Raw genomic sequence first — 72,089 nt, 5'->3', positions numbered from 1 at the left:
TGCATATAGAAACGATATGACTAAAGGATATGGTCATGATAGACTGATAAAATGATACGATAAGGTTATGTATAGAAAAATGTTATGGTTATGATAAATTGATAAAATGATACGATAAGCTTATGTATAGAAAAATGTTATGGTTATGATAGATTGATAATATGATACGATAAGCTTATGTATAGAAAAATGTTATGGTTATGATAGATTGATAATACGATACGGTAAGGTCAGGTATTGCAAAGGATTTGATTATGATGGACTGATGAAACGATATGGTTAGGATAAGTTTAGGAAACGATATGACTAAGGTACGTCAGATATGACTGTGATATGTATAAGAACGTTAAGATTATGATAAGTTAGAGAACGATATGACCACGAAGTGTTTATGAAATGATATGATTATGATAGGTTAGTTAATGACGAATATATATATATATTCGTGGCCATATATATATATAATATGTAGTAAAATGGTATGAGGATGATATGATATAGTTTATGGTACATAATATGTGATTATTGGTATGTTTATGATATGACATATTGTGAACCGATATGTTAGGAATATGTTATGTGATGTTATGATATACGATATGGTATGATACGTGCATGTTGAGAATTGTTATCTCAGGAAGTATGGAAATGTTATGTTATGATATATGTGCGACATAAATGATATGATATGATTGACATGCAAAACGATGAACTAGCATGAAATACAACCCTAACGTATGCATGAAAGATATGATAAACGATATGAGAAATGATATGAAAGATGATATAATATGTACGAAATGCTAGCGATGTTGTATTAAATGATAATGAAAATGAAAAAATGTAGGGACATCATGCAATATTGTGTGCTCATGCATTGGGGGATACCCCTTATCCTTCACGATGGTACGGACACGTAGTTATGAGGCAGGAAAATGATCATTATGGTTATCATAATGCTGCGATGACCAAGAAGGAAAATGATCATTATGTTTATCATAATGTTATGACGGTCAGACACGAAAAAGATTATTATGTTTAACATAATGCTGTCGTGACGGCTGCTACTTCTAACCAGTATTCAACGTCGAGAGCTACCAGAGAATGTTCGCCCAACAAGAAAAGGGGCCCAGGAGGTATGCAAATCAACTGGTGGGTCCATACTTGTACGTGTGGCCGTGTGTAGGAAATTAATTACACATCCAATATGCCCATTAAGATAGCCCCGATAGAAAAATAGAATATTATGATATAGGTCACATTCAATAGTGGGATCAAATATTTCTTGTACTTAAAGCCACCCGTTACTTCTATTTCAGCTAAAGGCAAGGAATTGGTGTAGGCAATTGCATCACAACTCAAGACCATAATACATGCATAGGGTAGTCGCATTAATTTTTCTTAGACCGTAGGCTAGAATAGGATGTTTTGAAATTTAATCGTTCATTATTTTATTTCGTCCTTTGTTGTGTAATTTTAAAGATGTTTTTAAACACGCAAGTCCATGGCAGTATTGTAAAATGAAAGTTATATATTATGAAAGTTTAAATAAGGTAATTATGCATTCAATATTCATGATATGTCTACGGTAGCGACCTTCGTGTTGTGTTCCACTCCCCAATGTATTTATACTTATAATTGTAAAAATATACGTTGCATGTTATATTTTTCAAAATCTTACTAGTCTCTTATTTTAAAAGCGATTTTTTTAACATATTTTTACTCTATCGGGTTAGCCCATGTCACGATTAGTGCTTCAAGCAATTTAAATTGAAATCCGTCGATAGCTAGAGACTTTTCTTTTTTTTTTTTATTGAGGGATTTGGAAGTGAACAAGAGTTCTATTTTCTCCGATCCTCTAATTTGATTAGTTTAAGGGTCAAATACCCTATGAGCGGAGCTGAAAACCGTATGATTGAAGGAGAGAACGAGGACATGCTCTATTTTCTTAAGGAAAAAGACAAAGCTAATATGGTCGATTCACTTAAACTAGCCCACTAACGGTCTAACTGGATCATCTCCCTACTTGTAGCTTTTTTGAACTATTTTCTAAGACCCCGAACCATGATTTGCGGTCTTACTTGATTTAATTAACTCGATACTATAAAATTGACTATTATGTACGTGTTTATCAAATCAAGTCACTAAGATTTATAGTAGGATAGTATAAGGTCCAATGGCATAAAATTAATTAGCTCAACTCTTTAATTAATCAATTTTTATTAATCTCACTATAGATCTATAGTTGAAATCTTAAGTAGTGTAGGACAAGCATGTTCGTAGAGATAATCACTACATACAGTCATTTCTTCATGAGTTGTTCATAGTTATACGCTGGTGAAAATTTTGTTTTACTTCTATAATTTTATTGTTCTTATTAAGTGTCGTTAATTTCCTAGTGAACAATTTCTTTATATGATCTAACAATAAACTAAGTTTCTTAGAAAAGTTAGAGGATGAGGCTCTAATACTCAAGTCTCATGATTTACCCTTGTCACAATCCAAATTTTTAGACTTCAAATCACAGATCGTGATGTGGACTGAGGGACAAGTACAGAATTTTTTCATAAGTTTAAAAACAACCCATCATTTAAACGAATGAAAACAAAAACATTTGTTAGAGAACAGTTTTATATTTATTAAAAAAAATGGTATTAAAGAAAATTGGGGATTTGGGTGCATAATACAAACAAACGACAATCTAAGGACAAAGTAGAATGACCCCCTTCTCGGACCGCATAGTTCTCAAATGCTTTTCAACTCAACTAGTAAATAAAAAAATCACTTGAAAAAGAAAGATAATATCTAGTGAGTATAAAAATATTGAGCAAGCAACCAAACTGTAGGCTTTAATCACGTTCATGCCCTAGTAAGCTACTAATGAGTTCAATGCTCCTCGAACCTTGAAGTTTTTGAGGTGGTTCTCATGCATCATAAACCCAATTAGGTTTGGAAGTTGTTCACCTATTTTAATACCGAAGTATCTCCTAAAAAGGCTTAACTGAGTTCTGGGGTGAATCAACATTTTTATTCTTCTTAGCTAGCATACATTGGCCAGAGAGTGAATCATCAGTATCTTGAGTCTGAGAGGTGCGACTTCATCAGAAATCCTGAATATCATTTGTATAAAGTTAGCTGACAACCCTTCCACTAGGAGACACACCTTGTGCTAGCCAACTCCCTCAAAGGAATTTTATTATTGAGGATTGCACTGTACTCTTCATTCTGGACTACAACTTTAAACTCCTCAAATTTCCTTCTTTTTGTGGTGATGTCCTTCAAAAACTAATATAATTGGGCATATGTTGTAGTGCCACCACAAGCAAAATATTGGTATGTATCGCCTTCAAAATGTCCATAAACTTTCAATATTGGATTTTTTATTTTTCTCTTTACCCTAAGGAATGGTGGTACATGATCAACTCACCTTTTTAATTTTTTTTCTCTATGTTATTATAGGATCCTTATTAGACCTTTCCTCATCTTCGTCCGAACCTTCTTTATTCTCTTCTTGGTAGTGTCTATTGCTAGCTTCTTTGGCCTTTGCTAGCAAGTCTAGTTCTTAGTTCATATGCCAACTGACCCGTTTGCACCTCTCAAGTACGTAAAGATGCTTGCTAACTTTGAATTTCTACCTAATGTTTAGACATTTATTCCTTTATCAAGCTTTCCAATGATGTCCCTGTACATTAGTCTATGCTTCATAAGCCTCATTATAATCTTTTGACGGGATGGCTCTATTTGCAAATGCATCTACAACTTGTTTGGTTGTGTTGTCTCAGTAATTCTTTAAACCTTTTCTATGCCTCACTTAATGTCTCATCATCAAATTGTTGGAAGGCTACTATTTCATATATGAATTTGACATTCTTGTGAGTGGGAAGTACTTAGATTAACAATTTCTCACCCAATGTGTTCCACGAGTCGATTGTTCCAGTAGGCACAATGTTTAACCAAGATTTTGTTGCATTAATAAATAGGGAAATAGACTTAATCTTATCACTTCCTTGTCAACTCTTTGAAATCGAAAGGAGTCACTTACACCCAAAAATGATTTGAAGGGTAAATGAAGATCCTCATAAGACAACACATGAAATTGCCCAATTATTTGTAAGATTTAAAACATTACTAGTTTTAATTCGAACATGGTATCTAGCCCGATTATACATAGATTCAATAGAACCCGATTATACATAGGAGAGAGTGGGAGGATAGAAGAGTCAGTAGAACACGATTGTATTTATGTCAAGGCTTGGGTTAACCATAAAGTGACCAAAATACTATTATTGACTTTGGAGCCACCCACTTAAAAGATAATGCAATAGGTAATTTAGTGTTCCTCACGTAATATATTGTTCTAATCTAAGAGAGGGGTGTGAATAGGTAGTCTACAATTCAAAGTGTCCCTCAGGTAATATATTGTTCTAATCTAAGAGAAAGGTGTGAATAGGTAGTCTACAATTCATGTCTGATGAGGTGGAGTAACAAGTAGTTTAGTGTTCTTAAGGATAGGCAGTTCTTGCCCGAAACTATTAGAGATAGCTTTCTGATTACAACACAGAAGGTAGACATGTATAGAATATAGTGACCGTTTTAAAAGTAAAAGGCTCCTCCATACTTGAGATTTACCCTATGTTGTTTCTATGAGCCGCATTGAGCCGAAGCACAAATAGCACAACATTGATGATGGACCTAGGTATATGTAGAACATAGAGCTAAGAGTACCCAAAAGCATCTAGTTATGGACCCTGAGGGGTTAGAACACTCCCTAGAGGAGGAATGTAAAGGGTATAGGTGTGTGTTGGCCTAAAAATACTAGTACACACTACAATTACATTGTTGGCTAAGTATTACTGTTAAACACATTACTAAAGTAATGGTTCGTGATGGAATGTTTCGAAAAAACTGGACCGTCCATATCAAGATACACAAGGTTTGTCTTTTCCTCTTCTTGTATCTTCCTTCACAACTTTTTTAGAGGTATGGAGGCCACAAAATCATCATCCCCATTGGCGGTTGAAGATGATTATGTGGTCGATTAAGTTGAACCAGCCACATCACCCAAACCAGGACTACCTCTCTGATTATGTGGTAGTTCGGTTCTCATCCATTTCTTTTTGTTCCATAAAATAGGCTCTATGAGGTCCTGCACAAGAAAATTTGAGCATTTTTTATACTCAAGGAACCAGAATTGGAACCTTAAATGTCCATTCAATGAGAAAATCAATAATAACAAGGAAAATTCAGCTAGAAGAGCTTAAATAGATAAGTTGTTGAATTTTGGGGTAGATTTTAGCTCATTTTTACAAATTTCCAAGCCCACCTCCATGGGACTAGTTCCATAATAATTTTTTAATTTCTATTAACAAGACGGTAGAAGAATAATTATTTCCTACACTTTTCAACTAACTTTAAGCATCCTTCAGATAGAGCTCGAATATTAAAGAGGATTTTCTTCCTCTCCCTCTTCTTTTGAATAAGAGAAATAATTATGTAAGTAAGGTGGCCAACTAAAAAAACAGGTAAATTAGCAATATAACTATTTAGTAAACTAAAATCAAATGGTGAACATTAAGTACATAAAACTCTCCGTCTCCTTTATAAGTTTTAACTCTCCATATAATAATCAAGCTTGTTGCTGTCCGCTCCTTTCCTTTGAGCGAGCTCTCTCGTCCATCTCATTCCCTTAAGCTATCCTTCTTCGTCCACCTCTATTTTTTCTCTTTCCAATTCTGACTTTTCATCCCTTTTATTTGTCATCAACCTAAGCATCTTTTTAAGCATCTTTTTATTGAGTTGTCAATAATTTGGGTGGCCTCCAATAAAATTGTTGCTATAATTGTTGTAGTAAATGTGTAATGAGGATAATTAGGCCTCCAAAAAGGACAAAGTCTAGTTCTAATGTGTGGTACAAGATTTTAAATGAAAATAAGAAACAAATGTTGAAAAAATATTGGGAAATGGATACTTTTCTAATTTTTATAAAACTTCAAACTTTTTATAGAAAGAATGTCTAGGTTCTTGTTGAGAAGGGAAAAGTGACCAAAGTAAATAAATAAATAAATAAATAAAAGAAGTAAAGAATATTATAATATTCAAAAATGTTAAATTATCAAAATGCCCCTAAGATTCTAAGGAATTATGATTTGTCAGTGTTGACCAAATCTGATCCTCTATCATACCTTTCTGCACATAATCTATCATACCTTTGTGCACATAGTCTATCTTACCTTAAAATCTAGTGGTTGGATCTGATTCCAACAATTGAAATTTGGAACCTAGGTAGGCAAGTCTATAATCGAAGTAAATTTTCCGACCAAAAATTCATAAGGATCAAACATATAATCATGATGATTCTCGATATTTCAAAGGCGGTGATCCTTCGTCTATAAATTATGAACTATGGCCAATGGTTTGGAGCAAGAAGTAAGCAATATCAAGCATTCAATTGAGAGTTATAAGCTTTTCATTTTTTGATATTGAGTTCTCGAGTTCAGTTTAATTCGAGAACTATAGCTCACCATTTCCCTCTAAATTTTATCTCACACCTTTTAAATGAGATTACCCACAAGTTCGATGATGAAAAGAAGCGCGGCAGACGTCCTAAACCTGTTTTTCATTTCTTTCCGCCATTAAAGAAGCTCGAAGAAACTTGAAAAAATACGAAATTCGAGGATACGAGAAAATTCATTATGTGAGACCCATTCCAATCTTTTTTTTTTTTTTGCACTCTAAGAGACATTTCCATAGAAAACCACAAAGAGCATTGACTCCAAGAACATGCCTAACGGGAGAAATTCAGTATCAGGTAAGTTTTGGGATCAAACTCAAACTCTTGGTTATCGTAATTATTATTCAAAATTAAGATTTCTATTAGCCATAGAAAAACAAATTAATCATATTAGATAAGAGGGTCGAGGGCTAATTCATTCAAAATAAAGATGCTTAGAAGGATCATACTCTGCATTCTAAGTTGAGTTCCCGAACGAAGGTAGAAATCTAGAAATTGGCCGTGTCCATGCCAAGTCGTCCTTCCAAGTTTATTCCACTAATTTGAGTTGAATCTAAAGAGAAATACATTCATGATACATAGTATTGAAACTTATTGGGTACATTTTACACTTTTTCCACAACAATAAATAACAGCAAAACAAATAAACTTATCAACTTAGAAGTGACCTCATTATGGCTTCAAAGTTTTCATGGTCATGAACTAATAAATGGCCAGCATTAGGAATCTCATGATACTGAATCCATGGAAGTTTCTTTACTATATAATGATTAAATTCATTGGGAAGGACACGGTCTGCACTACTGTAACGACCCTAAATTTTCACATACTCAGAGTCGCTACTAACGTCTCATGCTCATCTATAATGCGGAAATATAACTCTTACATGAACATAATTTATAACGTAAATTCAAAAAACGTTTAAAACAACTTCTTCTCTAGAAAACACAGCCATGGTCTTACGTGTTTAAATAGGAAATACTGAAATTGAGAGAAAACAAAAACAAATACAAAATAATTTAAAACAATGAAATGCAAAACAACTTATTATAACTTAAGACTAGAAATTTAAATATGAATCTACCTATGCACGTGCCACAGTCTCTGCTCGCGATGCCGCCGTCCTCCGTACAAGTGCGCCTTGCCTTGACCTGAAAAAAAAATGATGTGGCACACGGCCTGAGTATTTCAAAGAATACTCAGTAAGTGGCCCCAGTATAGGGGCCATGCAAATGCAAACACATGCAATCATGATTTAGGGACCTATCTCTAATCATCTTAGGGGTGGCCTCTAGTCTCGGAAAAATTGGATGTGTAGTACTTCCCTACACACGACTCACACGTGCGAGTGTGAGTCCCCAGGGCGCTCGCACACCCCCTGGACTCTCTGGTCAAGCTCATTTGTAGCGACGTCCGGAGGTCAGCGGAACCTCATAGTGTCATGCACCTCATGAACACCCTCATCTGTGTGCTTTTGCACATGTGCGCATTCGCGCTCATCGTACGGTGCGCGTCCGCACTCATCATCTCTAGGGGAAGTAGCCCTATGCTTATGAACATACAATATGCATGAGGTCCCTCTAAATCCATCATAATGTCTCTTTTGACACAACCCTCTAGTCTCATCTCTTTGTTACTCTAGGTAACACATACTCGTGGATATTTATATTAATATCATTTTCACGCTCTTAGGGTTGTGTCCTATGTCGATCTAACGACATGATGCAATATGGCACTCATCATCATCTAGCATGCTCAATATGGAAAACATCATCATATTAAGGTAAACGTCACGCAATCATCATACTCATCATATTGCCACAAAGTGCATCAAACATATCAAGTACGACATTCATCAAAATATATACATACTGAGCACATCATCAGGTATCATAACCCACACATCATCATAACTCATACATCATCATAAGTCATACATCATCATAACTCATATACCGTATCGTACGACATAGTTCATACATCATCGTAACTCATACAATTTTAGCCTATCCTATAGTAAGGCCACTTCCCTGGTTGGCCTTAGCCGAAGAATTCCCTAATTTATTTATGTAAGCTCCCGTACCTCGAGAACTACACTAAATGTTGCCAAGGTTTGCTTCCTATCGCATAGTTCATCACCTTTTGTTAGTATTTCACATTTTAATTAATAATCCAACTAACCGTGTAAACTACGGCTCTAAATGGTCTCAATAAAAATCGAATTCCATGTTTTCATTGTTTCTAAATTATATAGGATAATAAAACTTAAAACTTAAATTAATAATATGTCAATATTATCAATATTCAAGTGGCTTGTATAATTCAACATTTAATGTTATATCCTATAGATACAAATATAATAATTTCTCATATCTTCCATTTTTCTTCTCTCACTTGTTTCTCTTCTTTGTTAAATTTTAATTCTGTTAACAGTACTTGTCATTTTCAAAGGGTTATATTTTTCTTTTATTTTCTAAAATCTTCTCTCTTTTGTTGTTTTTTTTTTTTTTGGCGTTACTATTTCCAAATCTAATCTTCCTCTCTTTCCATGTATCTACTCCCATATCTAAATCGTTTAATTTTGTTGAGAAGTTTAATTCTATTCCCATATTTTCTTTGACTTTACTATTCTAAAATCTTCGTTTTTTTGGCTTTACTATTATGGAATCTTCGTTTTTTTTATTTGAATATGTTTTCCGAATCTTCCTTGTCATCCTGTTTGCCAAATGTTCGTTCTTTTTCTTTTATTTGAATATGTTTTCCAGATCTTCCTTCTCCCTATCTTCTTCTCTTTCTTATCTATCTATTCTTTTTGTTGTTTGACCAATTTAATGGACTCTTGCTACATAGATAATTTCTATTTCAGATCATTGCAACAGATAATTTCTAAATTTCTAACTCAGATGTACATAATTGCTAATTGGTAGGATAATCTTCGTGTTTTTTTGGCTTTACTATTCTGAAATCTTCGTTTTTTTTATTTGAATATGTTTTCCGAATCTTCCTTGTCATCCTGTTTGCCAAATGTTCGTTCTTTTTCTTTTATTTGAATATGTTTTCCAGATCTTCCTTTTCCCTATCTTCTTTTCTTTCTTATCTATCTATTCTTTTTGTTGTTTGACCAATTTAATGGACTCTTGCTACAGAGATAATTTCTATTTCAGATCATTGCAACAGATAATTTCTAAATTTCTAACTCAGATGTACATAATTGCTAATTGGTAGGATAGATAATTTCTATTTCAGATCATTGCTATCTAAATTTCTAACTCAGATCTAAATAATGGCTAATGGGTAGGATAGATAATTTCTATTTGAGATCATTGCCATAGATAATTTCTAAATTTATCTAAATAATTGCTAATTGGTAGTATAGATAATTTCTATTTCAGATCATTGTAACAGATAATTTCTAAATTTCTAACTCAGATCTAAATAATTGCTAATATTCTTCATAGAAAGGAAAAGGTAAATCTAACTTTTCAAATGACATCTTTCTTCCTCTGCCTACTATCTCTCTATTATCTGTCTTCCTTCCTATCTCTCCATTATTGTATAACCATCTCTCCATTATAATTATATGCATTTTTTTCCTTCAAAAAAAAAATATTTTCTTTCTGTTTCTGAATGAGGGAGGTATTTGAGGGGATGGATGGAGAGATTAAAGGAGGTGGTCAGTTTTTTTTCTTTCTTTTCTTTATTTTGTTATTTTTATTTTAATACACACTAGATATATATATTAAACCTAACGAGGCGTTACAACTACCTTGCCATATATGAACACACCCTTCCTTGAATTGATTGGTCAATTCCATGGGACTGAACTCCCACTTTCCAAAAGCAGCTAGAACATCTCGGTGAAGAGATTCATATTCACCTTGTCGTGTTATTTCATCCTAGAATTGGTTGCAAAAGAAATGTCAGAACATACAAATATTACAGCTTTGGCAAACCAACTAGCTTAAACATATGTTCCATTGCCTTTCAAAATACGTATTTCAGCTCATGATGAATGGTTAACGATGGCTCTTATGGATGGTTTTTAGTAAATGATGCGGAGAAGGCTAGTGACATTAATGTTGAGGATCGCTGGGAGAGGAGTCCCACGTCGGTTAATTAAGCTGTTGATCATGGGTTATAAGTAAAGAATACATCTCCATTGGTACGAGGCCTTTTAGGGAAACCAAAAGCAAAGCCATGAGAGATTATGCTCAAAATGGACAATATCATACCATTGTGGAGAGTCGTGGTTCATAACATGGTATCAGGGACATGCCCTTCACTCCCCTTAAAATGGTATCAAGGAGTCCTCCAATTTGCCCATTAAGATAGTCATGGTTTGAAACTCGATTAAGGGGAGTTTGTTCGAGGACTCCATAGGGCTTAGGGGAGGCTTTATGGTGTACTTTGTTCGAGGGGCAGATTGTTGAGGATCGTTTGGGAGAGGAGTCCCACACCGGCTAATTAAGGGGTTGATCATGAGTTTACAAGGAACATCTCCATTGGAATGACTGTTTAGGGTTTAGGATTTAAGGGAAACCAAAATCAAAGCCATAAGAGCTTAGGCTCAAAGTGGACAATATAATACTATTATGGAGAGTCGTAGTTCCTAATTAGGTCATATTAGCAAGAACAACGGCGTCTTTTGAAACCAAAAGAAAAATCGCGAGAATTACCTGACTGTTATTTGGAGTGTCTATTATCTTCTTTAACAACTCTAAATCGTAATCATTGAACATGCCTTCACTCAACATTGATATTATACCATTGTGGAGAGTCGTAGTTCTTAATTAGGTTCATATTAGCAAGAATAACGACTTCTTTTGAAACCAAAAGAAAAATCGCGAGAATTACCTGACCATTATTTGGAGTATTTATTATCTTCTTTTTAACAACTCTAAATCGTAATCATTGAACATGCCTTCACTCAATATTGATGGAACCATTTCTGCTTGGTCCACCAATAGTATATCCAAGGTGTGTAATGCGCAATTCCAAATGTGAACTGGAATAATAGAGGAAGCTTCCTAAATTCACCAAAGGAACTATCAAGGAAGCTCCTAGGAGTCAGTAATTATATAACCAATTAGCTCACCCAAAAACAATAATTCATGATCATTTTGAAAACAACAAATTAAAATACCTGTGTGGAATGTATTTTAGACAGCTCCAAATCGGGTACGCTCCCAATGAACATCCGATTACGTAAAATTTGCTGCCGAGCTCTAATTTATCGGCTAATTCTTCAATGTCAAATGCTTCGGTCTTTGCAGAGCGTGATGGATAAGGATCGCTCTCTCCATAACCAGCTCGGTCGTATAATATTATGCATGCATTGAACTCCTCCATAAGTTCCTATAACACAACATGATTCAATACATTTTTTTTTAAAAAAGAATGAAAGTTGAAGAAGAATAAGAAGAATGTCGTACTTGAGAAGCAGCTAAGTGCATATGTCGGGAGTCATTATAGCCATGAGAAAGAATGATCTTGTATTGAGCCTTTTCCTTGGGAACTCCGAATTCTCTGTAGGCCAAATGTCTTCCATCATTGAGTTTGACTCTACGCGAAGTCAGCGGAGGACCATTTGGTGATCCACATATCTTTGGAGGTGGCGGTTTCAGTGCTTGATAAACCCATCCAACTAAACCGACTGCAAAAGCTACAACTATTGGTGTAATCATTGTCTGGGAAAAAAAAAAAAAAAGTATGTTGATGATGGTTGGAGTCCCATATTGACTAATTAAGAAAAAGATCATGGATATACAAGTAAATGACGCTATTCTCGTTGACATGAATTTCTAAGAGAACCAAAAGCAAAAATATGATGAGAGCTTATACTCAAAGTGGATAATATCATACCAATGTGGAGGTTCATTGTTCTTATTAGTGGTATTAGAACCATTCTCTTGTCTTCAATTAGTCATGTTAAGAAAATCATGTGTCGAACAAAACAATTGTGAGTCTTGAAACTGTAGTCACATTGACTCAGGTGTCGAACAAAAAAGTTTCGAGTCTCGAAAGTATAGTAATAGTAAATATCCGTGGTACTCTACTCTAGGTAAGAAGAGTAGTCTAAGTAATATCAAACAAATAGATATGACCGGTTAAGAGGAAACTCAATGTGTACTTTGTTTATGGACTCTAGAGTAGAATGTGTCTTCAATATTTTCTTCGAGAAGAGGATTGTTTGAGAATCATTCAAGTCCAACATTGATTAATTAAGGAGAAGTTCATTAGTATACAAGTAAGAAACCCTATCTCCATTAATATATCATATGTTTATAACAACGACCCATAATCAAAACGAGAAACCAGAAAACTTAAATGGTCAAAAGAAGAAAATGAATAAGATTAAAAAGGAATAAAAGGAGGGAATTGAAACGCACCAGAACGAAGTGAGGAACGTGGAAGGGCAGCGTGGATCTCTGCGGAGTGACCACCAATGGTTTGGTTCCTTTATAGCCTGAATGGCATAACCCCATATCATATTCTCCATTCATTATCATTAACTGAATAGCAAATCCTAATAAAGGCAATTCCATGTATGCCAATTTAAGAGAGTAAAGTATATACTAAAAGTATATAAGCAATTAGTTATGTATTTATGAAATATTTTCTTTCCTCCAAGGGTTGTTTTCGTTACTTATGTTGGCGTTTGCCATTTATGGGATAGGAAAACAACATTTATTTTGCATGTAACACATTTTTTGAAATCGGATTGGCATATGATTTGTAAATATATTTCAACATGACCCTCAATTACGACCTATTGAAGATAATAATTGGAAAAGTAACGAGAACATTGAATTCAATAATAAATCATTTAAGATAAGTGTAATACTTCAAAAGGAGAGTGAGGCACAAATTCATTCCTTAAGGCCTATCTAGATAGCTCAAGGGGAAGAACAGAAAGATCTCTAGAAATACCTACACGGAGCAAGATCGTGTTTTTGGTACTACCCTAGAAACTTAAATATAACTCAAAATTAAGTAAAAATATAAGATTAGCCCAAGAACCAAAAACCACGAATTAAGAACCTTTTTCTCGAGAATCACAAGTTATAAAGTTAACCCACTAAATGGCATTCCCTGAATATGAAATTTTAATGGATGCTTAATACCATAAAATAAGGGTGTGTGCAAAGTTGTACAAACCTAGGAGCATATATAAGCCCTAAACCAAACATAAGGGGAAAATGATCAAAATGCCTTAATGCCAGTATGTTCATGACCAAGATGGTCTCCAAATTACTAAAAATTTATATGAACCCTATTTGTAAGAATATGGATGACTACACTTGATTTTAAAGTCATTGGAGTATGTTTAAGGCATAGATTAAGACTAGGATAGAAAAAAAAACTAAAATATCTACTATGTCCTTATTATATTTGGATATAAAATTTTACACCATCCTTATTTATGCTATTATGAATGATCATGCATAGTTTAAAAGGTATTTGATTATGTTTAAGGTATAAACTAATATTAGAGTAGAAAATTAAAAATAAAAAAAAATTAAAAAAAAAAAAAAAAACCTAATGAACCTGGTATGAAAATTGGTAGTTGTGACGAATTCTAAATGACACTATATTTTTCTTGACACTCATTCATTATGGATTTATAATGTTTTTCTAGGTTAAGAACTCCATAAAGTACGCTAGTTCCTAAAAATACACAACCCCTACGACTCTATTCAAACCTATCTTATCCAAAGTCACCCTAAATGTAATAACAACAAAAAATAAAATAAAAAAATAAAATTAGAAAACAAAATACGAAAATGAAATTTTTGTCCCATATTACTTAAAGCTGAGAGGTGGGTCTCTACCATAAAAGGGAGCTCCCTCACTTCATTTTACATCTAATTTCTACGGTTCGAAGCCAGCCGAAGAATACATTGTCTGACAACTCTAGGTTAGCATTTTATTAGGTTTAGTTAGTTTATATTATATTAAGTGAGCTAATTTACGTAGTAGAATGTCAATCTATCATTGTGGAACTCCTTAGGTAGAATTAAATTTCAGATAGAAGCTAGCATCAAAGGGTCGTAGTAGCTTTGACCTATGCCAACCAAGTAGCCCTACCATCGATTTGGTTATAATTGTATGCTGAAGGATGACATGTGCCCGTGGCTTCGCACGTGTCATATACTCATATATGCAAACTATTATGATATGATATGTGTATCTCAATATTATGTTGTATGTGATGAATTGATATGATTACAATGTAATATGTTCGAAGACATGATCAAGTTATGTTATGTGACTGTTATGATATATGATATGATATATGTATAATATATGATTGATGGTGTTAATATAACACATGCGGAAGCAATTTGGATCTTAGGCACTTTTAGAACATCAATTATAGTAAATAACTAGCATGTTCATATGTATTAAAACTTAATGAGTTTGAATACTAACCTTTTGTAGTTCAAACTTCTTTTTCCTCACGAACCGGTTTCGAACCACCACTAGTGTCTTCTCCATTATCCTCCGGCCTTAGAACAGGATTGTGGAATCCGGTGAGTGACTAAATCTGGGAGAGATTTTGTATATATGAAGAGAGTGTTTGTGAGAGGTTTTTCTCAAGGTTTTTCACCAAGAATAAGAAGACCTTCCATGTACCATGACCACTCTATTTAAAGAGTCATGTTTGCATGTTCATGCAAATTTGAGATCACCAAATTTTGACACTTAAAATTCCACTCAAATGTTTGGGATTATGTGGCAAACATGCATGTTTGAGTTAACCCAATTTTGACACTCAAAATTCCACTCAAACTTGTGGGATTTATTTGGCAAATATGCAAGTTTGTTTAAACCAAATTTTGACACCTCAAAATTCCACTAACATGGATTTTTCCATTAAATGAAGTCAACATTTTGACTTTCTTCATTTTAATTCAACAATTAATTTGAATAACGAATTTCAAATTAAAGTAACATTAAATGATTAATTAAACTATTTAATTAATATTTAATATTAATTCAAATGCCAATCTCAATCAATTCCGACACATAATTGATTAAGATATTTAAATCTTATTTAAATATCTTAGATTCTCTCCTTTTGTTTAATTCGTAAATAAAACAAAAATGCGGTTAAATATATCGTATATATGTAGCGCATGTTCCCTAATTTGAATTCGAACACTTCGAACTCACTCGTCACACTATTCTATGGTTTAGTCTGATATGAGCTAGCAGAGGGACCTAATGGACCTATAGATCATGGGCTCCAACGATCCAAGATTAACCGGCTAAACTCATTAACCTTGTTAACCAACATTCGTTAACTACTAGGACACTCCACTATAGCCTAGTAGTTGCACTCCCCTCACTATAGATATATTTCTGTCCATTTGATATAACCATGATTAGTAAGTCGATCCTTCACAGGTTGTTCGTAACTAGAGCTGGGTCAATTTACCGTTTTACCCTTAAAGTTACTTCTTGTTCCTTATGTCTCACTGATTCTCTAATGAACAATTGGTTTGTGGTCCAACCAGTAAACTAGTAAACTGAATCCCTCTCAGGCCAATGAGAGGGTGGGGTCCCTTGTTCAAGACCTTGAGTTAGTGCTTAAGAGAACTACCTTTCTTCTAACCCTAAAAGTGGGTAGGAGTGAATTCCATCTTGCACCCCACGTCCCCAGCCATTCACCCAGTCTTACCCCTGAAATGGGAGGCCTATTGAGTCGGCGAACTAGAGCCACTCTCACCCATGCAAATCTAAGGATAATTCCGAATAAACAGGAGTTCATGGTTAGCTCAGGATTAAAACCGAGTTACCTAGGTTATCGAATGAAAAGAAAATCAGTCTCAACAGTAAACGACATTATAAAGTGAGAGTGGTTTTCTTCATGGTCCGATCTTATGCAATACTCATTGCATAGGATGCCCCCACTCACATGTCTCCACATGTACAATTTAGTGATCACATTGTTTATATCATATACAAAAGTGGGCTCCATCCATAGTGTCCCCAGAATAAGGTACTCAGCCTTATCCTTATACTATAGATCATTTTGACTATATACTTGAACTTGATCCACTCTTATGTCTCTACATATAGTTCAAGTAATCATACTATAGCCAGAGTGTTCTTAGTTTATTGGATTTAGATTAATGATCGTAAAGTTCACTTTATTCAATAACAATCTTTAATGAATAAACAACAATAATAACTTTATTGAAAATATAATATATTTTTGTTTACAAACTATGAGTTTTAGGACATAAAACCCAACAAATTTTTGTTTACAAACTATGAGTTTTAGGACATAAAACCCAACAATGATATGATTGACATGAATAATATATGATATGATTGGCATGCAAAATGACGAATTAGCATGAGATACAACTCTGATATACGCCTGGAAGATAGGATAAAAATGATATAATAAATGATAAGATATGAAGGAAAACGCAAGAGGGGTTGTGATACATGATAACGAAAAAGAAAAAATGTTGCGACCTCATGCATTGTTGTGTGTTCATGCATCGGAGGATACCCCTTACTCTATTACGATAGTACGGACGTGTATGTTACGAGGCAGGGAAATGATCATTATGTTTCATGTGTAGTAAATTAAATATACATCCAATTGCTGGCTTATGATAACCGTCGTAGGAAAATAGGTTGATATGATAGGTCTCATTCATGATTTGTATGTGCTTGCAATTAACCCCAATAGGCGTCGCTTATTGAGTATTTCTTAAAATGCTCAAGTTATGTGTTACTCTTATTTTCAGGTAAAGCCAAGACTCCTCTATACAGCTGATGGTGGCATCGCAACCTAGGAGACCGTGCCACATGCATATGGTAGTTGTACTTATTTTCTTAGACTTAGGTTAGAATAGACTGTTTTAATTTGAACGCTTATTCATTTCATTTACTATTTTGTTGTGTTGTTTTAAAAATGTTTTCGAATGCGCAAGTCTATGACAGTGTTTTAAGATGAAGTTTAAGATGAAGTTTATTCTAAAGTTTAAACGCTTATTTCTGCACAAAATGATTACATTATTGTTGGGATTTATGCCCTAAAGCTTCATAAGTAATTATTTAGGTTAGAATAGACTGTTTTAATTTTAACGCTTATTCATTTCATTTACTATTTCGTTGTGTTGTTTTAAAAATGTTTTCGAATGCGCAAGTCTATGACAGTGTTTTAAGATGAAGTTTATGTTTTATTATAAAGTTTAAACGCTTATTTCTGCACAAAATGATTACATTATTGTTGGGATTTATGCCCTAAAGCTTCATAAGTAATTATTTAGTTCTTAACAATAATCTATATTATCTTATTTGTAATTTAATTGTTATTCAGTGTATGAAAATCCAAGGTTATTAATGTATCTTGAAGAGTATGTGGTTGACATACAAGAGGATCGTGTTCAAGTAATAACCTAAAAAGTCTATTGTATATGGATAAGGTTGGGTGTCTTATCTATGTAACATTATTGATACGACCCACTTTGTAATCGTTACAAATGATTTGATTCAAATCATTCATGTGGAGACATGTAAGTGGGGGTATCCTATACAATAAGCTTGTATAAGACTGAATCAAGAAATATTTAATCTCTCTTTATAAATCCGTTAATTAAGAAGATTAATATTTCACATGATGATAATATGCGACTCGATCTTAATCCTGAGTGAGTTATGAACTCCTTACTCTGAGGGCTTGTCCTTTAATTTACATGGGTGAGAATGGTTCTTTTTGCCGATTCAATATGCCTACTATTTTGGGGACTTGACCAAATAGGGAGTTTGAGACATAATATCATGAGATGAAATTCACTGAAAGTAGATGAGTTGTTCTTTAAGTACTGATTTCAGGATTTGAACAATGGGGCCCCACCCTCTCATTGGCCCGAGAGGAACTTGGTTTATGATTGGATCATAGACAAATTGTTCATTAGAGAATCAGTGGTACCTAAGATGAAAGATGTAATTACAAGGGTAAAACAGACTTTTGACCCAGCTGTAATTATGAACAACTCGTGAAGGATTGACTAGCTTGTAATGGTTATATCAATGGACACAACTTGCCCTAGAGTGCATAAGAGTGCAACTTTAGGTCCATAGTAGAGTGACATAGTTAATGAAAGAAAATTGATTAATTAAAGAGTTTAATTAATTAATTTTATATCATTGGAGCTTATAATCCGTAGGTTTATAAGGTCGCCTTGCTGATTCATAGTAACACTAAGAAGTTCAATTTATTTGAAAGAAAATTTGAAGAATTTAAATTGATATTTAATATATTTGATGTATTAAATAAAAAAGAGAAAATAAATTTAATTTGAAATACCAGTTAATATTTAATATATTAGATATGTTAAATATAAAGGAGATAAATATATATAATTTGAAGGGTTCAAATTATTATTTAATATATATATATATATATATTTATTTATTTATTTATTTATTTGATACAATTAAATATTAAATCAATTAATGTATTATGAAATAAAAATATATTTGAAATTTGTATGAAATTCAAATTAATTAAATATATATTATGATATCTTCTAATATCAAAATATAATTTGTATAAGGTATTATATTCTAATATATTAAATGTGCAAATATATTATTTGGCAAAGATTCTCCAAGAGTCCCTATAAATAAGACCCTCGGGTTGAATCAAAATATATCACTCTCTCCCACTTTCTTTAGAGAATGAAATTACATCTCCAGAAAATTTTCGAAACTATTCTTCTCCAATCCTTTAGGATTTTCATTTAAGAGGCTCCCACAACCCTTAAATTTGTGTTCGAGTCATAGCAAGGAAGATCTCGTGGAATGTTGAAGAGCTTTTGCATGGTTGGAGGTTTCCAATGCTTTCGCTACGTGGATGAAGAGTTCCGTTATGATTAGATATTAAATGAAAAGAATTTTGTATGAGATTGACTAAAAGTAACGGTGAAAAGGAAACAAAGGGAGATAAACGGGAAGATTGTGACTATAGTTACAAGAAAGGAAAAAAAAAAAAAAAAAAAAAAAAAAAAAAAAGAATACACAATAAGAGAAAAGAAAATACATGGAAAATGTAAAAAATGTATTCATGGGTTTGTCTGAAATAATAATATAACAAACATATATAAACATTTCAAGACTTAACTCATCCAAAGACTCTATCGTTAGCATGAAGTATAACACATGGACCAATGTAAATTAGAGAAACAATTTTGTAAAAGTTCGAACTTGAAACCTATCTCGTGGGTTCACATAGGTTGACTTGGATTTCAATGGACCGAATCGAATTTTCATTAAGGATAAATTCGTGACAACAACATAAGCTAATCAGGTAAGTGATCTTACCATCGACATGCTTATATTTGATGATGACACGTGCTTTGTAGTTCCACACGTGTCATAAATTTGATATGTGTGAATTGTTTATGAATCGATATGACTATGATATGTTATGTATGTATTATGATATGTGAATGATATGATAACTCTTACGTTATAATGTGTTCAATGATATGTTTGAGATAGGATATGAGAAGGATGCGATAAACATAATATTATGATATGACTAAGATATGATTGATATAACGATATGGTTTTGTTATGTATAAAAACGAATATGATTATGATAGATTGATAGAATGATATGGTTAGGACACATTCTTGTAATGGTATGACTAGAATACGTTCATAAAACGATATGGTTAGGATGCGTTCCTATATCAGTAAGACTAGAATACATTCATGACATGATATGATTTAGGAACATTGGGAAACGATATGACTACAAGGATATGGTCATTATAGATTGATAAAACGATACGATAAGGTTATGTATAGAAAATGTTATGTTATGATAAATTGATAGAAAAACGTTATGTTCATGATAGACTAATAAAACGATACAATGAGATTATGAATAGAAAATGTTATGGTTATGTTAAATTGATAAAACAATACGATAAGGTTATGTATAGAAAACGTTATGGTTATGATAAATTGATAAAATGATACAATAAGGTTATGTATCGAAAAATGTTATGGTTATGATAGATTGATAATACGATACGGTAAGGTTAGGTATTGCAATGGATTTGATTATGATGAACTGATGAAACGATATGGTTAGAATAAGTTTAGGAAACGATATGACTAAGGTATGTTCATATATGACTGTGATATGTATAAGAACGTTAAGGCTATGATATGTTAGAGATCGATATGACCATGAAGTGTTTACGAAATGATATGATTATGATAGGTCATGGGAATGACGAATATATATATATATATATATATATATATATATATATGTAGTAAAATGGTATGCGGATGATATGATATAGTTTATGGTACATAATATGTGATTATTGAAATGTTTATGATATGACATAATGTGAACCGATATGTTAGGAATATGTTATGTGATGTTATGATATACGATATGATATGATACGTGCATGTTGAGAATTGTTATCTCAGGAAGTATGAAAACGTTATGATATGATATATGTGCGACATAAATGATATGATATGATTGACATGCAAAACGACGAACTAACATGAAATATAACCCCGACGTATGAATGAAAGATATGATAAATGATATGATCAACGATATAAGACATAACATGAAAGATGATATAATATGTACGAAACGCTAGCAGTGTTGTATTAAATGATAATGAAAATGGAAAAATGTAGGGACATCATGTATTATTGTGTGCTCATGCATTGGGGGATACCCCTTATCCTTCACGATAGTACGGATGCGTACGTTATGAGGCAGGAAAACGATCATTATGCTTATCATAATGTTGCGATAACCAAGCAGGAAACTGATCATTATGTTTATCATAATGCTGCGATGGTCAAACAAGAAAACGATTATTATATTTAACATAATGTTGCCGTGACGACCGCTACTTCTAACGGGTATCCAACATCGAGAGCTACCAGAAAATGCTCGCCCAACAAGAAAAGGAGCCCAGGAGGTGTGCGAACCAACTGGTGGGTCCATACTTGCACGTGTGAGCCGTGTGTAGGAAATTACTTACACATCCAATCTGCCCATTAAGATAGCGGGTGTAGGAAAATGGACTATTCTGATAGGTCACATTCATTAAATTGTATGGATTTGCATTTAACCCCAATAGTGGGATCAAATATTTCTTATACTTAGCTACTTCTATTTGAGGTGAAAGCAAGACATTCCTTTATGACTAACAATGGTATCCTCAAGACCATTACATATGCATATGGTAATCGCATTTATTTTTTTTAGATGTAGGCTAGAATACGATGTTTTTAATTTAATCGTTCATTTATTTTATTTCATCCTTTGTTGTGTAGGTTTAAAGATGTTTTCAAACAAGTAAGTTATGACTGTGTTGTAAAATGGAAGTTATATCTTATGAAAGTTTAAATAAGGTAATTCGGCATTCAATATTCATGATATGTATTCGCTCCAATTAAGTAGAAAATTTAGGATCATTACCTCCTATTTCATAATATTTCAGCCTGGGATACAAATGAATACTAGGGTCAACAAATGCAAAACTTGATATTGAATCCTGATTTGAATTTCAAGAATGAGACATTTTGATTGTGTCATAAGAGATGCGGTGAAATGTTGAAGAATTATGAATCGAATCCTTGAGATGCGGTGAAATGTCGAACAATTATGGGTTGAATCCTTGTCTGAATCTCAGATATAGGTTTTTCATTCATGTTGTTTATCCCCATAACCTCTTCCAAGAGAGTTATTTAGGAGTAGGACTAGAAGTGGACAATTAGATGGGATGAAAAATCATGACATGTTTTAGGGTCCGGATTAGAGTAGGGTATCCCAACATCTATTATTGAGTTTTATACTCACTCTCGTTTTTACATGTTTTTAGGTAATGACTAGATGCTGGTCGAGGATGGGAGCAAATGTAAAGCAGGTTCCATAGAGAGCTAAACCTAGGGTCGAGAGCCTCCACCATTTTGTGTCAGTTTTTGTCTCGATTGTTTTGTGTCCCATTCCCCTATGTATTTAAACTTGTAATTATAAAAATATACGTTGTATGTTGTATTTTTCAAAATCTTACGAGTTTGTTGTTTTAAAAGCGAATTTTTTTAACATATTTTTGCTCTATCGTGTCAGCCCATGTCACGATTAATGCTTCAGGCAATTTAAAAAACGGGTTGTGACATTGATTGATTAGAAAATTCAGAAGATTCAAGGACATTGGAAGAAAAACGTGAGCTTAAATCCATCCTCGCTAGATATATTTTTAAATTGAGATTCGTAGAAAGCTAAAGGTTTTTTTTTATTATTATTTTTTATTATTATTATTTTTTTTTATTGAGGGATTTTACTCAATAGGACGTGAACAAGAGTTCTATTTTCTTCCATCCTCTAATTTAATCAGTTTAAGGGTCAAATACCCTATGAGTGGAGCTAAAAACCATATGATTGAAGGAGAGAACAAGGGCATGCTCTATTTTCTTAAGTTAAAAGACAAATCTAATATGGTCGGTTCACTTAAACTAGCTCCGAACTATGATTTACGGTCTTATTTGGTTGAATTAATTCGATACCATAAAATTGACCATTATGTACGTGTTTATCAAATCAAGTCACTAAGATTTATCTGCTAAGCATGTAATGATGGAAATGGACTTTTCAAAATTTTCTTTAGACTAATTTTAAGTGTTATCATGATAATATAAGCTCGAATGACATAAAATTAATTAGCTCAACTCTTTTAACTAATCAATTTTATTCATCAACTATATAAGTCACACCATTATAGACTTATTGTTGAAATTTTATGCGGTGTATGTCAAGCATGTTCGTAGTTATAATCACTACATACAGTAGTTTCTTCCTAACTTGTTCATAGTAAATTGGTGAACATTTTGCTTTACTCCTATAATCTTATCGTTCTTATTAAGTGTCGTTAATTCCCTAACGAACAATTTTTTTATATGATCTAACTATAAACTAAGTTTCTTAGGAAAGTGAGAGGGTGAGGCTCTAATGCTCAAGTTCCATGATCAACACTTTTCACAATCCAATTTTTTAGACTTCAAATCACGAATCGTGATGTGGACTGACGGACAAGTATAATAAATTTTCACAAGTTTAAAAACAACACATCATTTAAAGCATGAAAACAAAAACATTTGTTAAAGAACAGTTCTATACTTATAAACAAAAAAAAAAAAAATGGTATTAAAGAACGTTCATGCCCTAGTAAGCTACTAATGAGTTCAATTTGGCTAGGATGTTCAGACCTAAGTTATGCCGCTACCTAAGCTTTTGGGAACCTTGAAGTTTTTGAGGTGGTTCTCATGCATCATAAACCCAATTAGGTTTGGAGGTTGTTCACCTATTTTAATACCGATATATCTCCTAAAAGGCTTAATGGAGTTCTGGGGTGAATCAACATTTTTATTCTTCTTAGCTAGCATACATTGGCTAGAGAGTGAATCATCAGTATCTTGAGTCTGAGAGGTGCGACTTCATCAGAAATCCTGAATATCATTTGTATAAGGTTAGCTGACAACCTTTCCACAAGACCATAAGTTACGATGAATCTAGGAGAGCGACACCTTGTGCTAGCCAACTCCCTCAAAGGAATTTTATTATTAAGGATTGCACTGCACTCATCATTCTGGACTACCTGTTAGTGAAAGAGGGATTGATAATTCAATCATCTCATCAATCATTCAATCAATCCCTCTTACACTAACAATTGGTATCAGAGCTATCTTCTTAACGGATCTGTGAGATCAAAATGGAAGGAGAATTCAGTTTTTCAGCTATTGCACCACCAGTCTTCGATGGAGACAATTATCAAATGCGGGCAGTTCGTATGGAGACTTATTTGGAGGCCTTGGATCTTTGGGAAGCAATAGAAGAGGATTACGAGGTCCCTCCGCTTCCAGCAAATCCTACTGTAGCACAAATCAAAGCACAGAAGGAAAAGAAGACAAGGAAATCAAAGGCAAAAGCTTGCCTATTTGCCGCTGTATCTCAAATGATCTTCATGCGAATAATGTCCCTCAAAACAGCAAAGGAAATCTGGGATTATCTCAAGGCTGAATATGAAGGAGATGAGAGGATTCGTGGAATGAAAGTCCTGAATTTGATCAGGGATTTCGAGTTGCAGAAGATGAAGGAGTCAGAGTCGGTAAAAGAGTACTCTGACAGACTTCTCAGCATCGTCAACAAGGTGAGATTGCTTGGTTCTGTATTAAATGATTCCAGGATCGTTGAAAAGCTGCTAGTCACTTTTCCAGAGAAGTTTGAAGCCACCATTACTACTCTGGAGAACACCGAAAACTTGTCAAAGATTTCTCTTACAGAGTTCTTGAATGCTTTACAAGCACAAGAGCAAAGGAGGTCTATGAGACAAGAAGGGGTGATTGAAGGTGCCTTACTTGTTAAGCATCAAGACAACAGCAGGTATAAAAACAACAAAAATTTCAAAAATCAATTGAAGTATGGAGATTCATTTGCCAATTATCAGAAGACAAAAGGAGGAGGTTTCAAAAAATCCTATCCACCTTGCCGCCATTGTGAGAAGAAAGGTCATCCACCATACACGTGTTGGAGAAGACCTGATGCCTTCTACTCCAAATGCAATCAACTTGGACATGAAGCTGTGATCTACAAAGCCAAAGATCAGGTGAAAGAAGTAGATGCACAAGTAGTTGATCAAGAAGAAGAAGAAGAAGATCAATTGTTTATGGTCACTTCTTCCTCAAGCAAAGAATCAAGCGAGAGCTGGTTGATTGACAGTGGGTGCACAAATCACATGACATATGACAAGAAGTTTTTTTAGGAATTAAGAGACACTAAAGTCAAGAGAGTGAGGATTGACAATGGTGAACACTTGGAAGTCAAGGGAAAAGGCACATTAGCTATAACAAGCTATGAAGGTACAAAATTTATTCCAGATGTTTTATTTGTACCTAAAATTGATCAAAATCTGTTAAGCGTTGGTCAATTACTTGATAAAGGCTATAAAGTGTTGTTTGAGAATAAGCAGTGCTTGATCAAAGATGCTAGTGGCAAAGACTTATTCAATGTCAAAATGGAAGGAAAAAGCTTTGCTCTAAATCCAACGGCCTTTATATCCAGAGTTAGTGCCACTAAGATTTGGCAAAAAAGACTTAGACTCTTTCATCATCGAGGTTTGCTTCAGATGCAATCAAAGAAGCTGGTAGAAGAACTCACTGACATTGATGAGAACATGCCTCATTGCCGTACTTGTAATTTTGGGAAGCAACATAGGCAACCCTTTCCTAAACAGGCATGGAGAGGCTCGAAAAAACTGCAACTGGTTCATACTGATCTTTGTGGTCCTCAGCGAACACCATCATTAAATGGTAATCTTTATTACATTGCTTTTATTAATGATATAACAAGAATGTGTTGGATATTCTTGCTGAAGCAAAAGTCAGAAGTTGCGGGTGTATTTTGGAAATTCAAAGCCAGAGTTGAGAATGAAGGTGCATGCTTGATTCAAACGGTAAGATCAGATAATGGCAAAAAGTACACTTCAGAAACTTTTTAACACGTTTTGTGAAGAGGCTGGAATTGAACATCAATTGACAGCACCATATACTCCTCAACAGAATGACGTCAGTGAAAGGAGGAATAGATTCATAATGAAGATGACAAGATGCATGCTTCATGAGAAGGATCTTCCAAAACGTTTTTGGGGAAAAGCAGCAAACACTGTTGTGTGCTTGCAAAATCAAATTTCAACAAAAGCTGTGAAGGATCTGACACCATTTGAACTTTGGTATAGTTACAAACATTCTTTAAAGTTCCTTAAAGTATTTGGGTGTCTTTGCTTCACTTACATTCCACAGGTCAAGCGTGATAAGCTTGACAAAAAGGCAGAAGTTGGCATATTTGTTGGGTATAGTACTATATCCAAAGCTTACAGAATTTTTCAACCACACACTAGTCGTGTTATTGTGAGCCAAGATGTTCATTTTGCTGGAAATGAGCAATGGAATTGGGAAGAATTAACGAAGGTGAATCAAATTTCTAATGCACCAAACAATTTAATCTTTGGTAGCATGTTAGAAGAGTCTGAAGATGAACGACTAAAAGAGTCCGAAGATGAACAACAAGATGCTTTGGTTGATGATGCACTTATCAGAGGAGGAGCTTTCGGTGATCGAGAAAAACAAAATCTGGGAGTTGGTTGATCGACCTCTAAACAGAAAGATAATTGAAGCAAGATGGGTGTTCAGAAAAAAAACTTGGAGTTCACAGCATCTAAATAAGGAGAAGTGTTAAAGATCACGTATTTGTTTAGATTGCTGTTAGTTAGTATCTAATTAAATCTCCACGGAGTTAGATTTACTTTTGATTTGATTTGATTTGATTTGATTTGATTTGATTTGTTTACGGGTTTGTTACCAGATTTTCTGCAGATTTAGGTAGATTTTCTAAATATCTTTTTGTATTCCCTGTATATATACAGAGCATTCTTGCTCTTCATAATTCAATCATCTCATCAATCATTCAATCAATCCCTCTTTTACTAACACTACCATATTAAACTCCTCAAATTTCTATCGGTTTGTGATGACAAAACTAATATAATTGGGCATTTGTTATAGTCCCACCACAAGCAAAATAGTGGTAGGCATCCATTTATATTTTATTTTTCACTCTATGAATGAATAAATATTATTATTATTATACTTTATTTTATGTGAGAAAAGCAAGCATCATAGGATCTAGAGGTTTTGTTTTTGTTCTCCTTCCTTGATCATCCCAACCGGGATATCATTTTCTGGAATTCAAATAAATAAAAAATTAAAAAAAAAAAAAAAACCCCACAAAAGAAACAGTAAAAAGTAAAAAACTGGGTGTTTTCCCAACTCCATTCAAGAAGAAGCCATTCATTTTTTTACCATACACAGTAAAACACAAAATGAAAATTACTCACCTCATCAGCTCCGCTACGAGCGAAATGGGAACTTCATGAAAGCCTAGAAAAGAGAATGTTTTTTATGTTGTTAGAAGAAGAAGATGAAGGGTGAGTGAGTGTTAGTTTATTTAATCTTGTATTACAGGTTTAATATTTGTGGATAAATAGCAAGGGAAATTATTAGCGGTTGTTGCTAGGAAGTTAGTGTAGGTTATTAGCCGTTATTTAGTTTTTTTTTTTGCTCTACATACATACCGGGTACAACAAGTTGAAGAAGGAGAATAGAGGTTGGTTTCTGCTTGTTGTCTCTGTGTGTTGTCTCTTTCTTGTATGAGTCTGTCTAACATTTGGTATCAGAGCGTGGTTACATGCCAAAGATCATGTCGTTGAAGTCTGCAACAAAGGAAGGTTTGGTATCACTCCAATACCCGACGTTATCGAGAACCAACTACTCAGCATGGGCTATGAAGATGAAGGTCTTTTTGCGTGCTCAAGGGGTGTGGGACGCAATCGAATCAACCGAGTCTCTGGATAGTCTTGATGAAAGGAAGGATCAAATGGCCTTAGCAGCTATCTATCAAGCAATCCCTGAGGAGATGTTGTTTTTGTTAGCAGAGAAAGAGACAGCAAAAGAAGCATGGCAGACGTTAAAAACTATTCATGTCGGTGCTGAACGTGTAAAGGAGGCAAAGATCCAAACCCTGAAGATTGAGTTTGAAATTATGAATATGAAGGAGTCCGAGACTATTGATGATTATGTAGCAAGATTGACAGAAGTTGTTAATAAAATACATACTTTTGGAGACAAGTTTGAAGAGGCATACTTGGTGAAAAAATTTCTCCGCTCAGTACCTCCTAAGTTTCTTCATATCGCATCGGCAATAGAGCAATTTGTCGATTTAAAGGTGATGACCATGGAGGAAGTCATCAGCCATCTTAAAGCATATGAGGAACGGATCGGTGGCAACAAAGAGAATGCTGAGCATGTCTTATTGACTCAAGGAGAATGGAAAGAGAAAAAACGTAGCGACAATGGAGGCCATAGTCGAGGGCGAGGTCGCAGTGGTCGCTGGAGAGGGAGAGGTCATGGTCGTGGAAACAACTCGTTTCATCAAGAGAAGAAGGCTGACAAGAACAAGGTAAGATGCTACAATTGTCAAGGCCTAGGCCACTATGCCTCAGAATGTCGGAAGGTGAAGTGTTATAATTGCCAAAAGATTGGCCATTATGCATTCGACTGTAGATCGAAGAAAAGGGAGGATCATTATGCATCCCACTGTAGATCGAAGAAAAAGGAGAATTAGGCGCACTTGGCTAAGACGCAAAGTGATGAGGATGAGCCAGCCTTACTTACAGCACAAGTTTGTGAAGTCCGAACTCTCGGTTCACCAGAGTTGACGGAGATGGCTCTTTATGAAGAGAAGGTTGTCCCGGAAGAAATTGATAAGATAAACAACATTTGGTTCCTAGATACGGGAGCCAGCATCACATGACTGGTTGTCGAAGTTGGTTCTCGGAATTGAACGAGTCAGTGACCGGCACGGTGAAGTTCGGAGATGGATCACTTGTAGAGATAAAAGAACGTGGAGATGTGAAGGCTGCGTTTGTGAAAAAAACAGAGAAGATGATCGATGAGGAGAAAATCGATGGCTCTGTGAAGATTGAATCGGAGAAAAAAACAGAGAAGCGAGAAGTGAAGAAGAGCGATGGCGAGAAAATCGTTGGCACTGTGAAGTTTGAATCCGAGGAGAGGAGCGATGGCGTTCTGGCGGAGGTCCAGAATGTGGCAACGGAGGTAGCGAAAGCAAAGAAGATAAAAGAGAAGGAGGTCACCCGTGACGGCGAGAAGAAGGAGAAGGAGGACGGAAACAATGGCGGTGCTATTGAAAAACAGGTCGCCGGACAAACGAAAGCGGAAAAGGAGAAGGAGGCCATTGTTTCTGGCAGTGCAATTGAAGTTGCACAGGTAATTAAACCTATTAAGGAATAGCCATTGGCCGGACAAGTAGAACAGGTAATTAAAGCTGTGGATGAAAAGCAGTTGCCCATTGAAAGAAAGACAGAGAAGAAGAAAGGCGGAGATAATGGCGGCAGCTTTCATCCTGTGAAACGGAGTATATTGTGGCGACGTCAGCTGCTTGTCAAAGAATATGGTTAGAACGTTTACTGAAAGAATTGATTTGAAGAAGGTAAGAATGTGAAGATCTAAATACAAGATTAAGGGGATGATTTATTAGTTAATTTAATCTTGTATTACAGGTTTAGTATTTGTGGATAAATAGCAAGGAAAGTTATTAATCGTTGTTGCTGGGAAGTTAGTGTAGGTTATTAGCCGTTATTTAGTTTTTTTTTCCTCTACATATATACAGGGTACAGCAAGTTGAAGAAGGAGAATAGAGGTTGGTTTCCGCTTGTTGTCTCTATGTGTTGTCTCTTTCTTATATGAGTCTGTCTAACCGTGAGTGAGTGGTGGGGACGGGGGGAAAGCGAAGGGCAGCCCGCAAATATAGAGGGAGAGTAGGTAGGGTTTGAGGGCTGGAAGCATAACAGAAACTGGGGGTGGGGGGTGGGGGGTGGTCCCTTAAAATGAGGGGAGAGTGCCCTTGTAGCTTAGGCCACACCCTAAAATCACTCCTTCTTCCTCATCCGCGTGACATTTGACGAACAGAAAAATGGGGAGTTGCAAGCAAATGGCAAATGGCAAATGGCAATGGATGAAATGAGTTAAAAAGTCAGCGAGGGGTTTGTAGAGAGAGAGAGAGAGAGTGAAAGAGTGAGAGTTGTTTTTGGAAGGCCATTTTGGTAAAAGCACGTAGTCAGGGCAATGGGTCACCTTTTAATTTTCTCTCTCTGTTATTATAGGATCCTTATTAGACCTTTCCTCATCTTGTTCCTTACCTTCTTTGTTCTCTTCTTGGCAGTGTCTATTGCTAGCTTCTTTGGCCTTTGCTAGCAAGTCTAGTTCTTAATTCATATGCCAACTGACCTGCTTGCACCTCCAAAGTACGTAAAGATGTTTGCTGACTTTTGAATTACTACATAATGTTTAGACATTTATTCTTTTATCAAGCTTTTCAATGTGACCTGAACATTAGTCTACGCTTCATAAGCCTCATTATAAGCTTTTGATAGGATGGCTCTATTTGCAAACGCATCTACAACTTGTTTGGTTGCGTTGTTCAGTTCATTGTAGAATGTGGTGTATCGGGATGAGGATATTTGAACATTTCTCATTCCTCACTCAATGTCTCATCATCAAATTGTTGGAATGCTACTATTTCAGATATGAATTTGACATTCTTGTGAGTGAGAAGTACTTCAATTAACAATTTCTTAGCCAATGTGTTTCACGAGTTGATTGTTCTAGAAGGCACAATGTTTAACTAAGATTTTGTTGCATTAATAAATAGTGAAATAGACTTAATCTTATCACTTCCTTGTCAATTCTTTGAAATCTAAAGGAGTCACTTACACCAAAAAATGATTTTAAGTGTAAACGAGGATCCTCATCAGACAACACATGAAATTGCCCAATTGTTTGTAACATTTAGAACATTACTAGTTTTAATTCGAACATGGTATCTGGCGTGATTATGCATAGATTCAATTCTTTCACTACTATGAAGTTCAGCTCTCAATTCCTTCACCAAAGTTACTCAACGTGACCCTCTGAAGCTTAAGAAATTTTTCAATTTGAAGGAAAAGAGACCGTAGATAGGAATTCGTCAATTATCCCCAATTTAAGTCCAAAATTGATTTCCTTAAAAATTAAGGTCCCATGCTCAAAGTCGTTCCTACAAATCAATTTCTATAGCTTGAGGAAAGGATATGGAAGAGGTGACATGAAGGAATCGGGCCTTGAAAACCCCTAGAATCAGCTGCCCAATAAGAAATCCTCTATTTTAGCTCCGGCGAGAAAAATGATTTCGGACGAACTTTGGAAGCAAATATTTTAGGCTATGATTCACAAAAAGGTATGAAATCCATTTGAAGCTCTTCCTTGTAATACCATCTTTAAGTTTCATGAAGAAATCGAGGGGAGAAACGAAGCGATTAGAGCTGTGGAGGGCCATTTTCAGACGGCAGCGCAAAGGACACGCTTATCTTGTTCTTGTCCAGAGGAAGAAGATGATGATGTGGCCGGTTCAGTTGAACAGGCCAAGTCAGCCCAAAATCTAACCTTTCCTCCGTTTTTCTTAATTTTAACCCCTTTTAAACCAGTTTTCACCAACAACTTTATGGTTCCAGAAACTAGACACCATAAGGAGTCTGTGGAAGGAAATTTAAGGTAATTCGGATACCGGAAGCTCAAGAACGGAGGTCCCAAACGTCGACGATAAGGTAAGTAGCCACCTTGGACTTTTCTTAAGAAATACTTGTAGGAATCGCTTGAATTTTTATATGAACCCTAAACCAAGTATGACACAAGGATATATGAAAGAAAAATCCAAAGAACCGTGAGTTAAGGCCCTAAACCGATCAAATTACTCGGGATTTAAGGAATGTTAAAATAACCCACTAAATTAGCCCTTATGCCTATGAAATTTTAATGCTAAGCATATTATAGCATATTAGGTTATATGAAATTTAGTGGTTATTGAATAAGAATAAGTGGGTAAACCAAGAAACGGGGATAAATGACCATAATGCCCCTAAGGATATCTACCTATGGTTCATGACCTAGATGACCTTCAAATGTTATGAAACTCCATAGTAGACCTTAATTAATGATGTCTGATGATGTGGTGAAGTTTAGAAGCCATTGGAGCACGCTAAGTAGCCAAACTAAGAATTAGGTTTAAAATGATCACAATGCCCCTAAGGAAGACTATCCACGGGTTAAGTCCTAAATGACCTCCCAACGTTATGAAATGTTGTATGAATCATTATCTCAGGAGGTTGTATAAGATAATGAAGTTTGGGAGTTATTGGGAAATGTTAGGTAGCAAAACCAAGATATGGGGAAAAACGTACATCACGATCCATATGATTTTACCATCTAGGATGACTAAAGAGGTATCCATGAAATAAGAGATTCTCCACAAGTACCCTTGACTGCTAATAAGATTCTACGTGTACAAGGTCACGTCGGCTATTCCTAAGAAGAACTTATAAGTTCCAAACTTGACCCAAGACTTTATGCATAAACCTAGGATCCCCAAGAATACAAGGAAACACCTAGGTCAATGCAAATGGTATGCTTAACAAGCTGCTAGGATCCATGTCCGGAGTAACCATCATCTCCCATCACGACGTGTACTACGAGACCCCTATTCCTCTTTAGGTGAGATACCCTGCTATATGTAGCATGGGCAGGTTGCCATGATGGACTTATTATTTTCCTCACCTAAATGAGATGCCCTGCATCACGATTTGTGAGCAGGATGCTACAATTATGATAATGGCACCTATGCACTCATGGGAGAAAATTAAGGGTTACTTTGGGAGAGTTTTCAGGGCTAAAACAAAAGGCATGATATGACAATCCCTAAGGCTTAGTTCCTGAAAACGAAACAAGAAGTCATATCCTAGCTTAAGGTCTAGACATGCTCCAAATTACCAACTATTCTCTTTAAGGCCTACTCTATACGACATGAGAATAAGTTAAAGATTACAAGATGGTTGGAGAAAGTTTGGAATCTGAACCAAGAGAGAACTTTAGAAACACCTAAAGGAAACATGTCAAGATTCAAGACCCTTCTAGAACCCTCTAAGGAGTCCATTATGAACTTATGACCTTCTAGAATACCTCAGAATAGTTATTATGATGGGTTCATATGATCATGAATGTATATAACAACTTACGTTTCAAGAAAATAAGAACTTTAGAAACTTACAAGATTAAGAACCAAGAACATTACCAAACAAGCTTTATAACTACCAAGACAAGAAGATTGCTAGGTACCACTCAAAGATGAGGAACCAAAGTCCTCAAACACGAAAATTCAAGAATTCTAGGTAATACTCTAAGCATCTCCAATTGTGACCCATACTTCCCACCACGCGGAGCTTTCTAAGGAGGCCTTGTTTCCTCTTCTAGGTAGGATGCCCTGCACTATGTTTCCTTAATAGAATGTCATGTTTGGCCTCATTCTCCTCACATAGATGAGATACCCTACTTCATGTTATGATTTGCAGGATGCCATGTTCATGTATGCATCGATCACGTGACCTATATGGTCTATGTCAGATCACGCGACCTTAATGGTCTATGCCATGTTCATGCATGCATCAATCACGTGACCTTTATGGTCTATCATGGGGAGTAACCTATGGCCACGATGGAGCAAGAAGAGAGTAAGTTACCCTAGTCATGAACCAAGAACTTCCTAAAACCTCCCATGGTACATCATGCTTCTGACTTTGACTACGCTGCATGGAACGTATGAAGCCTTGAGCGTAGGTATTAAGACTATGTCATTTGGAATGCATGAAGCCTCAGGCACAGAATGACAAGTTTATGTCTAGTACCGTAAGTCCTAAGGGGAGTGTCTTGGAGAACGAATTAAGAAACATAACAAAAACTTACAACAAAAACAAGAACTAGAAAAAAAAAAGTGTGGTACCCTAGCATATCAAGGACATGATTAAAAGACTACAAGTAGGCTGCTTACTGAGTCTTGTACTCATTCCTTATTATCTTTTTTTTTTTTTTTTTTTTTTTTTTTGAGGAAATAAGAAACTAGTCAAGGTCAAGAGCGGACTCTAGAGCAGGTGCCATAGACAAACCTCACTTGTCGTCCTCAACCCTTTTTGTGTCGTCCCTTAACTTGTGTTTTAACAATTGTGTTGTGTTTTAAAATACTTTGTATAAATTTTATTTTGATATAATATAAGTATAATGTATATTACGATTTAAATTTGGTTTGTTTTATTTTGTGAAAAATTTACCCATATTTTAAGTCTTTCATAATTACTTACTATTTTGAATAGGATTATTGTTTTTATACCCGTGTTAATTGTCGATTTTAATTGTTCCTAGAAAGTACGATGATATAGAAAATTAAGCATACTTAAATAACTTTTTATTTTAAACACTACTCACCCTTTCTAGGGAGCCATATCAATCCAACAAACTTACTCTTGCTCCAAAAAGATTTCCCATTCTTGTGGATCTATAGGTGAAGGAGGTTGCTCTTGCTCAATTCGGCGTTGTTCTCTTATACTTCTGTTGTGATCGTCCTAGGAGCTCTTTTCTGCTATGGTACCTTTCGACCTCCCTTACTTATTTGCAATGTTGTAGTGGAGATCCAAGTATATAGATATTAAAGCTTTCGGATGTAACATGGGCACTTGGAAAAGCTTAAACCAAGAACTCCACTCACAATTTTTCCCAAAGAATGTTGAGATAATAGCAAGAAGAAAGTTAAGAGAGCTAAGACATATTGGGAATATCTGAGACTATGTGAAGCAATTTTCTAGGCTTGTGTTGGATATTTATGACATATTAGAGAAAGACAATGTCTTTAGTTTTGCTGAGGGGCTAAAGCCATGAGCGAAAGCTAATCTCTATTTACAAATGGTCAAGGACCTTTCCATGACCTCTTCTGGTGCCAAACGACTGTTTGACATTCGTCATGGGCGAAAGCTAATCTCTATTTACAAATGGTCAAGGACCTTTCCATGACCTCTTCTGGTGCCAAACGACTGTTTGACATTCGCGATGATCAATCTCAACATGAAAGATTAAACCAAGCTTCCTAAAGTTGGGTAATAGAAATTACTGACCAACTTCCTCAAAGGTGAGGGATGTGATAGACTTGAGGCAAAGGAGGGAAATGCGAGTCCCTGCAATAGAGTGGTAGAACTCCATGGTAGAGACGACATAGCCTAAATAGTCATAATCAATGCCCCTCGTCTTGCTTCATATGCAAGAAGACGCGCCAAATCACAATGTACACAAAAGGCAACACTTTAGGTCTTCCAAGCACAACTTGGAGTTAATTAAGAAGTTGAGTATGAGACGACAAAAGTTGAAACACTGCTAGTCGAAAGCAATGTCAACTCCAGATGGGGTCTTGAAGTATGTATCGCTCCTTAGGAGAGAGTGGGAGGGATAGAAGAGTCGGTAGAACACGACCGTATGTATGTCAAGGCTTTGGTTAACCATAAAGCGACCAAAATACTATTGTCAACTTTGGAGCCACCCACAACTTGATAATAGAAACTTAGAAGAACCTCGAGGGGGTTAGAGCACTCTCTAGTCGAGGAATGTATGGGGTTTTGGTACACACGAGTCTAAAAAGGTAATGCAACAAGTAGCTTAGTGTTCCTAAGATAGGTAATATACTTCTAACCTAAGAGAGGGGTGTGAATAGGTAGTCTGCAATTCAAGGCAGTTCTTGCCCGATACTTACTAGGGATAGCTTTCTAGTTAAAACTTAGTAGGGAGACGTGTAGAATATGGTGACCATTTTAAAAGTAAAAGGCTCCTCCATACTTGAGATTTACCCTAGGTTGTTTCCATGAGCCGCATTTGATCCTACCCCAGTTCTTATACATTCTAAACAAGATTGTCCAATATTTTGGTGAAGGAATCGAGGGTGGAGAGTGACTAGATCCTATTTCCTCAATCACAATAGGCATTAACAATCGAGGAGAAAACTCAAAATTTTAATATGCACCTATACAAAAATTTGTCTGGATAGAATTAAAGATTTTCATTGTTAACTAACAATATCATTAGCTTCGAGCCTGAAATGAACATTATCTATGAAGGAGTCAAAGCCTAAGGAGGTCAAGGTTGAGCTGAAAGAGAAATGGGCCAAGTGGGTGCAAAGTTTGACCTCAAAATTAGGTACTTCTACTACAATTGGTGATCAAACCTTTAGCTTTTTAGCTTGAGGGAAAGGAGGGGAAGAGAGTTGGTAAAGAAATTGTGGCTTGAAATGGTCTAGAATTGCCCAACTAATAAGGTCTTCTAGTTGGTTTGCACTAATCATAAAACGAGTTTTCAATAAACATTGATGGCTAATAGCTTACGCCCCAGTCGGTCAATGAAAAGGTATGAGTTCACTCATTACGTTAAAATGTCATTACTAGTCCAATAGAGTCAAATCCAACCATTGTATTAGCCCATTTTATATTTATTTTAATAAAATAAGTTAGATATTTTAGAATAAAGATACCTATGTATTGTAACAGAAAGATCTAGATATTTTAGGAAAAAGATTGCCCATCTATAATTTCATCCCAAGAAATACAAATCAGTGCAGTAGTATTGTAAGTGTCTTGTAATCTCTTCTCAATTGGTCTTAATAAAAAGTGCTAGTGCTTACCATGAAGAATTGTGTTCAATACCTTCTCTCTCTGGGAACACTATATAGGGCTAGAGAGCTTCGTTCTCAAGGGTACGAGACACCGATTTCACGTCTTCTTCCTCTATCAAGAGGAAGAAGATGATGTGGTCGGCTCATCTAAACCAACCAAATTCAGCCCTACACTAGATCAACCTTGTTATTCTTTACTTTGTTTTTTTTTTTTTATCTCCTTCTGAATTGGTTGATAAATTTCTTTTTGGTTTCTAAAAATAGACTACTTAGGGTCCTACACAAGAAAATTAAGAGCAATTTGAATGCTAGAGGGTCGAGAACCAAGGTCCCAAACACCAGAAGCTAAGGTAAGCAGTTTTCTAGGCTTCTGTTGGATATTTATGACACGTTAGAGAAAGATAAGGTTTTCAATTTTGTTGAGGGGCTAAAGCAGTGAGCAAAAGCCAATTAGTACGTACAAATGGCCAAGGACGTTTGCATGACCTCTTATGCTATGACCTCTTATGCTGCCAATTGACTGTTTGGCATTAGCGATGATCAATTCCATGCTCAATTCCAAGACGAAAGATGGAACCAGACTTCCTAAAGTGTGAGTAATAGAAATTACTGTCCCAACTTCCCCAAAGGTGAGGGAGGTGATACACTTAAAGGTAGAGGAGGGAATCAAGGCCTCATAGCCTAAATAGTCACAATCAAGGCCCCTCGTCTTGCTTCATATGCAAGGAGACCCACTAAATCTCAATGCACACAAAAGACAACACTTTATGTCTTCCAAACACAGCTTGGAGTTAATTAAGCAGTTGATTATGAGACCGTAAAAGTAACCCCACATTGGGGTCTTGAAGTATGCCTCGCTCTTTAGGAGAGAGTGGGAGAGATAGAAGAGACAGTAGAACGTGGTCGAATATACGTCAAGGCTTGGGTTAACCATAAAGCGACAAAAAATACTATTGTCGACTCTGGAGCCACCCACAACTTCATGATAAAAACCTAGATAAACTTCAAGGGGGTTAAAACACTCCCTAGTTGAGGAGTGTATAGGGTTTTGGTATGCACGAGCCTAAAAAGGTAATGCAACAGGTAGCTTAGTGTTCCCAAGACAGGTAGTATACTGTTCTAACTTAAGAGATGGGTGTGAATAGGTAGTCTACAATTCAAGTCCGATGAGGTGAAGTTGTGAATAGATAGTCTAAAATTCAAGTGTGATGAGGTGAAGTAAGGAATAGGTAGTCTACAATTCAAGTCTGATGAGGCGAAGTAACAGGTCGTTTAGTATTCTTAAGGATAGGTAGTTCTTGCCTGATACTACTAGGGATAGCTTTCTTGTTATAAACCAGTAGGCAGACATGTATAGAATATGGTGACCGTTTTAAAAGTAAAAGGCTCCTCCATACTAGAGATTTACCCTAGGTTGTTTCCATGAGCTGCATTGCCTCAAAGCGCAAGTAGCACAAAATTGATCCTACAAAATTGATGATGGATCTAGGTAAATGTAGAACATATGGCTAAGAGTACTCTAAAGCCTCTAGTTATGGACCCCAAGGGGTTAGAACACTCCCTAGAGGAGGAGTAATGTAAAGGGTTTAGGTGGGTGTTAGCCTAAAAATGCTTGTACATGCTAGAGATACGTTGTTGGCTAAGTATCATTGTTGAGCACATTGCTTAAGTATATGTTATATGGTATAAGTCCGACGTGAGCCTACAAGTGGGTTGTTTACCAAGTATTTTTAATACTCACTATGTTAGGTTATGGAGCCTGCTTATATATTTGGTAAATGATAAATTGTCATAAATAGTAAATAGTTATGTATAGTAAAAAGCTGGTAAAGCTATATATGGTAAATAGTTATATATAGTAGATGGTTATATCTGATCAAACTAAATATAGTAAGCTAAATCATATATATATATCCCCTCGGGCAGAGCTTTGAAAATGTACTCTCTGTATTCTCTCTTACTGTACATACTTGAAGTCATCAATATAAATTCTTTAGCCAGAGTTCTCCTTGCATTTTCTCTATCTTGTTCTTTGTGTTCATCTAGATCGAGTGTGTGCATTGCTGTGCGATCCTAGCAACCGGTATTAGAGCTAGGTGGAAGTCACCACGATCTATGAAGATGGAAAGTTCAAAGATTGGAATTGAGAAGTTCGATGGATCCAATTTCCGTTTCTGGAAGATGCAAATTGAAGATTATCTGTACCAGAAATAACTTCACGAACCCCTGTTGGGAGTGATGTAGGATACCATGACCACGGAGCAGTGAAAACTCAAGGATCGAAAAGCCTTAGGGATGATCCGGTTGACGCTATCCAGAAATGTGGCGTTTAACATCATCAAGGAGAAGACAACGTTAGATCTGATGAAGGCGCTGTCGAATATGTACGAAAAACCGTCGGCTATGAACAAGGTGTATTTGATGTGGAGATTGTTCAATCTACAGATATCTGAAGGTCGATCTGTTGTGGATCATATAAATGAATTCAATATGATCGTAAGTCAATTGAGTTCGGTGGAAATTAATTTCGAAGATGAAATTAAAGCATTGATTTTGATGTCATCTTTACCTAAGTCGTGGGATACTGTTGTTGCCGCAATCAGCAGTTCTCGAGGATCTGATAAACTGAAGTTTGATGAAATTCGAGATGTAGTTCTGAGTGAAAGTACTCGCAAACAAGAAATTGGAAATTCATCTTGTAGTGCTCTTAGTGTTGACCAACGGGGAAGAAGTAAACCGAAGGGCCCAAACAAAGGGTGATCAAAATCAAAGAACCGAGAAAAATCTCTAAATAGACCAAACGTAACGTATTGGAATTGGGGAGAAAAAGGTCACTTTCGGATAGGTTGTACAAGACCAAAGAGGAAGCATAATCACAAATCTGGAGATGATGATTCTATAAATTCAGCAGAAGACATTGAGGATGCTCTAATCCACACCGTGGACAGTTCGATTGAATCCTGGATTTTGGATTCAGGTGCATCTTTTCACTCGTCTCCAAATAAAGAGTTGTTCCAAATTTTCAAGTATGGAAATTTCGAGAAGGTGTATCTTGCTGACAACAATGATTTGGAGATTAAAGGAAAAGAAGATGTCTGCATAAAAACTCCAGCAGGAAATCAGTGGACATTAAAGGATGTCAGATATATTCTTGGTCTCAAGAAGAACCTGATCTCTATTGGTCAGTTGGACAGTACAGGTTATGCAACATAGTTAGGGAAGAGTTCGTGGAAGATTATGAGGGGTGCTACGGTGGTAGCATGTGGCTCAAAATCTGGAACCTTATACACCACTGCAGGGTGTATGAACATGACTGCTGTTGCTGAGAGTGCTTCAAATTCAAGTCTATGGCACAATAGATTTGTTCATATGAGCGTGAAAGAAATGAAGATGCTGGCTAGGAAAGGAGTTTTAGAAGGTTTGAAATCTGTTGATGTGGGTCATTGTGAGAACTACGTTATCAGCAAGCAGAAACGAGTTAGCTTCACAAGGACTGCCAGAGAGTTGAAGAAAGTGCGGTTGAAAATGGAACCAGATGTGGAGCAAGGTTCGACGAAGCAAGTGGGAGTTGAGCTTGAGTTGCAGGAAAACTAACTTAGTGATGTTGTAGCAGATACTCATGAAACTCCTGAGACTACTGCTGAGGAACCAGATGTGGAGCATAGTTCCAAGACAACGAAGCAAGTGGGAGTTGAGCTTGAGTTGCAGGAAAACTCACTTAGTGATGTTGTAGCAGATACTTATGAAACTCTTGAGACTATTGCTGAGGAACCAGATGTGGAACAAGGTTCCAAGACCACGAAGCAAGTGGGAGTTGAGCTTGAGTTGCAAGAAAACTCACCTAGTGATGTTGTAGCAGATACTCATGAAACTCCTAAGACTACTGCAGTGGAATCAGCCGTGGAGCAAGTGACACCTGAACTGGTGTTGAGAAGATCATCCAGTACCAGAGTACCAAATATGTATGTACCTTCATTACACTATCTGTTGCTGATGAAAGGGAATCACAACCCTTTGAGGAGGCCCTACAGTTAGAGAATACAACTAAGTGGGAGCAAGCCATGGATGATGGGATGTCTAGGCTTCAAAAATGCGTTGTACTGAGACTGGGTATGTGGCAATAGCTGAAGCTAGAAAGAAAACGATATGGATGATTGACTATCTGGAAGAATTGGGCAAGAAGCAGCACGAAAAGATTCTTTATAGAGATAGTCAGAGTGTCATACAGTTGGTCAGGAACCCGGTCTATCATTTAAAGATAAAACACAGAAGGCGATACCATTTAACTTGCAAGTTAGTGGAAGATGATGATGTGTTTTGAGAAGATAGAGGGTGCAAAGAATCCAACAAACATGTTGACAAAATGTGTTGATGTTAGAATATTGAAGTTGTGGAAAATCTCAATTGGTATGGTGCAGTGAAGATATTCATGATCGTTTGAGAATGAAATTCTTGGTTGACTGAATCAGTCTCGGGAGAATTGTTAAGTTAGGGAGCCTGCTGCTTATTTATAGCTGAGTCAACGGTTATACATAGTAAAGCTATATTTGGTAAATGACATATAAAGTAAATTGTCATAAATAGTAAATAGCTATGTATAGTAAAAAGCTATATCGGGTAAAGCTATATCTGGTAAATAGTTATATATAGTAGATGGTTATATCTGGTAAAGCCAGTAAGCTAAACCATATATATATCCTTGGGCAGAGCTCTAAAAATGCACTTTCTGTATTCTCTCTTACTGTACATACTTGAAGTCATCAATATAAATTCTTTAGCCAGAGTTCTCCTTGCATTTTCTCTATCCTGTTCTTTGTGTTCATCTAGATTGAGTGTGTGCATTGTTGTGCGATCCTAACACACTATTGTTACATTTTATTTTTCAGGTGGACAATAATGGTTGGTCATGGTAGGATTGTATTATGACGTGCGACTATGGAGGAGACCCATCGACCCAATCTTGTAGTTTTTTTGTATATAGCTTTTGAGAACTCACTATTGTTACATTGTTACATTATATAACTTTGTATTTAAAGTCGTATGTGTGCAGATGTATATTTAACTTGTTTTGTTTTAATGTATTTACTTTTAATGTGTTTTATTTTTTTATTTAAAAGAGAAATTGTCACCATCTTCTAATCCTTTTGTTATTGTAATGGTCCATGATTGAATGTTTCGAAAAAATGGGTTGTTACAATTTTTTTGTATCTTCCTTTACAATTTTTTGAGAGGTTGAAGATGATGATGTGACTAGTTCAATTGAACCACCCTTATACCCAAATTCGACCACCTCCCTATTTTCTTTTAACCCATTTTTAGATGTATAACCCATTCTCATCCATTTCTTTTTTGATCTATAAATAGGCTCTCTGATGTCTGCATAAGAAAATTTATACTATGAACGTCTCTCTGATGTCTGCATAAGAAAATTTATACTATGAACGTCTTTCAACCAGAAAATCAATAATAACGAAGAAGTTTAAGCTAGGAGTTGAACTTTGGAGTGGATTTTAGCTCCTTTTTACAAATTTCTAAGCTCACTTTTGAAGGTTATACAAAGTGATTACTTCTATAATGATTTTGTAATTTCTATTCACAATCCTTAACAAGAATTATTTTTTACCCTTCAATTATTTTCAAGTATCCTTACCATAGAACTAGAGTATTAAAAAGATTTATTTGCTCTCCCTATTCTTTCGAATAAGATAAATGACTATGTATGTAAAGTTACCAATTAAACAAATAGGTAGATTATTAATAACAACTCTTTAATAAACTAAAACCGTACCGTCAACCTATATTAACTACATAAAACTCTCTCATCTCCCTATAAATTTTAGCTCTCCATATACACGGATTTACACAGACCAATAGAACATCTTCCCTATAAGTTCGTCCAAGTTTATTCCTCTAGTTTGAAATGAATATAAAGAGAAATACATTCTTGATACGTAGGTCCTTAGTATTAAAATTTATCGGGTACATTTTACACTTCTTTGCCACAAGATAAATGACAGCGAAACAAATAAACTTATCAACTTAGAAGTGACCTTATTATGGCTTCAAAGTTTTCACGGTCATGAACTAATAAACGGCCAGCATTAGGAACCGCATGATACTGAATCCATGGAAGTTTCTCTACTATATGATGATTAAATTCATTGGGAAGAACACGGTCTGCACTACCTTGTCATATATGAACACACCCTTCATTGAATTGATTGGTCACTTCCATGGGGCCGAACTCCCACTTTCCAAAAGCAACCAGAATATCTCGATGAAGAGATTCATATTCACCTTGTCGTGTTATTTCATCCTGGAATTGGTTGCAAAAGAATTGTCAGAACATACAAATATTACAGCTTTGGCAAACCAACTAGCTTAAACATATGTTCCCCTGCCTTTCAAAATACGCCTTCCGCCGTTAACAATGGCTTTTATGGGTGGTTTTTAGTAAATGATGCGGAGAAGGCTAGTGACATTAGTGTTGAGGATTGTTGGGAGAGGAGTCCCACGTCGGTTAATCAAGTTGTTGATCATGGGTTTATAAGTAAAGAATACATCTCCAATGGTACGAGGCATGTTACGGAAACCAAAAGCAAAGCCATGAGAGATTATGCTCAAAGTGGACAATATCATATCATTGTGAAGAGTCGTGGTTCGTAACATGGTATCAAGGACATGCCCTTAACTTAGCCATACCATTTTGAGCCTCGATGTGTAGTCAAGAGTGATTAATGCGTCGAATAAATGATGTACTTTGTTCGAGGGCTCCAAAGAAGGATTCGACACTCGATTAAGGGGAGGTTGTTCGAGGACACCATAGGGCTCAGGAGAGGCTTTATGGTATACTTTGTTCGAGGGGAGGATTATTGAGGATCATATGGGAGAGGAGCCCCACATCGGCTAATTAAGGGGTTGATCATGAATTTACAAGGAACATCTCCATTGGTGTGACTATTTAGGAGGGTTTAGGGGCAACCAAAAGCAAAGCCATGAGAGCTTATTCTCAAAGTGGAAAATATCATTCCATTATGGAGAGTCGTAGTTTCTAATTAGGTTCATATTAGCAAGAACAACGGCTTCTTTTGAAACCAAAAGCAAAATCATGAGAATTACCGGACCGTTAATTGGAGTGTCCATTATCTTCTTTAACAATTCTAAATCGTAATCAGTGAACGTGTCTTCACTCAACATTGATGGGAACCATTTCTCCTTGGTCCACCAATAGTATATCGAAGGTGTGTAATGTGCAATTCCAAATGTGAACTGGAATAATAGAGGAAGCGTCCAAAATGACTGTTTTGCTAAAGTCGATGGAATGGAAGGCCATCAATAATTCACGAAAGGAACAATCAGGGAAGCTAGTAAGAGTTTGTAAATTATATAACCAATTAGCTCACCCAAAAACAATAATTCATTATCATTTTATAAAGAAGAAATTAAAATACCTGCGTGGAATGTATTTTAGACAGCTCCAAATCGAGTACACTCCCAATGAACATCCGATTAATGCTGCCGAGTTTTAATTTATCGGCTAATTCTTCAATGTCAAATGCTTCAATCTTTGTCGAGCGTGATGGATAAGGATCGCTCTCTCCATAACCAGCTCGGTCGTATAATATTATGCATGCATTGAACTCCTCCATAAGTTCCTATAACACAACATGATTCAATACATTTTTTTTTAAAAAAGAATGAAAGTTGAAGAAGAATAAGAAGAATGTCGTACTTGAGAAGCAGCTAAGTGCATATGTCGGGAGTCATTATAGCCATGAGAAAGAATGATCTTGTATTGAGCCTTTTCCTTGGGAACTCCGAATTCTCTGTAGGCCAAATGTCTTCCATCATTGAGTTTGACTCTACGCGAAGTCAGCGGAGGACCATTTGGTGATCCACATATCTTTGGAGGTGGCGGTTTCAGTGCTTGATAAACCCATCCAACTAAACCGACTGCAACAACTATTCGTGTAATCATTGTCTGAAAGAAAAAGGAAAAAAAAAAAAAAAAAAAAAAAAAAAAAAAAAAAAAAAATTCTACCCTAGGTAAGAAGAGTAGTAATAATAATGTCAAACAAGTAGATATGACTGCTTAAGAGGAAATTCAATGTGTAATTTGTTCGAGGACTCTAGAAAAGAATGTGTCTTCAATATTTTCTTCGAGAAGAGGATTGTTTGAGAATCGTTCAAGTCCAACATTGATTAATTAAGGAGAAGTTCATTAGTATACAAGTAAGAAATACTGTCTCTATTAACATATCATAGGTTTATAATGACCCATAATCAAAAGGAAAAACTCAGAAAACTTAAATAATCAAAAGAAGAAAATGAATAAGATTAGAAAAAAATAAAAGGAGGGAATTGAAACGCACGAAGACGAAATGAGGAACGTGGAAGGGCAGCGCCCATCTGTGTGGAGTGACAACCAATGGTTTGGTACCTTTATAGCCTGAATGGCATAAACCATATCATATTCTCCATTCATAATCAAGAACTGAATAGCAAATCCTAATAAAGGCAATTCCATGTATGCCAATTTAAGGGAGTAAAGTATATACTAAAAGTATTTAAGCAATTAGTTACGTATTTATGCAATCAATTTACGTATTTCTTTCCCCCAAGTGTTGTTTTCATTACTTGCATTGGCGTTTACCCTTTATGGAAAGGGAAAACAACATTTATTCTGCATGTAACACATTTTTTGAAATTTTGAAATTGGATTGGTATTTGATTTGTGCATATATTTCAACCTAACCTTCAATTACGACCTATTGAAAAAGTAATGAGAACATTGAATTCAATAATAAATCATTTAAGATAAGGGTAAGTACTTCACAAACAAAAACAAAAAAGTTGAAAATTCTAGGGGTTTCATTGGTCGGTCATCAGAGCGATCACTAGAGAAGAGTTGGTTTAATTCTATGTCCAAAAAAGACCCAAAATATAAACCGAGTTTGACATAAATGTTTGTTGTCCTTGATTGTAATGTTTGACGGTGACACAGCATCTTCGACACCGATTTTCAACGAGCACACCGTGATCTCAATGTCGACAACCTTACTTCTACTTGGTTCTTTGATATGAACTTGCTTTTAATACTTTGAAAGTAAAATTGAGTTCTGCTCCTTTGCTTGCATTACCTAATTTTGAGTCTACTTTTGAAATTGAATGTGATGCTAGTGGAGTAGGGATAGGTGCTGTATTAATGCAAAATCAAAGACCTTTAATGTTCTTTAGTGAGAAGTTGACTGGTGCATCTTTGAGGTATCCAACTTATGACAAAGAGCTTTATGCTTTGGTTCGTGCATTGCAAACCTGGCAACATTATCTTTGGCCTAAGGAGTTCATTATTCATACGGATCATGAAAGTTTAAAGCATTTGAGAGTACAAAATAAACTCAACAGACGACATGCTAAGTGGTTAGAATTTATTGAAACATTCCCTTATGTCATAAGATATAAACAAGGTAAGGAGAACATTGTTGCAGATGCTTTATCACGAAGGTATGTCCTCCTCAATACTTTGAATGCTAGGTTGTTGGGTTTTGAACACATAAAGGATTTGTATCAACATGACATGTTCTTTGCTCCTTTTGTTGAATCTTGTGAAAAAGGACTCATTGTGGATAATTACTTGTTGTTAGATGGATTTTTGTTCCGAAAAGGCAAACTTTGCATACCATCTTGTTCCATACGTGAGCTACTTATGAGGGAAGCTCATGGAGGTGGTTTAATGGCACACCATGGAGTTTCTAAAACTTATGATATGCTCTCTGAACATTTTTTTTGGCCTAAAATGAGACATGATGTTCATAAAGTTTGTGCTCGTTGCATAGCATGTAAACAAGCTAAGTCTAGGCTTCAACCACATGGTTTATACTCCCCATTACCAGTTCCTAATGGTCCTTGGATTGATATATCTTGTTTTAGGTTTACCTAGGACTAGGAAAGGTTATGATAGCATCTTTGTTGTGGTTGATCGATTTAGTAAAATGTCTCATTTTATTCCTTGTCACAAAACTGATGATGCAAAACATATTGCAGACCTGTTCTTTAGGGAAGTTGTACGATTGCATGGCATTCCTAAAAGCATCGTTAGTGATCGTGATGTCAAATTTTTAAGCCACTTTTGGCGTGTTTTATGGGGTAAGTTAGGAACTAAGCTCGTATATTCAACTACTTGTCATCCTCAAACGGAAACTGAAGTTGTTAATAGAACCATGACTACTATGCTTAGGGCGATGCTTAGGGCTATTATTGAGAATAATCTTAAAACTTGGGAGGATTGTTTGTCATTTATAGAATTTGCATATAATAGGGTTGTTCATAGCACTACTAAATGCACACCTTTTGAAATTGTTTATGGCTTTAATCCTTTAACCCCCATTGACTTGTTACCTATACCGTCAAAAGAATTTGTGAATTTTGATGCAAATGCCAAGGTTGAGTTTGTTCATAAACTGCACAAGCAAGTAAAAGAACAAATTGAGAAACAAAATTCCAAGGTTGCCACCCGAATTAATAAAGGAAGTAAGATTGTCATCTTCAAGCCAGGAGATTGGGTTTGGGTGCATTTCCCAAAAGAAAGATTTCCTACTCAAAGAAAATCTAAGCTTTTACCACGAGGAGATGGACCCTTTCAAGTTCTTGAGCGCATCAACGACAATGCTTATAAAATTGATTTACCAGGTAAGTACGGTGTTAGTGCAACTTTTAATGTTGTTGATATGAGTCCTTTTGATGTAGGTGATGGCATGGATTCGAGGACGAATCCTTCTCAAGAGGGGGAGAATGATATGAACAACGACTAAGGAATTTCCATACCTCAAGGTCCAATTACAAGGATGAGAGCCAAGAAGCTACAACAAACCTTATACAGTTATATTCAAGCTATGGTGAGCTCATCAAAGAAAATTCTAGAAAACGTTGGAGACCTCCCTTATATGTTATGCAAAGTTGAGCTTCAAGACAGAGATGAATTAAATGCACTTTAAGTTGCATTTAATGAACTCCGCTGAATTTATCAAATAGTCCAAGGATGACTAATAAGCACATTTTATTATTTGCATTATTTTATTATAGTTTAACTATTTGTTTTCATATTTAAGTTAGTTTTAAATATAGGAGTTAAGGTTAAATTGTAACCCACCCAAAATTTATAACCATCAAACTTCATTCCTCTTCAATGTGACATGAATTGCAACCTCTTTAGATAATTTTGACAACATTTTCTTCACATCTTCATTGAAGTATATTGTATGAATGATGTCTCTTGGTTCATATCATTCTTCCTCTAGAAACAGCGATTCTAACGTTCCGAGAAACCCTCTAAAATACCCAATGAACCAACCCACTCGATTTCCTTTCGAATACTCGGTTTTCAGCTCTCTCAAACACACTCAGACACAAAGATAAATTTGGGAGAAAATTGTTTCAAGGGTTGCTGCAAAGTTGTGTATGGAAGAATATAAAGGATTTATGAACGCTTTCTATTAAGATAATAATTGTCTAGCCGAAATCATGTATATATTCTAGCGAGAATAAATGCTCCAGGTAATATCCTGTCATTTTTAGAAATAAAAATAAAATCTTAAAAATAAAGAAAATATGAATCAATCCTATATATAATTAACCTAAATTTGAATCCCAAGAACCAATAACCACAAATTAAGAACCTAAACCAAATGTTTTTCTCCAGAATCACAACTTATAAAATCAACCCACTAAATGGCATTCCCTCGGTATGAAATTTTAATGGAGGCCTATTACCATAAAATAAGGGTGTATGCAAAGTTTGACAAACATTGGAGCATATCTAAGCCCTAAACCAAATATAAGGAGAAAATGACCAAAATGCCCAGTGATGCTCGTATGTTCGTGACCAAGATGGACTCCAAATTACTAAAGATTTATATGAGCCCTATTTATAAGATTATGGATGACTACACTTCATTTTAAAGTCATTGGAGTATGTTTAAGGCATAGATTAAGACTCGGATAGAAAAAACCAAAATATCCCTACTATGTCCTTATAATATTTCGACATAAAATTTTATACCAGGCTTATTTATGCTATTATGAATGACCATGCATTGTTTTAAAGGTATTTGATTATGCTTACGGTATAAACCAATATTAGAGTAGAAAATAACCAAAAAAATAAAATAAAATAAAAACCTAATGAATCTCGAATGAAAATTCATAGTTGTGATGAATTCCAACTGACATTATATTTTTCACGACACTCATTCATTATAGATTTATAATGTTTCTCTAGAGTTAAAGAACCAAATAAAGTAGGCTAGTTCCTGAAAATGCACCACCGGTACCACTCTATTCAAACCAGTCACCCTAAATGTAATAACAAAAACGAACAAATATATATATATATTATTAAAAAATAATTAGAAAACAAAATAGGACCGTGAAAATTTTGTCCCATATTACTTAAAGCTTAGAACTTCGGAGTTGGTCTCTACTGTAACACGGAAGTACCTCACTTCATTTTATCATCTAATTTCTACGGTTCGAAGTTAGTCGAAGAATACATTGTTTGACAACTCTAGGTTAGCATTTTATTAGGTTTAGTTAGTTTATATTATATTAGGTGAGCTAATTCACATAGTAGAATATCAATCTATCATTGTGGAACTCCTTAGGTAGAATTAAATTTCAGATAGAAGCTAGCATCAAAGGGTCGTAGTAGCTTCGGTCTAAGCCAACCAAGTAAGTAGCCCTACCATCGGTTTGGTTATAATTGTATGCTGAATGATGACACGTGTCATATACTCATATATGCAAACTATAATGATATGATATGTGTATATAAATATTATGTTGTATGTGATGAATTGATATGGTTACGATATGATATGTTAAGATATGATCTATTCGAAGACATGCTCAAGTTATGTTGTGTGACTGTTATGATATATGATATGATCTATGCATAATATATGATATGATTGACATGAATGATATATGATATGATTGGCATGCAAAATGACTAATTAGCATGAGATACAACTCTAATATATGCCTGGAAGATACAATAAAAATGATATAATAAATGATAAGATATGAAAGAAAACGCAAGAGGGGTTGTGATATGAAGCTGGGAAGTGTTCCCAAGACAATAATTGCTCTAAAGGCTAGGAAGTTGATTAGTCATGATGCTGTGGCATTCCTGGCTAGTTTGGCAAAAGTGAGACGAGTTGATACAGATGTACAGCTGTACCTGTGGTGAATGAGTTCCTGGATGTCTTCCCAAATGAGTTACCTGGTTTACCACCAGAGCGGGAAGTCAACTTTGGCATTGAACTTGAACCAGGGACGACACCTATCTCTAAAGCTCTTTATAGGATGGCCCCCGCGGAATTGAAAGAGTTGAAATTGCAACTGCAAGAGTTGTTGAACTAGGGGTTCATACGACCTAGTGTGTCACCGTGGGAAGCTCTAGTGTTGTTTGTGAAGAAGGATGGTACACTCCGTCTCTGTATTGATTATAGGGAGCTGAATAAGGTAACAATTAAAAATAAGTATCCCTTGCCGCGAATTGACGACTTGTTTGACCAGCTTCAAGGGGCAGCGGTTTCGAAGATTGATCTTCATTCTGGTTATCACCAGATAAGAGTTAAAGATGAGGACATACCGAAGACGGCTTTTCGTACTCGGTATGGGCATTATGAGTTTGTCGTGATGTCCTTTGGCTTGACTAATGCCCCTGCAGTGTTTATGGAGCTGATGACTCGGGTATTCCAGGATATTCTAGATTCTTTTGTTATTGTGTTCATTGATGATATCTTGGTTTATTCCAAGACAAACGATGAACATGTAGAACATTTGAGGAAAGTTTGGTTGGTTCTACGTGAACAAAGACTATATGCCAAATTCTCGAAATGTCAATTTTGGTTTCAGAAGGTGTGGTATGAACCAAGAGACATCAATCATACAATATACTTCAATGAAGATGTGAAGAAAAGGTTGTCAAAATCATCAAAAAGTTGTTTCAATTCATGCCACATTGAAGAAGAATGATAATCAAACTTCATTCTTCTTCAATGTGGCATGAATTGAAACAACTTTTTGATAATTTTGACAACCTTTTCTTCACATCTTCATTGAAGTATATTGTACGATTGATGTCTCTTGGTTCATATCATTCTCCACTTCTTCAAGAGGATTCGTCCTCGAATCTATTTGTGAAACTTTGCTGCAAAAAATAAGATATGGAAATACAAACGACCTCACAAAAATCTCTCACCTGTATACACTCAAGGATTTTTTTAGGGCACTCTGTTTGCACTCATTTACACAAATGAAGCTCTCAATCTCACCTCTCAAAATTTTGAATAAGATTGAATTTTGAACTATGGGTCGATTAAAATCTAAAAAGATAAAAGTAAATAAAAATCAAATTGAAAAAAAGATGCAAAGGAAACATATATTCGATCTTGAGCCTGAAGCTCGATACCAAAATGATAAGATAAGGAATCACTACAAGGGGAGTAAGATTCAGATTACCTTGTTGATCGAATATCTCAAGACAAGAACATTGTTTGAGATTCGAATCACTCCACAAGCAAGGTCGATCATGTCTAGCTTGAATGATTCTTGTTGATCAAATATCTCAATGCAAGAACAGTTGATTGAGATTCGAATCACTCCACAAGCAAGATTGATCATGTCGAGCTTGAATGATTCTACATGCAACCTAAACTCATAGAATTGCAAAGAAACTTAGTCATTGGCTAAAGAAAACACAAATGCTCTTTTTACTATATTTTCCAAGTCCACTTACAAATACAACATACATGGCTTTATATAGCCTCAAAACTACTAAAGACGTTCCAAGAGTTGTAACATTCATACTAATGACCATTCATACTAATGACCATAATGAGCCATTATGTAAATGTAACCTAAAGTAAATAAAAGGTCTTAAAATACAATAACTCTAAATTGTAACCCACCCAAAATTTATAATAATCAAACTTCATTCTTCTTCAATGTGGCATGAATTGAAACAACATTTTGATAATTTTGACAACCTTTTCTTCACATCTTCATTGAAGTATATTGTATGATTGATGTCTCTTGGTTCATATCAAGGTGGTATTCCTTGGTCATGTGGTATCTAAGGATGGTATAGCTGTTGATCTAGCAAAGGTGGAGGCAGTTATAGGTTGGGCTCGACCAACTATAGTTACTGAGGTGAGAATTTTCTTGGGTTTAGCAGGATACTACAGGCGATTTATTAAGGGTTTCGCAAATGTTGCAACGCCTTTGACTTAGTTAACCCGAAAGGGAAAGAAATTTGATTGGAGTCGAGCTTGTGAAAGTAGCTTTTAAGAACTCAAGGAAAGACTAGTGTCAGCTCTGATGCTTAATGTACCCGACAGTATCAGAAATCTAGTAATTTGTAGTGATGTCTCTAAGAATGGGTTGGATTGCGTACTTATGTAGATTAAGAGAGTTATCACTTATACCTCTCGACAGTTGAGGGATGATCAACACAATTACCTAACTCATGATTTAGAGTTAGCTGCTGTGGTGTTTGCTCTGAAGATATGGAGACATTATCTGTACGGTGAGAGGATACAAGTATATCCAGATCATAAGAGTCTCAAATATCTGTTCACCCAGAAAGAGCTCAACATGAGGCAACGTCGATGGTTGGAGTTAGTGAAAGATTATGATGTGGAGATCCTACATCACCTTGGTAAAGCTAATGTGGTAGCTGATGCCTTGAGTCGTAAGACAGCTCACTCATCTACAATGTTGATGAGACAACCCAACATTCAGATGGAGTTTGAACGAGCTCAAATAGCTGTGTTGGTTAGGAAAGCGGTAGCTCAGCTAGCTCTTATGACTATCTGTCCGACGTTGCAGCAACAAATTATTTAGGGTCAGTAGAGGGACCCTTATTTTTCAAAAGTTGTGAAGCAACATTAGACTGAACAAATCAAGGATTTCTTGATAATGGGTGATGGATGTTTGAAGTGGCGAAATTGAACTTGTGTGCCAAACGATATAGAGATCTAGAGGAAGATTCTATCCGAGGCACATGAGTCTCCCTATACCGTGCATCCAAGTGCCACAAAGATGAACCAGGATCTAAAAAATGGCCTGGGATGAAGAAAGATGTTGCTGAATGTGTGAGTAGGTGTTTAACTCGTCAACAAGTTAAGGCACTTAGACAGAAACCTGCTGGATTATTGCAACCTTTAAATGTGCCCCAGTGAAAGTGGGAAGAGGTGACCATGGATTTCATTACAGGACTACCTAGAACCAAATTAGGGTTTACAGTGATATGGGTTGTTGTGGATAGATTGATTAAGACAGCTCATTTTATACTAGGGAAGTCAACCTATTCAGTTGACAAGTGGGCACAACTGTATTTAAAGGAGATTGTAATGTTGCATGGTGTACAGTTTGGTTGTGCCAGATAGGGATGCACAGTTTACCTCTCGATTATGGAAGAGTCTTCAAGAAGCCCTTGGTACACAACTAAAGTTAAGTACAACATTCCATATTCAAACAGATGGACGAACTGAGAGACTAAATCAAATTCTCGAGGACATGTGTGCATGTGCACTTGATTAGCTGGCAGTTGGGACACCTACCTATATCTTTGGAATTTGCCTATAACAATAGTTCTTAGGCAACCATCCAGATGGCTCCTTTTGAGGTACTTTATGGATGCAGGTGTCGAACTCTGATTTATTGGGATGAGGTAGGTAGAAATAATAGTTGGATCCAAACTTGCTACGGACGACCAATGAGGCGATACAAAAGATTGGGAAGGGAATTTCTGTCTGTCCAAAGTCGTCAGAAGAGTTATGCTATTGTTAGGAAGAAGGACCTAGAGTTTGAGGTGGGGGACCATGTGTTCCTGAAGATCGCACCAGTTCGTGGTGTTTTGTGATTTGGTAAGTGGGGAAAGCTTAGTCCTCGTTTTATTGGACCTTTCGAGATTCTCGAAAGAGTTGGGCCAATAGCCTACAGGTTGGCATTATCACCCGCATTAGAGGCTGTACATAATGTTTTTCATGTTTCGATGCTAAGAGAATATGTTGCAGATCCTAGGCATGATCTTCGTTATGAAGATTTACAGTCGAAAGAGAACCTAAGCTATGGAGAACAGCCTGTTAAGATTTTGGCGCGGGAGATGAGATCTTTACGTATAGAGACATTCCCTCTATTAAAGTTTTATGGAAGAAGCAATAATTTTGGAAAGCTACTTGGGAACAAAAAGAGGAGTTAAAACTCGAGTATTCACAAATGTTCCTAGAGTTGGGAACTTTTGAGGACGAAAGTTTTTAAAAGGAGGGTGAAATTGTAATAATCCAAATAATAATTAATTAATTAATTAATTAAAAAGAAAAAGAAAAAGAAAAGAGATCGCAGCACGCTGCTGTCATGGAGAAATGAGGAATGGACACGTGGATTGAAGGAGAAAAAGAAAGAAAAGATGGGAGTGTTTGGTGGTGCTGAAGTGGTGTCAAATTGTTGTGTTGGTGAAAAGTCAGAGTGTTGTGGTGTGTAAGATTAAAAATGAAGAACGGAAAAGAAATAAAAATAGGAAAACAGGGGAGGAGAGTTAAAATTGGTGAATCTTTCGGAAATATCATGGTTTGGTGATTTCCTTATCGGGTCGCAAGCTTGAGATTAGAGGAACGCTTGTGGAAACTATCAGCGTTGGAAGCTCAAGGGATAAGCCATATTAGGCATTTATTAGAAGGTAAGAAAACCCATTTGATCGAATCTTTAAATTCCGATATCTTGGTCTATACTGCGTAATAAGTTATGAAATAGAGCTTGTTAGAATCGTAACAAGGAGATCTATAAAGTTGTAGTGGAAGTCGGGACGAAATACGGGTTGTAGAGGTGGAATATGGCTTTGGGATATAATAGGCATTGTTGTATTTCGATAATCGGCCAGGGAAATCCTTTTCTTTTCTCTTTTCGGTGAGAGGAAATCGTTGACGGGAAGTTGTTGGAAGAAAATAAAACGCGTAAAATAACACAGAGATAGAATTGCTGAAATTTTTATTGTGCTTAAAATCAGTTGTGAAATCTTCTGAATAGATTTCCTATTTAAATATAACTTATCCTAAAAATGGCTGAGGGTGGCCAACTAAATCTGTGTCACTCCCTACCAAATCTAAATGAGGAAAAACTCCACTCCCTACAAAATCTAGCGCGGAGAGTGGCCAACTAAATCTGTGCCACTCCCTACAACGTTTTATCTACCTTGTTTTGTTTGAACTCCGAAAAATCTAAATAAGGAAAAACTAAGGTTTTATCTACCTTGTTTTGTTTGAACTCCAATTTGAGCCCTATGGCTCGGTGTCCCTGGCGGCATGCTTGTTTTGTTTGAACTCCGATTTGAGCCCTATGGCTCGGTGTCCCTGGCGGTATGCTCGATGTCCCTGATGGCATGTCCTCCAGACTCCACGTCTTGTTCGAGTTGGCGCGCCGCCAGTCCAGGTGGTTCACCTCTAACTAATAGGTCTTTCATACTCCGGTACCTGGCCGAGTGGTTGACTGGTTGCTCTATCTCCAACTCTAGGATGTAAAGGCGGTTTGCCGTGCACCGAACTTGCGTGAGCAACCGTCGTCGATCATCGCGGATCCTAAAGTAGCCCACGCTTGATGGAAATGTGGCAGCCGACCTTATCGAGCTGACCCAGGCTCACAATATTAGCGTTGAGCTTCGAGATGAAGTAGACCGGTCAGCTTGTGATGCCGTGCCCTTTGATCTCGACGACGGAGCCGTCGCCGAATTTCTCCGTCTCGCGAATCCCCAAGTCAAGCTCAGAGAACACAGACTTGGCCCCAATCATATGGTTTGTTGCCCCCGTGTCGAGGACCCATCACCGGTGCTCTTGCTGCTCGCTTCTTTCACCGATTTGAGCGAACACTCGCTCCTTCTTCAGTTGAATTGGCTCCCCAGCCGGTGGGGCCCCAATCATATGGTTTGTTGCCCCCGTGTCGAGGACCCATCACCGGTGCTCTTGCTGCTCGCTTCTTTCACCGATTTGAGCGAACACTCGCTCCTTCTTCAGTTGAATTGGCTCCCCAGCCGGTGGGTCAGCTTGTGATGCTTGCCTCCCTTGCCGACGAACTGGATGGTGTCATGCCCTTTGATCTCGACGACGGAGCCGTCGCCGAATTTCTCCGTCTCGCGAATCCCCGAGTCAAGCTCAGAGAACACAGTCATCTCAGTCATCTCGGTCATCTCGGTCATCTCGGTCATCTCGGTCATCTCGGTCATCTCGGTCATCTCAGTCATCTCAGTCATCTCAGTCGTTTCTCCTTCCTCTGGCTTGACATCGTGCCATAACCCTTGCGCCTGTAGGTCGACGTGCATCAATAAGGTCATCTCAGTCATCTCAGTCATCTCAGTCGTGGGATACTGAACGATGACAGTCATTGTCTCCCTGATCACTCGCTCAACGACAACTCGACGCTTTTCGGTAGGTCGATGTTTATTTTCCCGCTTTGCATTTTCTTCTACTCGAACTTAAGACCTGTGTGTTGTTAGGTCGACACTCTAACCACTTGAGCTATTCCACTTGATTGTTGATATGTTGGCTCCTTCGCAATGATATACCACCGATGGCTTCAACCTGGCTCTGATACCACTTGTTGTATTTCGATAATCGGCCAGGGAAATCGGTTTCTTTTCGGTGAGAGGAAATCGTTGACGGAAAGTTGTTGGAATGTTGGAAGAAAATAAAACGCGTAAAATAACAAAGAGATAGAATTGCTGAAATTTTGACTTGTGAAATCTTCTGAACAGATTTCCTATTTAAATATAACTTATCCTAAAAATGTAGAGTGGCAAACTAAATCTGAAATCTTCTAAACAGATTTCCTATTTAAATATAACTTATCCTAAAAATGGCAAGAGAGTGGCAAACTAAATCTGTGACACTCCCTATAAAATTGTCGTCTAAAACTTTGGTAATCCATTCGACAAGTTTGTCAAATGGTCAAACGGAGGTATTCAATCAACTAATGAAATCGTGTAAATCTAAATAAGGAAAAACTCGGGTTTTATCTAACCGGCATTAACGGAAAAGCTGGGAAAACTTGCAGAAATGTGAGGTTGAAGACGAGTGCGTGAGAGACACGTGAGGCGCGTGGGAGTCCGTGAGTGAGAGCGCGACTTGTGTTGGCGAGTGTGAAGCTATTTTGGCTCCCGGTTTGTTCTGTTCGACTCCTCTTGACCTTTCCTATCAAGATTGGTCTATACTTATCTTGAAAATTGTAAAATATAGGTCTAATTGGATGGAATTGTGTTGAAATACCCTATTAAACGTAAATCCAGAGGAAAAGGAGTTCGAAATCAGGTAAGTAACATATCGTTCTTTAAGTTAGTTCTTAACTTGTTTATAATATGTGAGTATGTTGTTTACATGATTAAGAGCTTAGAATGTTAAAATGAGCTTTGATGATATTGAATGTTTATTGTATATTGTGACTGCTTGCCTGTGATGTAAGCATGTTATAAATGATTACAAGAATGTTCTATGTGTCGAACATTGTAAATGTATGAAAGCATGTGTCAGATGTGAGTATGCTATTCAGGTTAATGGAAAGGTTATGACAATAGGATATGCTTATAGATTGTGTGCCATGGCCTATTTATATGAGTATTGTAGTTTACTAATTCCCGCGGAGTTCATGACCAACGCGCTGTGTGCTAAGTCAAAGAGAATGAGTACTCCTAACCGTTGGTATATGAGATATACAGGCCGCCAGAGAAATTAGTAGATGGGCCGTATTTGACCGAGAGCGAGTCTTACATACGAGTCCGAAAATTCTAGAAAAGCATATCGAAAGAGAGTCAGTAACCTAAGCTGGATGAACAGATGACCCTATTAAGAGAAAACTAGGAGTCAATGGCTAATAAAACTTAAAAATACCTGGAAATATTAGTTTTGAACTCATGAAAGATAAGCTGGCTACTTACTGGGTAATTTAATTACTATCAAAATTATTTTTAACTTTTCTCTCCAGATTTAGTTGATGCAGGCCAGCTGAGACGAGGACGAGACCAGCGTGCTAGAGACTATTGGAAATCCATGTCTGTGTCTGTTTTGTGTACTTTATGCTTTCGCTGTCAAGAATTTACTTTGGTTGTTTTAAGTTCTAAATAGTACTCGTTTTAAATGTTCTACTGGATGTTTTGGAAACATTTTTGAATTTATGATTGGTTTTACAAGTTGGTTATCGGTGTCAATGGTAACCCCTGTAATTCGCGTTGTCGATGAGCGGGCGTTACAAGTTGGTTTGTAACACCTGCTCATCGACAATGCGATTAACAGGAGTTACCATCGACACTGCTAACAAACTCTGACAACCAATCATAAATTTGCCAAACATTTCCAAAAAATTTCATAACATGAAGTAAAATACTAAAAAACCAGTTCTGTTTAAAACATTATTAACCAACAAAAATTAACCAACAAAAATCTTAACCAACGAAAACATAATTACATAAACAGACCCAGACATGGATTCCCAATAGTCTCTAGCTCGCTGGTCTCGTCCTCGATTGGCCTGCATCATCTAAATCTGGAAAGAAAAGTTATAAAAAAATTTATGAGTAATTAGATTACCTAATAAGTAGGTGGCTTATCTTTCATGAGTTCACGACTAATCTTTCCAGGTGTTTTTAAGTTTTATTCGCCATTGACTCCTAGTTTCTCTTACTAGGGTCATCTGTTCATTAATGAGGTATCTCAGCTACCTCCAACTTAGGTTACTGACTCCCTCTCGATATGCTTATCTAGAATTTTCGGACTCGAATGTAAGACTCGCTCTCGGTCAAATACGGCCCGTCTACTAATTTCTCTAGCGGCCTGTTTATCTCATATACCAACGGTGAGGAGTACTCATGCTCCTTGACTTAGTACACAGCGCGTTGGTCAAGAACTCCACCGAAATTAGTAGACTACAATACTCATATAAATAGGCCATGGCGCACAATCTATAAGCATATCCTAGTCATAACTTTTCCATTAACATGTTTAGCATACTCACATCTGATGCATGCTTTCATACATTTATAATGTTCGACACAGAACATTTTAGTAATCCTTTATAACATGCTTATATCACAGGCAAGCAGCCACAATATACAACTAGACAATCAATAATCAATATCATCATAGCACATAACAACATACTAAGCTCATAAACAGGTAAACAACATACGCACATGTTGTAAAACAAGTTAAGAACTAGTTCAAAGATCGATATGCTACTTACTTGGTCTTCGAATTTCTTTTTCCCTTGGATGTACATTTAATAAGTATTTCAACACAATTCCTTCCTATTACACCTATATTTCACCAATTTCAAGATAAGTATAGACCAATTTTGATAGGATAGGTCAAAAGGAGTCAAACGGGACAAACCAGGAGCCAAAATAACTTCACACGTGCCCTCACGTACCAGCACAATTTCGACAGATTTTCTCACGCGCCTGGTCCACGCACAGTCGCACCCTCACTCGCGGCCTCCCACGCGCCTTGCGTGTACCGCACGCGCTTCTTCTTCTTTTGGTTTCCTGCGATTTTTCAACTTTCCTATTAATGCCCGTTATGTCCCGAAACCATATTCCATCTCTACTGCTCGGATTTTGTTCTTACTTCTTCTACAACTCTATAAATCTCCTAATTACAGTTCTAACAAGCCCTATTTCATAATTTATTATGCAATATGAATCAAGATATCGAGATTTAAAGGTTCGGTGATATGGGTTTTTGTTACCTTCGAATAAACGTTCAATTCAGCTCGTGGCCGTGTCCCCTTCCTCAAAGGATTCCTCAGCAACAACCTCTCTATCCTTATTCACGATTAACAACCAAATTTAAGCAAACCAAACTAGAATCTCAAGAATTTTTTTTCCTCCTCTGTTTTCTGGGTTTCATCTATCCGCTGCTCTTCGTTTTTTTTCAAATCCTAATCAACTCCCTATCTTGCTTCCACACCAACTAGCAAACCCTTCCTCATTCTAATACCTCCAGCCCACACGTCCATTCCCTCTATCCTGCTTGATGCGGCGGCTGTGTTTTTCGTTTTTTTATTATTATTTTTATTTTTATTTTCCTTATCTACAAATTTTATTATTATTATTATTATTATTATTATTAACAAACAGAACAACAAATAAATACAAAAATACATATTATCATTACTATTTTAGATTATTACAATTCTACCCTCCTTTTAAGAACTTTCATCCTCGAAAGTTTCCAACTCTAGAAACAAGTGTGGATATTTTCATTTAAACTCCTCTCCTCTTTCCCAAGTAGCTTCACTATCTTGTTGATTCTTCCATAAAACTTTAACAAAGGAAATATCTCTGCTACGCAATGATCTCACTTCCCGTGCCAAAATTTTATCAGGTTGTTCTTCATACCTTAAGTCCTCCTTTAACTCCAAGTCTTCATAATGAAGAATATGCATAGGATCTACAACATACTTCCTCAGCATCGAAACATGGAAACATTATGTACAGCATCCAACGCTGGTGGTAATGCCAACCTATAGGCTACTGAGCCAACTCTTTCGAGGATCTCAAAAGGTCCAATAAAACGAGGGCTAAGCTTCCCCTTCTTACCAAATCGCAAAACACCACAAACTGGTGCAATCTTTAGGAACACATGATCCCCCACCTCAAACTCTAGGTCCTTCCTCCAAACATCAGCATAACTCTTCTGATGACTCTGGGCGGTCAAAATTCTCTTCCTAATCTTCTTAATTGCCTCGTTGGTCGTTCGTAGCAAATCTGGACCTAATAGCTGTTTATTACCTACCTTCTCCCAATAAATCGGAGTTCGACACCTCCGTCCATAAAGTGCTTCAAAAGGAGTCATCTGAATGGTTTTCTGATAACTATTGTTATAGGTAAATTTCACCAAATATAGATAGGTGTCCCAACTGACAGCAAAATCAAGTACACATGCACGCAACATGTCCTCGAGAATTTGATTTAATCTCTCTGTCTGTCCATCTATCTAAGGATGGAACGCTGTACTAAACTTCAGTTGTGTACCAAGGGCTTCCTGAAGACTCTTCTAGAATCGAGAAGTAAACCGTGCATCCCTATTAGACACAATAGAAACAGGTACACCATGCAACCTTACAACCTCCTTCAAATGTAATTGTGCCCACTTGTCAACTGAAAACATAGACTTTCCTGGTATAAAATAAGTTGTCTTAGTTAATCTGTCTCAAACAACCCATATCACTGTAAACCCTGACGCCCTGTTATGGAATCCATGGCCACTTCTTCCCACTTCCACTATGGCACATTAAGAGGTTGCAATAACCCAGCAGGTTTCTGTCTAGGTGCCTTAACTTGTTGACAAGTTAAACACCTACTCACATGTTCAGCAACATCTTTCTTCATTCCAGGCCACCAAAAACATGTTTTTAAGTCTTGATACATCTTTGTGGCACCTGGATGTACGATATAGGGAGACTCATGTGCCTCAGATAGAATCTTCCTCTTAATCTCTACATCGTTTGGCACACAAGTTCAACTCCGCCACTTCAAACATCCATCACCCGTTATCAAGAAATTCTTGACTTGTCCAGTCTCAAGTTGCTTCAAAACTTTTGAAAAATAAGGGTCCCTCTGCTGACCCTAAATAATTTGTTGCTGCAACGTCGAACAAATAGTCATAAGAGCTACCTGAGTTGTTGCTTCCCTGACCAACACAACTATTTGAGCTCGTTCAAACTCCATCTGAATGTTGGGTTGCCTCGTCAACATTGCAGATGACTGAGTTGTCTTACGACTCAAGGCATCAGCTACCACATTAGCTTTACCAGGGTGATGTAGGATCTCCACATCATAATCTTTCACTAACTCCAACCATCGACGTTGCCTCATGTTGAGCTCTTTCTGGGTGAACAGATATTTGAGACTCTTATGATCTGTATATACTTGTATCCAAAGGACATCACGACAAACTCATAATGCTCATACCGAGTACAAAAAGCCATCTTCCGTATGTTCTCTTCTTTGACTCTTATCTAGTGATAACCAGAACGAAGATCAATCTTCGAAAATACTGCTGCCCCTTGAAGCTGGTCAAACAAATCATCAATCGCGGCAGGGGATACTTATTTTTAATGGTCATCTTATTCAGCTTCCTATAATCAATGCAAAGATGGAGCGTACCGTCCTTCTTGTTCACGAACAACACCGGAGCTCCCCACGGTGACACACTAGGTCGTATGAATCCCTGGTTCAACAACTCCTGTAATTGCAGCTTCAACTCTTTCAATTCCGCAGGAGCCATCCTATAAGGAGCTTTAGAGATAGGTGTCCTCCCAGGTTTTAGTTCAATACCAAAGTTGACTTCCCGCTCTGGTGGTAAACCAGGTAACTCATCAGGGAAGACATCCAAGAACTCATTCACCATGGGTACAGTTGATACATTTGTATCAACTCGTCTCACTTCTACCACACTAGCCAGGAATGCCAGCACCGTGACTAATCAACTTCCTAGCCTTCAAAGAAGTAATTGTCTTGGGAACACTTCCCAGCTTCGTACCCTGAAACTCGAAGCTCTTTCCCATCGAATGGTGAAAAACTATCTCCTTCTTATAACAATCGATACTAGAATGATGAGCAGATAACCAATCCATGCCCAAAATAATATCATAATCATACATATCTAGTACCATTAACAACACGTCTAATGCGTCAAGCCATATCTAGCAGATAACCAATCCATACCCCAAGTCGGGCTTGACGAACAAACGATAATGATATAAAAGAATGCGTCGAGCCAGAATCGAATACAGTATAAGCAAAGTAGCCATGAATGGGTAAAGTACCTGTCACCACCGTACTGGCATCCTCTACTGCCCTGCTCGTCATGGAAAAGGCTTTACTTCGAGCCTGAGGCTGTCCCCCAGCACTCGGCTGACCTCCTCCTCCTCCTGGAACAGACGCTCGGGGGGTATCACATTAGGATTCCTTGCACTACGGCACACTCTAGCGAGATGACCAGTCTTCCCATAGTTATAACATGTCTTGTCTACAGCGTTACAAGATCCCGCATGAGTTAACCCACACTTACCGCAAACTGCCCTCCCATCACCTGAGGAAGGTCGACGATCAACTCGCCGCGGTACCGCCTGCTGTTGCAAACCCGAGGATATTTGAGTAAATTTTGGTTTACCACTTGGTCACATCTGACTGCTGGAACCCTGATTACTCCTCGGGGTGGTAGCATCTAATTTCACCGCAGCATTATAAGCGGTAACAAAATCTTGAGAAGCATGGGCAGACACAGATCCTTGTATCTCTTGCCTCAAACCCTGGATAAAGAGATCCGTCTTCTCTTCCTCAGTAGCAACCATAAGAGGAACAAATCTAGATAATCGAGTGAATTCTGCCTTATACTCCTCTACTGACATATTATCCTGTTCCAGTTGCATAAAGGCCTTTCGGTTTTTCAATCTCGCTAGAGCAAGATAGGATTTCTCACAAAATTCATGTTTGAATGCCGCTCGGGAGATTGGGGCTCCACCAGCCTCCATCTTCGGCTTCTTTGATTTCCACCAAAAATGGGTTGGTCCCTCCAACAAATACGTAGCACAAAACACCTTATGATTCTCGTAAACTTTGTTTCAATACATTCTAACCACCATTTCGCTGCCTCAGGATCAGTCACCTTTCCTCCAAAAGTTGGCGGGGCAAGTTTCATAAAATCTTGTATGTACTCGCTTTCCTCCGTCATACATCGTCGCCCATAAGTTACTACCCGCGGTGGTGCCTCTTTCACCACTGCTGTACCAGGTAGCTCTGGCAACCTTGTTGGAGGTATTGCTGTCTGAACACCTACTCTTGGTGCTTCAGACACTAGAGTCGCCTGGCTAGATACAGATGCTATTTGAGTCGCCTGGTTTCCAAGACCAGCAAGGGTGGCCTGTACCGCTCGATCCACTCGGCTCTGCACCACCTGATCTACTCAACTCTCAATCAATGATTGCAATGCCTCCAAAGTAATCACAACAGTCGACTGATCTCTAGATGCCGACTCAGTAGCAGGCTCCGGAACCGCCTCTGCTGGAGCAGTTTCTTCTACAGGCTGCCCCTCATTCCCCGAGTCCACTTGGACGTACCAGGGTCTAAATTCTTAAATATCACCATATCTGTCACACACATAATTAAGTGTTCATCATCAATTCTTTTAAACTTTTCATACTATTCTTTCATACAATTTAGTCATGCATCACTTACCTGACCAAGGCGAGATACCGCTGAGCTGGGATAAAGGAATCCATACTGTCTATTCTAGACTGTCTACAAAACCTATAACCTAGGCTCTGATACATGATAATGAAAAAGAAAGAATGTTAGGATCATGCATTATTGTGTGTTCATGCATCGGAGGATACTCCTTCTTTTTTTACGATAGTACGGTCGCGTATGCTACGAGGTAGGGAAATGATCATTATGTTTACCATAATGCTGCCATGACGGCCTCTATTTCTAATGGGTTTCTGGCATCAACAATTACTAGAGAATACTCGCCCGACTAGAAAGGGGTCCGGGAGGTGTGTGAACTAACTAGTGGGTCCATACTCGCACATGTGGACCATGTATAGTAAATTAAATACACATCCAATTATTGGCTTATGATAGCCGTCGTAGGAAAATAGGTTGATATGATAGGTCTCATTCATGATTTGTATGTGGTTGCAACTAGCCCCAATAGGGGGTCGCTTACTGAGTATTTATTAAAAAGCTCAAGTCATGTGTTACTCTTATTTTCAGGTAAAGGCAAGACTCCCCTATACGACTGACGGTGGCATCGCAACCTAGGAGATTGTGACACATGCATATGGTAGTTGTACTTATTTTCTTAGACTTAGGTTAGAATAGACTGTTTAATTTTAACGCTTATTTATTTCATTTACTATTTCATTGTGCTGTTTTAAAAATGTTTTCGAACGCGCAAGTCATGACAGTGTTTTAAGATGAAGTTTATGTTTTATTATAAAGTTTAAACGCTTGTTTCCTCACAAAATGATTAAGTTATGATGACTGTAGCCACTCTAGGTAAATAGAAAAATAGGGTCGTAACACTAGACCTCCTGATATACGGTATAACATGATCATATATTTTTCCGTCCTATATATCCACCGTAAAAATAAAAATAAAAATAAGTTATAATAATAATTAAAAAAAAGTGGTAACTCAATCCTACCTTTCACATCTCCTTCCCTCTTCCTAACCCCAACACCTCCCTACACACTTCCTAACCCCAACACCTCCCTATATCAGCAGAATGATCAACAATCTGCTAGAGAGAAGAAGAAAAAGAAAAAAAAATATGATTCCTCCAAAAACAAATAAAAAAAGGTTTAGGGTGGAAGGATATAGGTCATTTAAGGATATGTCAATAGTTAGTTTTGGATGAGGGATTAAATGAAAAGAATTTTGTATGAGATTGACTAAAAGTAACTATAAAAAGGAAACAAACAAACCAAAAAACAAAAATATATATATATATATATATATATATATCTTGACTATAATTAAAAGTAAGAAAATAAAAAAGGAAATACCGAATCAGAGAAAAGAAGATATATGGAAAATGTAAAAAAATGTATTAAATGGTTTGTATGAAAATAATACTATAACAAACATATATAAACATTTCAAGACTAAACTCATTCAAAGACTCTATCGTTTCCATGAAGTATAACATATGGACTAATGTAAATTAGAGAAACAATTTTGTAAAAGTTCCAACTTGAAACTGTTGTCATAGGCTTACCTAGATTGACTTGTATTTCAATGGACAGAATCGAACTTTCATTAAGGATAAATTCGTGACAACAATGTAAGCTAATTAGGTAAGTGATCTTACCATCGACATGCTTATATTTGATGCTGACACGTGTTTTGTGGTTCCGCACGTGTCATAAATTTGATATGTGTGAATTATTTATGAATCGATATGACTATGATATGTTATATATGTATTATGATATGTGAATGATATGATAACTCTTACGTTGTAATGTGTTCAATGATATGTTTGAGATAGGATACGAGAAGGATGCGAGAAACGTAATATAATGATATGACTAAGATATGATTGATATAACAATACGGTTCTGTTGTGTATCAAAAAGAATATGATTATAATAGATTGATAGAACGATATGGTTAGGATACGTTCATAAAACGATATGGTTAGGATACGTTCATAAAACGATATGGTTAGGATGCGTTCCTGTAACAGTAAGACTAGGATACGTTCATGACACGATATGATTTAGGATATGTTGGAAAACGATATGACTAAGGATATGCATATCAAAACGATATGACTAAAAGGATATGGTCATTATAGACTGATAAGATAATACGATAAGGTTATGTTTAGAAAATGTTATGGTTATGATAAATTGATAGAAAAACATTATGTTCATGATAGACTGATAAAACAATACAATAAGATTATGTATAGAAAATGTTATGGTTATGATAAATTGATAAAATGATACGATAAGATTATGTATAGAAAAATGTTATGGTTATGATAGATTGATAATACGATACGGTAAGGTTAGGTATTGCTAATGATTTGATTATGATGGACTGATGAAATGATATGATTAGAATAAGTTTAGGAAATGATATGACTAACGTACGTTCGGATATGACTGTGATATGTATAAGAACGTTAAGTCTATGATAAGTTAGAGAACGATATGACCATGAAGTGTTTACGAAATGATATGATTATGATAGGATATGGGAATGGCGAATATATATATAAATATGTAGTAAAATGGTATGCGGATGATATGATATAGTTTATGGTACATAATATTGTTGGTGTTAATATAACACATGCGGAAGCATTTTGGATCTTAGGCACTTTTAGAACATCAATTATTGTAAATAACTAGCATGTTCATAAGTATTAAAACTTAATGGGTTTAAATACTAACCTTTTGTAGTTCAAACTCCTTTTGCCTCACGAACCGGTTTCGAACCACCACTAGTGTCTTCTCCACTATCCTCCGGCCTTAGAACGGGATTGTGGAATCCGGTGAGTGACAAAACTTGGGAGGGATTTTGTATATGTGAAAGAGAGTGTTTGTTTCAAGGTTTTTTCATCAAGATGAAGAATCCCTTCCAAGTATCATGATCACTCTATTTAAAGAGTCAAGTTTGCATGTTCATGCAAACTTGAGATCACCAAATTTTGACACTCAAAATTCCACTCAAACTTGTGGGGGTTTATTTGGCAAACATGCAAGTTTGGTTAAACCAAATTTTGACACCTCAAAATTCCACTAACATGGATTTTTCCATTTGATGAAAGTCAACATTTTGACTTTCTTCATTTTAATTCAACAATTAATTTGAATAATGAATTTAAAATTAAAGTAACATTAAATGATTAATTAAACTATTTAATTAATATTTAATATTAATTCAAATGCCAATCCCAATCAATTCCGACACATAATTGATTAAGATATTTAAATCTTATTTAAATATCTCAGATTCTCTCTTTTCGTTTAATTCGTAAATAAAACAAAATTGCGGTTAAATATATCGTATATATGTAACGCATATTCCCTAATTTGAATTCGAACACTTCGAACTCACTCATCACACTGTTCTATGGTTTAGTCCGATATGAGCTAGCAGAGGGACCTAATGGACCTATAGATCATGGGCTCCAACGATCCAAGATTAACCGATTAAACTCATTAACCTGGTTAACCAACATTCGTTAACTACTAGGACACTCCACTATAGCCTAGTAGTTGCACTCCCCTCACTATAGATATATTTCTGTCCATCTGATATAACCATGATTAGTAAGTCGATCCTTCACAGGTTGTTCGTAACTAGAGCTTGGTCAATTTACCGTTTTACCCCTGAAGTTACTTCTTGTTCCTTATGTCTCACTGATCCTCTAATGAACAATTGGTTTGTGGTCCAACCAGTAAACCGAATCCCTCTCAGGCCAATGAGAGGGTGGGGCCCCTTGTTCAAGACCTGGAGTCAGTGCTTAAGGGAACTACCTTTCTTCTATCCCTAAAAGTGGGTAGGAGTGAATTCCATCTTGCACCCCACGTCCCCAGCCATTCACCCAGTCTTACCCCTGAAATGGGAGGCCTGTTGAGTCGGCGAACTAGAGCCACTCTCACCCATGCAAATCTAAGGATAATTCCGAATAAACAGGAGTTCATGGTTAGCTCAGGATTAAAACCGAGTTACCTAGGTTATCGAATGAAAAGAAAATCAGTCTCAACAGTAAACGACATTATAAAGTGAGAGTGGTTTTCTTCATGGTCCGATCTTATGCAATACTCATTGCATAGGACGCCCCCACTCACATGTCTCCACATGCACAATTTAGTGATCACATTGTTTATATCATATACAAAAGTGGGCCGCATCCATAGTGTCCCCAGAATAAGGTACTCAGCCTTATCCTTATACTATAGATCATTTTGACTATATACTTGAACTTGATCCACTCTTATGTCTCTACATATAGTTCAAGTAATCATACTATAGCCAGAGTGTTCTTAGTTTATTGGATTTAGATTAATGATCGTAAAGATCACTTTATTCAATAACAATTTTTACTGAATAAACATCAATAATAACTTTATTGAAAATAGAATATATCTTTGTTTACAAACTATGAGTTTTAGGACATAAAACCCAACAAACTCCCACTTGGACTAAAACTCTAGTGGGGTTTTATAACGTTGAGTAGAGAGAAATACAATAAACTAGGGCATCACATACTCATGCCTTTTCTCCCACTTGCCCTAGATTACATAACTCGTAGTCCTAGACTCACTAGGTGCCCTTCAAACACTTTAGCCGTGAGGGGCTTTGTAAATGGATCAGCAATGTTGTGTTCTGAAGCTATCTGTGTGACGATCACATCTCCTCGTTGCACAATCTCCCTTATGAGATGATATTTGCGCTCAATATGTTTTCCTCGCTTATGGCTTCTTGGTTCTTTTGAATTTGCAACTGCTCCACTGTTATCACAATAAAGAGTGACGGGAAGATGCATATTTGGAACGACTTCCAAATCAGTTAAGAACTTCCTAAGCCATACAGATTCTTTCGCTGCTTCACAAGCAGCAACATACTCAGCTTCCATGGTGGAATCAGCAATGCAACCTTGCTTTATGCTTCTCCATATTATTGCTCCTCCGTTTAGAGTGAAGACAGATCCTGATGTCGATTTCCTCGAATCTACATCGGTCTGAAAATCTGAGTCAGTGTACCCTGTAAGGATCAGATCCTTAGCACCGTACATTAGCATATAGTCCCTCGTTCTCCTAAGATACTTGAGGATATTCTTAACGGCAGTCCAATGAGCACGTCCCGGATTGGACTGATATCTACTGACAATTCCCACAGCATAGCATATGTCGGGTCGGGTACATAGCATGGCATACATCAGACTACCGACTGCTGATGCATAGGGAATGTGTTTCATATCCTCAACTTCTTGAGGTGTCTTAGGACTTTGTTCCTTCGACAAATGAACTCCATGCCTGAAAGGTAATAATCCTTTGTTGGAGTCCTGCATCTTATATCGAATCAACATTTTGTCGATGTACGATGCTTGAGACAATGCTAGTGTTTTGTTCTTGCGATTCCGAACAATTTGGATTCCAAGAACAAACTGAGCCTCTCCCAAATCTTTCATTTGGAATTGTGTCGCCAGCCAATGCTTAATGTCAGTCAGAATTCCCACATCATTTCCAATGAGTAGGATATCGTCAACGTACAACACCAGGAAAGCTACTGTAGAGTTGACTATCCTTTTATAAACACAAGGTTCGTCAACATTCTGTTTAAAGCCATAAGATTTGATCGCAGTATCAAACTTTATGTTCCAGGATCGAGATGCTTGCTTCAACCCATAAATGGATCTTTTAAGCTTGCAAACCCTTTGCTCGTGATCCTGTTCAATGAACCCCTCTGGTTGAGCCATATAGATACTCTCTTCAAGATCGCCGTTTAGAAAAGCTGTCTTAACATCCATTTGCCAAATTTCATAATCATAAAATGTGGCAATAGACAAGAGTATTCTAATTGATTTAAGCATAGCAACAGGTGAGAAGGTTTCTTCATAGTCCACCCCCTCTCTTTGGGTATAACCCTTTGCTACTAGTCGTGCTTTAAAGGTCTGTACCTTACCGGTTTGGTCTCGTTTCCTCTTATAGATCCATTTGCAACCAATAGGTTTTACCCCATCTGGTTGATCTACAAGTTCCCAGACTGAATTGAAGTACATTGACTCCATTTCAAGATTCATGGCTTTAATCCACTGATCTCTATCTACATCATTCATTGCCTGTTTATAGGACAATGGATCCTCAACGCCATCATCAGGTATGATGACTTGAGTTTCTATCAAACCCAAGTAACGATCGGGTTGAGTTATAACCCTCCCACTACGTCGAGGCATTCTCAACTTTTGAGAAGGATGTGATTGACCAGAAGTGTCAGCTCCATCAACAACTCTGGTTGAAGGACCAGCTTGATCAACAACTCTTGTTGTTTTATCAGTAGCTTCTTTAGAAATCTCACTTAATACTAGTTTGCTACGAGGTTGATGATTTCTTACGTGGTCTTCCTCTAAGAATGTAGCGTTCGTTGATACAAACACTCTATTTTCTTGAGGATCATAAAACAAACCACCTTTCGTCTCTTTGGGGTATCCTACAAATAGACATAATTTTGAACGACGTTCTAATTTCTTGGGATTTTGCAACAACACATGTGCTGGACATCCCCAAATTCTGAAGTGACGTAAACTACCTTTACGCCCTTTCCATAACTCATAAGGTGTTTCTGAAACACTCTTAGTAGGAACCATGTTCAAAATGTATGTAGCAGTCTCCACTGCATATCCCCAAAACGAATCAGGTAATTGAGCGAAACTCATCATAGACCGAACCATGTCTAATAGAGTTCTATTTCTCCTTTCTGATACACCATTTTGTTGAGGCATACCAGGGGCTGAGAGTTGAGACCTTATTCCATGTTCTATCATATAGTCCTGAAATCTTAAATCCATGTACTCTCCTCCTCGATCTGATCGAAGTGTTTTAATAGTTTTACCTAATAGATTCTCAACCTCAATCTTATAGTCTCTGAATTTTTCAAGAGCTTCGGACTTGTGATGCATTAGGTAAAGATAGCCATACCTTGAATAATCATCAATAAAACTGATGAAATATTCATACCCTCCTCGTGCTTTGACATTCATTGGACCACAGAGATCTGTATGCACGAGTTCTAAGGTTTCTTTGGCTCTATAACCTTTTTCGCAAAATGATCGTTTAGTCATTTTACCCTCAAGACAAGACTCACATGGAGGTAAAGAATTGTCTTCTAACTTATTTAGAAGTCCTCTTTTAACCAATCTCTCAATCCTATTGAGATTAATGTGGCCTAGTCTTAAGTGCCAAAGATAGGTATTAGGAGAAATCTTTTGTCGTTTATTTTGAGTTTCAGCTGTTTTAAACATCTCAGTATTTAAAATAGCTTTTGTTTTGCTCGGTTTTAACATATATAAGTTGTTTTCTAGTTTTGCAGAACAAATATGAATACCTCTTTTGCAAATGAACACTTCATTGATTTCAAAAGATACTTTATACAACTGTTCTAATAAACAAGAGATGGATATTAGATTTCTTTTCATTCCAGGAACAAAAAGTACATTATCTAATATAATGAATCTATCTCCAAAAAACAACTTTAAATTTCCTACTGATCTTGCTGAGACAACCTCTCCTGTTCCAACCCTGAGTGTTATCTCGCCATCCGCAAGCATTCTCCAGGAGCTAGTTTCCTGGTAAAAAGAACAAATATGATTAGTCGCCCCTGAATCTAGTATCCAAGTTGAGTTGTCATACTCTACTAAACACATTTCTACAACGAGTAAATCATATTTACCTTGTTGTGTCTTTTCGGCTTTCTTCTCTGCAAGGTATTTTGGGCAGTTTCTCTTCCAGTGCCCATTTTCGTTGCAATGGAAACATTTTCCTTTATCTGCTTTTTGAACCTTGTTCTTGCGGTTAGTAGGAATCTTATTTTTCCCTTTTCCCTTCTTTTTCATCAAAACACTTTTAGAAGTTGAAGGTCCAGACTTATTTTTGGAGGACGATCCTCGTTGTAATTTCTTGAAGATAGCAACATTTGCTTCTCCTGTTTGTCCCTTGTTTGTTAAGAGGGACTGATAAGTCTGTAGCTCATTGAGAAGAGCAGTCAAGTTATATTCTATTTTGTTCATAAC

At 36.5% G+C, this 72,089-nt stretch overlaps 3 protein-coding genes and 2 pseudogenes across 3 annotated transcripts; 2 read left to right on the top strand and 3 right to left on the bottom strand.

Annotated features, from left to right (window-relative positions):
* Positions 1 to 7,163: 7,163 nt before the first annotated feature.
* LOC147786456 (uncharacterized) lies at positions 7,164 to 12,195 on the bottom strand (annotated as a pseudogene).
* A 12,483-nt stretch (positions 12,196 to 24,678) lies between these two features.
* On the top strand, positions 24,679 to 25,350 carry LOC147786455 (uncharacterized). The gene has a single exon (XM_087120464.1). The coding sequence runs from the start codon at positions 24,679 to 24,681 to the stop codon at positions 25,348 to 25,350; it is 672 nt and encodes a 223-aa protein (XP_086976590.1).
* Positions 25,351 to 27,842: 2,492 nt separating this feature from the next.
* Positions 27,843 to 28,766, top strand: LOC147786454 (uncharacterized). Its single transcript, XM_087120463.1, has one exon. It carries the CDS (start codon positions 27,843 to 27,845, stop codon positions 28,764 to 28,766), a length of 924 nt encoding a protein of 307 aa, XP_086976589.1.
* Positions 28,767 to 42,765: 13,999 nt separating this feature from the next.
* On the bottom strand, positions 42,766 to 44,712 carry LOC111783591 (uncharacterized; annotated as a pseudogene).
* A 15,526-nt stretch (positions 44,713 to 60,238) lies between these two features.
* On the bottom strand, positions 60,239 to 62,185 carry LOC147786453 (uncharacterized). The gene is made up of 3 exons (XM_087120462.1): positions 61,942 to 62,185; positions 61,450 to 61,694; positions 60,239 to 60,769 (listed from the first exon to the last, which is right to left on the bottom strand). Exons 1-3 carry the CDS (start codon positions 62,183 to 62,185, stop codon positions 60,239 to 60,241), a joined length of 1,020 nt encoding a protein of 339 aa, XP_086976588.1.
* Positions 62,186 to 72,089: the final 9,904 nt, after the last annotated feature.

Source organism: Cucurbita pepo, chromosome 20 (assembly GCF_057944985.1).
Source record: "Cucurbita pepo subsp. pepo isolate OVF chromosome 20, ASM5794498v1, whole genome shotgun sequence".
Lineage (NCBI taxonomy): Eukaryota > Viridiplantae > Streptophyta > Magnoliopsida > Cucurbitales > Cucurbitaceae > Cucurbita > Cucurbita pepo.
The sequence above is the reverse complement of the archived record's forward strand: the minus strand, read 5'-3'. Positions and strand labels throughout refer to the sequence as shown.

What these genes read in the sequence shown, in the direction of transcription:
- LOC147786453 (XM_087120462.1), bottom strand. Translation starts at nt 62,185, where the DNA reads ATGGTGAATGAGTTCTTGGATGTCTTCCCTGATGAGTTACCTGGTTTA. An exon ending in GTTCGTGAACAAGAAGGACG is followed by an intron (nt 61,695 to 61,941) that starts GTACGCTCCATC and finishes AAGTATATACAG; the next exon opens with ATCATAAGAGTCTCAAATAT. An exon ending in TCAGGGAAGCAACAACTCAG is followed by an intron (nt 60,770 to 61,449) that starts GTAGCTCTTATG and finishes TTCCATCCTTAG; the next exon opens with ATAGATGGACAGACAGAGAG.
- LOC147786455 (XM_087120464.1), top strand. Translation starts at nt 24,679, where the DNA reads ATGAAGGAGTCAGAGTCGGTAAAAGAGTACTCTGACAGACTTCTCAGC.
- LOC147786454 (XM_087120463.1), top strand. Translation starts at nt 27,843, where the DNA reads ATGTCGTTGAAGTCTGCAACAAAGGAAGGTTTGGTATCACTCCAATAC.